The sequence below is a fragment of the Triticum aestivum genome, chromosome 1A (assembly GCF_018294505.1).
Source record: "Triticum aestivum cultivar Chinese Spring chromosome 1A, IWGSC CS RefSeq v2.1, whole genome shotgun sequence".
Lineage (NCBI taxonomy): Eukaryota > Viridiplantae > Streptophyta > Magnoliopsida > Poales > Poaceae > Triticum > Triticum aestivum.
The window spans coordinates 273,674,378-273,746,466 of record NC_057794.1 but is presented as its reverse complement, the minus strand read 5'-3'; the positions used below and the strand labels follow the sequence as shown (position 1 = coordinate 273,746,466).

General features: G+C 48.5%; 1 protein-coding gene across 7 annotated transcripts; it reads left to right on the top strand.

Moving 5' to 3' along the window:
- The first annotated feature begins 37,131 nt into the window (after positions 1 to 37,131).
- LOC123045702 (uncharacterized) lies at positions 37,132 to 46,129 on the top strand. Of its 7 annotated transcripts, none has more exons than XM_044468856.1 (10): positions 37,135 to 37,444; positions 37,621 to 37,735; positions 37,828 to 37,932; positions 38,016 to 38,093; positions 41,412 to 41,467; positions 42,310 to 42,367; positions 44,129 to 44,254; positions 44,840 to 44,935; positions 45,059 to 45,130; positions 45,629 to 46,129. In XM_044468856.1, the coding sequence occupies exons 1-10, from the start codon at positions 37,296 to 37,298 to the stop codon at positions 45,689 to 45,691; spliced, it is 918 nt and encodes a 305-aa protein (XP_044324791.1). In that variant the 5' UTR covers positions 37,135 to 37,295; the 3' UTR covers positions 45,692 to 46,129. The 7 variants fall into 7 exon arrangements, with proteins under 7 accessions (XP_044324809.1, XP_044324835.1, XP_044324791.1 ...); XM_044468865.1 differs by having other exon boundaries at positions 37,136 to 37,444; positions 38,052 to 38,093; XM_044468894.1 differs by having other exon boundaries at positions 37,177 to 37,478.
- The last annotated feature ends 25,960 nt before the right edge of the window (positions 46,130 to 72,089 follow it).

Sequence of the window (72,089 nt, the reverse complement as noted above, 5' to 3'; positions counted from 1 at the left end):
GACCAGGCTTCAATGACGATGAGTCTGGCGCGTAGTATTGTCTTCGGCATTGCAAGGCGGGTTCCTCCTCCGAATACACCACGGAAGAATTTGAATACAAGGATAGTGTACGACTCTGCAAAATAAGTTCCACATACCACCGTAGAGAGAATAATATTTCCACAAATCTAATTTGCTGACTTGTTTTGGCAACACGACCTTATGCCATGGCCCGGTGATTATTCGAACCGTTTCTTTTAACTAGCCCCGCACATAACGCGAGGCAGTTTTTTGACACGTCTTGTCAAAGCAGAGATCGTGTTCCCCTAATTACGGGATTCTCATCAATATGTTCGTGGGTAACCCAACCGTGTCTAGGACTCCTAGATTATAGGCAAGTCCCAAACAGCTACGGAGAGGATGCTTGATATTCACCCTCTTTATAAAGGGACAAGGCTTTTACTTTTTCCCTCCCGTGCTCAATCGAATCCTTCCCCCTCCTCGAGTTCTAACACCCAAAGCCCAGGTGTCGGTGTCAAAGCCGGCGGATCTCCGGTAGGGGGTCCCGAACTGTGCGTCTAGGATCGGTGGTAACAGGAGGAAGGGGACACAAAGTTTTACCCAGGTTCGGGCCCTCTTGATGGAGGTAAAACCCTACGTCCTGCTTGATTAATATTGATGATATGGGTAGTACAAGAGTTGATCTACCACGAGATCAGAGAGGCTAAACCCTAGAAGCTAGCCTATGGTATGATTGTTGATGTGTATATATGATCTATCGACTAGCCTGGCCCTGGTTTATATAATGCACCAGAGGCCTAGGTTAACAAGAGTCCTAGCCGAATACGCCGGTGGGGAGAAGTCCTTGTCTTGATCGCCAAGTCTTGTGGAATCTTCCTTGTATGCGGCAGTTGTCCGAACTGGCCCATGAGTATACAGCCACAGGGGTCCTCGGCCCAATCTATCAGATCGGGAGATGACGTGTTGAGTACCCCCTAGTCCAGGACATCGTCAGTAGCCCCCTAAACCAGTCTTCAAGTTAGGGACGCTCCTCGATTCTTCCAAACTGTTCTTCATGTTCGGTCGTCAGTCTTGAAAAGTGGTTCAACAAATCTTCTCATCTTCGATCTTGAGGATCGCCGAAATGAATTCGACAAGTTTATACATCGGGTATCCGAGGAGCCCCTTTAAGTTTCCGGCCTTTACCAATACCTTATTATTTTTATGCCACACCTCGGGTTTGAAGTTGTTCCCGGGAGGCAGTGTCCTCTTGCGTCCGAGCTCTAACGCCGGACTGCATTCGAGGTATCTTTTGCGGCCGAGCACCAATGCCGGACCGCTTCCGAGCTCCAATGCCGAAATGTATCCGAGCTCCAATGCCGGACTATGTCCAAGCTCCAACGCCGGACAGTGTCCCAGCTCCAACGCCGGACTATATCCGAGGTGTCATATCACCTTGGTTCAAAAAAGTTGAAGGAGTTTAGCCGAGCTTAATGCCGGAAATGCCCTCTATGGAGCCAGCCACTAGCGCCCGAGCGTTATGTCGGACTGCTTCCGAGGTGGTGCACCACCCCGAATGTGGGCCGATTTTTGTGAATATTTTTTGTTGGTGCAATTTATTCTCTGCCGAGATATATAGCCAGTAGCCCTCAAGGTGTGTATCGGTGTAAAACCCGAGATGCACATGAAGGATGACGTAAGACCGCTGATCCCAATAGCCGCTGAGACTCGGGTTGATTTGCAAAATCGGCCTGAGGATCAAGTCCTAGCTCGGCAGAATACTTCGGGACACTAAAAGCGGCGTGCTCAGTCCTCGAGACTCAGGTTGGGTGCGGCCGACCAACCTGAGGATCAAAATCTCCTCGGAAACTATATTGCACATACAATTCTCTGCATTGGACAAGCAATGCAGTAGCCCCCGAGACACTGGTCGGGTGGCAACACCAGATCAGGGGATCGATGTGCCCCTTTAATATTTGTAAATAATAAGCCCGAAGCCGAGTAGCCCCCGAGCCTTAATGTGGGCACGGGTGGCCGAATTAAGGATCAATATCCATAGTAAAATCACAAATTATGTGTAATGACTCTATGTATCCAAGTACTTTACGTCATTAATGCTCGGATCCGCATTGTACAAAACTTTGTTGACCGACCATCGGCTTCCACCTCCTCGGCCAGTAGCCGATGAGTGTTTGTCCTACTTTATAAAGCCTTTATGAGGGCAAAGGTTTACAACAAACAAGGCAATCTGGCCATACGGTTTTATAAACAAAGGTACGCAGAGAGATATGTTATATTACTGTTTAACAGAAGAAATGTCTTCCAAGGAAAATAGTCCCGCTATTGGTTCCTTTCTTTGGGTTGTCATGCTAAGCATGATCATTAAACCTCAGCTCTAATGTAAGAGCAAAATATCAAGGATTTAGTTTGGGAGGGCAGTTAATAGCCCCCGGTAGTGTTCGGCGACAGTCGGGGTCAAGCCGTAAACACTTCGGCCAATGTTATGAACGGCCCGTCTTTTAACATAGTCATCGGATCACTGACCAGTTTACGCTTATTGTGACAGTCAGTTTTCGGCTTTCTCCACTGAGGTGCTTAACCATGTGAGCTGGAAGCACAATCACAGTGGTTCTCCCTTTGCACGCCTAGCCGAACAAAACGGAACGTAGGAAGCAAGTGCAGAAGCCGGGCAACCCAATTATTGACGAAGATACAATTCGAAACCGATGCATATATAGCAATATCTGAGAATGTTTTTGCCGAATCCCTAAAGGTGTCTGGCGTTGCACTGCGAGACTAATGCTGGAAAAGCACAAATAGTTTAAAGTGTCATAGGCTCGAAAAGCCAAAAACGTCAGTAAAAACTTGACGTCTGAACAAGATCAAGTGTTCGGTGCCAATCCAAAAATTGGTTTTAGAAGAAAAAAAAAGTGCTTCTGTCGTGCTTTAACATGATACATCCTATCTCAAGACTTCGAGCAGGTCAGCCTATGGCTTCAACCTCCTATCCCGAGGGCGGAGTACTTCTCATCAGGCCAGTTTAGCAAACTAAACTCTAGCGGCTTTGAGAGAGAAATTAGGCTCCCCGGCTAGTGACCGCACACTCGTGTTGAAAAAAGGAGTGATAAATAATAATAAAACTTTGCAAGGACTAAGAAGAAGAACACTTATTATAAAACGGCTCAAATAAACTTAAGAGCCCCCAAGTGACTTGGGTAGAAGAATGATTGCATGTACCGAAGTACTTATATCATATCTATGTTCAACCGAACTTTAAACGCGTCTTAACCGACCGTCAGCTTCTCCCTCTTTGGTCAAGGACCGAAAATTGTTATTTACTCCATCGGTCAAGAATATCGACGGTGTTTCCAATAACCAGGCAATCAGGCCATAAGGCTGTAACAGACAAAGCGCGCTCAGGGAACTTATGCTATATTATCGTGAAGTGTAAGAAGCATCTTCGAAGAAAATAGTACCCCCACCGATACCTTTCTTCGGTGCTCATTGTTATTATGAGACTTGTGCAATAGATTTTTTGTACTCATGAGTTCCGTTGTGTGCCGACCATCATTGAAAACTATAAGAGCGCTAGCTTTCAGCTTCACCCAGTCTGAGGTCCGGCTCGGGTGACCCGATAGTGACAATCGCAGAGGTGCTCCCTTTACTCCCTAGCCGAACAATCGGGAACGTAGGGGTAAACACAGGAGCGAGGAAACCCAGCTTGCAAATCGCTTAAATCAATATGGTGCATATTGTGGCATAATACACGAACAAGGAACGAAGCCGTACAAGTATAATCATATGCAAGAGGAAAAAGCTTCATAAAGGAAGCCCCCAAGTGAATTGGGTCCTTGAATTTGTGTGTCACAAACAAAGTTTGGACAAGGAAAAAAATTTACAAGCAACTTTTTTCTAAAAAAGTATAATGCTTGGTCGAACCGAACACAAATTTGAAATTAAAGCTTTGAGCATGAAAGCGACTTAGCTGGCTAATGTGTTCGGTATTGATGACGCGGTCCGAGCTTGATGCGGGGCAAGGTTCCATCCCCCAAGCCGGTCCCGAGGTGGCGGAGCGGAGAGCTCGACACGACGAAGTGGTGACATAGCACGCTCAATGCAGACCGGCAGAGTGACGCCGAAGTCCCCGGATCATTTTCCTGTGCACAAAAAATAGTGCAAACCGGAGATAATAGTAATAATGATAATTAAAAAAATCATTTCATAATAAATAATTTATGCAAAGTGAGTAATAAAAGAAATATGGCTTGGCGCCGAAGTCAATGTCGATGCAGGGCATCGGCGTGATGCGGTAAAGGCGTGGCAAAGCCTGAATTCGCAGGTCGGTCCGAGCTCTGGATGCGGCGTTCGCCGGACTATGTACGGAAACTGACCGAACCACCATGCGACTGTCGTCAATGTGGCCACCATTTGATAGACCTGTGTACATATGATGGACAAACCAGAGTAATAATTCATTGGGAAAAATGAACCCAAACAAGCAAAAATACTGTGATTAATAGCACCTGGTTTATTTGTTGTAGCAATCTGAAGGAAGGTGATTCCTAAAATTGGGACTCGATCTGCACACCCATTGCCTGATGGGCGATAAAACGACGGCATGGCAATGCTGGCAAAGGTTGGCTCGCCGAGGCAAAGCCCTCGGCCCAGCTAACGTGACGGAGCTGGTCGGCTTGTGACGCCGAAGTGTCCGGAGTAGGTTGATGAAGAGATGGCGAAGCCCCCAGTCCAGCCGAGATGTCGAAGCCTCGATGTCAGCCGATGAGTCGAAGTAGGTCGGCGTGATGGACACCAGCTTGAAGAAGCAATAGTGCAGCCCTGCCGATGCAGGTCGTGACGTGGTCGATGCCGGCTTGATGAAGCGACCGTGCGATGATGCCGGTATGCCCGCTCCGTGTAATCCATGGGGCGGCGATGTTAGTGATGATTTATCCTTCACGATGCCGGACTCTTGTTCGGCTTGCCGAGATGATGATCCGAAGAAGTTGTGCTCGGCTCAACAAAGTGACGACGTGTCTAGCGCAGGTCGGCAGCCGTGGAGCAATATTGCCGGACTGGTTTGACACCAGCATGATGTTGAAGATCATGTTCAAAAGATCTTAAAGTTAGTGGGATGTGTTCGGAAACAAAACACAATACCCCATACAAAACTTCCTTCAAAAGGGATGTCCGAAATCCTGTTCATAAAAAAGACGAACTCGGGTCGGATTCGTTTTCGGGCAGAAAACAGATCCAAAAAGTGATGCACTAATCGGAAGGTTCCCGGAGTTTGGACGGTCGGATCGAGCTGAAATTTTGAGAGGTGGTAGATATAGGAATTCCGCAGCAGATCAACGGTTGGATCTTTCAAAGGATGTCCGAGCTAGAAGCTGGACACCACGCCCTAAACTCGTCCAGATTCCCGTCCAGATTTAACAGGGCTCCCGTATATCATAGATTGTCAGAGATTCCTCCATCGGTACTCAACAAAATTTTCCAGGGTTGTTGTAGACTCGATTGCGCACAATTCCACCGAAGAGATCGTTAAAGCGACGCTCGAGGAGGCGGTGGCGGCGGATACGCGTTCGCTGTTGAAAAAACAGCACAGTCTCCCGAGGGCAATGTTGACGTTGAGCTCCCGAGCTCCATGGACGATTCCTCCATGATCTTGATAGAGATCTGAGTTGGTGTTGATGAAGGACCTCGTCCGAACATGGTGATCCGAACACGGGGCATAGTTCTTGGTCAAACCAAGGTGACCAGTCGAGCTGGTAATGAAGATGCCGAAGTCGCAGTTGATCTGCAGGCGAGCCATCGATCCTTTTGTCAATCACACAGCGGAACTCTCAATGAAAGCACCAATGTCGGTGTCAAAACCGGCGGATCTCGGGTAGGGGGTCCCGAACTATGCGTCTAGGATCGGTGGTAACAGGAGGCAGGGGACACAAAGTTTTACCCAGGTTCGGGCCCTCTTGATGGAGGTAAAACTCTACGTCCTGCTTGATTAATATTGATGATATGGATAGTACAAGAGTTGATCTACCACGAGATCAGAGAGGCTAAACCCTAGAAGCTAGCCTATGGTATGATTGTTGATGTGTATATATGATCTATCGACTAGCCTGGCCCTGGTTTATATAATGCACGAGAGGCCTAGGTTAACAAGAGTCCTAGCCGAATACGCGGGTGGGGAGAAGTCCTTTCCTTGATCGCCAAGTCTTGTGGAATCTTCCTTGTATGTGGCAGTTGTCCGAACTGGCCCATGAGTATACCGTCACAGGGGTCCTCGGCCCAATCTATCAGATCGGGAGATGACGTGTTGAGTACCCCCTAGTCCAGGACACCGTCACTAGGTCAGGTGCTCCGAACCTTCAATCATGTCCGGGGATCTAGCCTTCAAGGCCGGTGGATGCCCTCCTCCGTTACGAAAGAAGACATCAAGAAGTTGAGGGAGGCCAGATACCTGACCGCCGAGGTTCCGCATCGGCTACCTGCCCAAGGGCAGGTTGTCCCTACTCCTGAACCCAACGAAGACGTCGTGTTCATCTCCCACTTCCTCCGAGGTCTAGGCCTCACTCTGGATCCCTTCGTTAGGGGGTTGATGTTTTATTACGGGCTAGATTTCCACGATCTAGCCCTGGACTCCTTTCTCCATATCTCGGCATTTATTGTCGTATGTGAGGCCTTCCTCCGCATTACCCCTCACTTCGGCCTGTGGCTCAAGACCTTTGATGTGAAGCCGAAGATGGTCGAGGGGCAGCATGTAGCCTGCGGAGGCGCATTAATAAGCAAGATCGCTGGAGTTCCATGGCCAAAGGGTTCCATTCCAGAGGTGTTCGGATTATGGAAACGGGAGTGGTTTTACATCACAGCTCCCAGAAGTGCCAAGTGGGCGGCTGCCCCTGCTTTCCGCTCAGGCCCTCCACCACAACTGATGTCATGGATTAGCAGAGGACTGAGCTGGGGTCCAGCCAAGGACGTGCCTGTACTGCAGAGCCGCATTCGAGATCTCTTCGAAGGAGATTTTAGTTTGATTATGGTAATGCAAGTCATGCTGGTTCGACGAATCCAACCATGCAAACGCCGGCCCCTCCGCATGTGGGAGTTCAACCTAGAAGGACCGCACGCTATTCAAAAGTTCCTCGGCCTGACGCACGAGGAGATGTATAAATCATTCTTCAGACCCCAGATAGAGTGCCCGGACACTACCGAGGACATGGGCCTGAGCAGCAACCGCACCGCCGACCAAGTAAGTTATCCTCTAGCCGAACACACCGTCTTTCATTTATCATGACGTCATTCTGAGAAATCGCTCTTTGACCAGGACTGGATAACAAAGGCGAAGATGATCCGGTGTTCGGCCCCCCTTCCGGAAGGCTTGGAGAATCCGGTGCTGGAAAAGATGCTTGAGCTAGCACCTTGCCCGGAGCCCTCACAGGAAGATAAAGGGGGGAATAAAGGGGGCGAAAGCGGGCCTCCACCGCTACCCATCCCGACCGAGGGAACGGGCGCCTCCGTGAGGGAGGATAACCCAGGGGAGGAATCTGGTATTCTCTCACCCCGGGGAAGGAAGAGGACTACCCCTGAAGATCTGGAAACCACGGTTTCCAAACGGGAGAAGAAGTCTCCACCAGAGGGTCCTGCCTTGGAGAGTGCTCTTGCCGCACAAAGTCCGCACGGGGATCTGCCCTCTAACGAGCTATAAGTAATCAAAAAGTACTTTAATAGTGAAGATATACTACTTCACTTCTGAGGAAAATAACCGAAGCATTTATCTTGCAGTTCAGATCTTAGCCCTTCTCAGCAGAGCTCGTCTTCGGGGGATCTTCTTCCGAAGATGATGGAGAGCGAAACGCCTCCCTCGGACTCCCCCGCTCAAGAAGCGGGCGACCTTGAAGTGTCATCACGGAGGGCCTCTCCGGATCCGGTGAGGCCAGAAGATAATCCTATAGTCACCCAAAGTCCTCAGCGTCCGGCTCTTGAAGAGAGCAAACAAAAGAGTTCGGCACCGTCTGGTATGCGGTCGGACGTACTGAGGGAGCTGTTGGAGCGAGCGGCCATCTCAGAAGAACACCATACGTTAATGGTGACGATGATGGAAAGAATTTCGTCCGCCGAAAGCGGATTGCATGAAGCCTTTATGAGTCTACTGACAGGCTTTGAGGTACGTGATACTTTTTGATAGTACCGCACATTTTTAGGTGTGCCCTGTGTAGATAGTAGCCCCTGAGACTCTAGTTGTCGTCGAGAACGGCGGCAAACAGAGGATCATAGTCCCAGGTAGTAACCAAACCGCCTTTATGTGCAGGTGGTGGAAGCTCCGGTGGCTAGCCGGACTAATGAGTTTGCCGAACTAAAGCGGCAACTGGATGCGGCAGATGCCGACATCGAGCTTGTTAACAAGCGGCTTGACGAGACACAGGGTAAGTAATGCTTTCTGGTGAATGTCACATAGTAAGAGCAGCATGATGCCAGTATCTTTAATATGTTGTGACAGCAGATGGAGCTGCCACCGTGGAGACCCTTCAGGCGGAACTTTCTCGAGCCAAAGAACAAGCAAGGAGTAGTAATGCGGCTGCTTTGAAGGCGGCCGAAGAGTTGAGGGCCGAGAAGGCCGCGCATTGCGAGAGCAAAGAGAAAATGGCCAAGATGGCTGTAAAGTTAAAAGACACTGCCGACCGTTGCCAGTTCCTTGAAGAAGAAAACTGAGTGAAGGCGACGGACCTTGAAAAGGCCATGATGACGACCAAAGACACCCGCTCTGCTATGAGAGTGAAGAAGGAGGAGCTGCATGAAGCCGGGGATATTGCGGCTGGGAAGCCCTTCATGCTGCGGAGGAAGTTCAGAGATCCATGGTATGCCCCTCTAGATCACCTGTGGAGTTCAGAAGACGCATATACGGACTTGGCGGCGAGCGCTGTCAATGCGGCCAAATACTTCCAAGATCAAACAGATCGTGAAGTGGACAAGCTGTTCTGGTCACAATTTAACGTTCCAGAGTGTCCGCTTCCATTGACTGATCAGCTAGCCAAATGGGCCGAACTCAATAGGTTGTCCGGACTCGCCATGAGGTCTGTCGTGGATCAGCTGTGGCCAGAAAAGCCGAAGTCGAATAGCTATTTCAGCTTAGTGCAGCAGTTCCTTGGTGCGGTGCCGCGCATCAATGCGATGAAGAGTTCGGCGTGCATAGAAGGCTCGTGAATGGCCCTTGCCCGTGTTAAAGCATATTGGGCAGAGATGGATGCTACCACTGTTGCGGCGCAGGGTTCGGCCATAGGCCGAGTGGCTGGTGAGCACTATTTCGAAGAGGTTCTCGAGGGTGCTCGTTTGATAGAGGCCCAGTGCTCGAAGAATATTATGTTTGAGTGACATGTATTCCCACTGTAAACACAATGTTTTTATGAAATTTATTAAGGCTGTGTTTATACTTTTGCCTGAAAATAATATGATGCCTCCTATGCGGCCATTTATGTATACATGTGTATAACCTGAAAGATTGCAGTCGTCGGCTTCAGCCCCCACACATATAATGCGGAGGTGTTCGTAGAAGACGCGTGTTCACACTTAACCCTACGTCTTGGCCCTATTAAGGAGGTGATAGCGCAGCAAACGAGGCAACCGGACTATAATGCTTTAACACTTTCACTTAGCCATAGGAGTTTGACATTGGGGCTACTATATAGCCCTTGGTGGCTCCGCACTCTCCAGAATTTAGGGCGCGTACATGCCTGGCCAGGAAATGGCCCTTCGTTAAGGCGGAGGAATTCTAACATTCCGATAGGTCATCGAGTGGTTGACCAATCTCACGCTATATCATGACAGTCAGTTTTCGGCTTTCTCTACTGAGGTGCTCGTCCGGATGACCCGGGGCACAATCGTAGTAGTTCTCCTAGTGCTACCTTAGCCGATAGAGCGGAACGTAAGGTACCAAAACATAGGAGCCGGGAAAAACCAACATTTGACCAAAGACATGATTCGGAGCTGATGCATATAAGGCCAAACTCGCGACGCCGAACACTCCCTAAGGTATTCGGTCTTTATGGTATAAACCAGGCCTAAACAGTGCCCTTTGTAAGAAGCCCCTGGTGTCCAGGTACATGCATTATTCTGACGTGGCCACATGCCAAGACGCCAGCATCCTTATCAATTATATTGAGAATCCGAGGGATGTGTATCAATAAGAGACAGTAAAAAAGGTTGACGCAGGGTCTTAATCTAAAAAGAATCCTTGGGACGGGTCCCTGTTGCACGTCTACGCCTGTGTCTCCGTTGTGCCGTATCCTGGATGGGTGTAGCACGGTGGTCATCTATAAAAGAGAGGAACTTAGGTGAAAAGTTGTCGTGCAAAAAGGTAGGTTTTAAAGAAACCATGTAAATTTCAAGATGAGTAAAAATTGCCACTTGTCTGCGCGCGTTGAGCCCCTTGTGTTTGTGATAGGGGTGTGGCCATCAAACCTGTACGAATTTCATATAGCTGCGTCGGACTCGTCTAACCGTGTCCGTGGTCTTGACGACCTATCGAATACTTTAGTTGGTGAGGCCGTTTTAGTGTGCGGCTGCCGAGGCAGCCGCACCCTCCTCGGCGCTCAGGGATCGCCCAATATTTCCATTTACTGTAATGATGCCACGTGGACCGGGCATCTTAAGCGTGAGGGAAGCATAATGCGGTATTGCATTAAAGCGAGCGAAGGCTTCGCGTCTAAGTAGTGCTTGATAGCCACTTTGGAACCGAGCAATGTGGAAGGTTAAAATTTCGCTACGGAAGTTATCGGGGAAGCCGAATATAACTTCTAGTAGCAAGGAGCCCGTGCAATGAGCCCCTGGGCCTGGCGTTACTCCTTTAACGGTAGTATTGCTGAGGCAAATTTTCGTTGGGTCTATCCCCATTTTGCGGATTGTGTACTGATATATCAGGTTTAGACTGCTGCCACCGTCCATCAGGACTCGTGTGAAGTGGTATCCGTCAATTATTGGGTCTAATACCAAGGCAGCCCATCCTGCACGCCAGATACTTGCTGAGTAATCCCGATGGTCAAAAGTGATCGGTTGAGACGACCAGTGGCAGGACTCCGCGGTGATAGGCCCTTGGGCATATTTATCTGGGAGTGCCGCTTTGTTTCTCCCCTTTATCACGTGTAACATGTTTACTGTTTTGACTTCTGATGGAAATTTCTTTTGTTCCCCAGTGCCTTGCTTGAGAGGCTCATCCTCGTCTTCGCTTGGTGTATCCTCCCTCTTGTATACGGCGTTGAGCTTGCCGGACTGCTTGAAGACCCAACATTCTCTATGGATATGATTAGCGGGTTTACCAGGGGTGCTATGGATCTGACATATTTGGTCCAGAATTTTGTTGAGGCTGGACAGTTCATCTCTGGCGCCTTTAGAGGGCGGATTTTGCTGACCTGGCCGAGAGCTTCTGAATCCGGTGTTTACCGCCGTGCTCTTCGGGTTGTCTTCTTTATTCCGGCGCTTATTATTTTTGTTGCGTCATGATTTCCTGTTTTCATCTCTAACTTTGGATGTACTTGGGTCGTTGGTGCTGCATCTGGCTAGCCAGCTGTCCTCACCAGCGCAAAAGCGGGTCATGAGGCTTGTTAATGCTGCCATTGTTCTCGGCTTTTCTTGGCCGAGGCGTCTGGCAAGCCATTCGTCGCGGACGCTATGCTTAAAAGCTTCCAAGGCTTCGGCGTCCGGACAGTCAACTATTTGGTTCTTTTTAGTAAGAAACCTGTTCCAAAGCTTTTGGGCTGACTCTCTGGGCTGTTGAGTTATATGACTCAAATCGTCCGCATCCGGAGGTCGGACATAAGTCCCTTGAAAATTTGCCCTAAAAGCGTCTTCGAGCTCTTCCCAGCTTCCAATGGAGTTTTCGGGGAGACTTTTAAGCCAGTGCTGAGCTGGCCCTTTGAGCTTGAGGGTAAGTACTTGATGGCGTGGAGATCATCTCCTCGAGCCATATGGATATGGAGGATATAGTCCTCAATCCAGACCCCAGGGTCTGTTGTTCCGCCGTATGCCTCTATGTTTACGGGTTTGAATCCCTCTGGAAATTCATGGTCCAGCACCTCATCGGTGAAACATAGGGGGTGTGCGGCACCCCTGTATCTGGGTGTACCGCGTTGTTCGGATGTTTGTTGTGTTGCATTGTATGCTGGATCGCGCTTGCGTGGTCCATAGATGGATCTGGTTGCGCCGTCCTTTTGATGCGAGCCCTCGCGTGGATCGCGTATTGGCTTATGTGTGGCATTGTTTGCCGCTCTACGTTGGTCGTGAGGACGTCTATCCGGCCAGGTGGCCGTTTTGATTTTTGGTTGTGGGGGATCTAAGGCCTCCTCATCGAATTCAGGTAGCAACTTCCGCTTCGGGTAGCTCTTGGTGGGGCGATTACCGCCGTACTTCGCTCCTGTGTTGAGTACTTTGCTCCATTTGATTCCGAGTGTGTCTTGTGCACCCTTGAGTCTTTGCTTCTACTTTTTTAGACTCCTCGCGGTGGTAACAAGCCTTTGACGGACATTCTGTTGCTCCGGGTGTCTGTCTGGTGTGAGGTCGTCCGGATTATTATCTTTGATAGAGTCAGGTTGTTCGGTTTGACTCTCCGTGTTGCCGTGGTCCGGTGATGGTTCACCCTGCTCTAATGCTGGGTCTATATGATCGTTGTTTCTGTCGAGGCGGGATTTGGAGCGGCGCTTACGCCGCTGCTTTGACTGCTTCTCGAGGGGACAGCCCTTCATTGTGTCCTTCCGTTCCTCGTCGTCGTTTTCTTTTGGTGTGTTCACCATGTATACGTCATGTGATGAAGTGGGCGTCCAGTGCCCTGTGGGCAGTTGTTCCTGTTTGTCTCCTGCATCGTCGCCCATACCGTTGATGTCTTCGGAGTCGAGGTTGAGGATGTCGGTTAAGTCATGGACAGTGGCTACTAAGTGGGTGGTGGGTGGGCGGCGAATTCCTTCGTCATCCGCATCCCAATCCTGCCAGACATAGTTCGGCCAGGATCCTCCTGACAAGGAGAGAGACCTTAATGAGTTCAGTATATCGCCGAAGGGTGAGTGTTGAAAGATATCCACGGAGGTAAACTCCATGATCGGCACACAATCGGATTCGATAGGAACGGGCGCAGGCGGTTCGGAGTCCGTGGATGGAGAAAGATCTGGCAGTTTAACAATACGGCTCTCGTGCAAGATAAGGTTGATGTTCGGCTCGATCGCTACTGAGGGTAAGGCCTCCGTGGCGGGGTCCATCCACCCGTCCATGGACGACGCAACTGGCTCCGAATTGAGGGTCAGAGCGGCTGCCGGTGCTATCTCCTGAACAATGTCTGATGGTAGAGCTAAATCGTACTCATCGTGACCGCGTGACGCACAAGGCAGAGGCTCGAATCTGTCGAAGATCAAGTCTCCACGGACATCGGCCGTGTAGTTTAAGCTTCCAAACCTGACCTGGTGGCCAGGGGCGTAGCTTTAAATCTACTCCAGATGGCCAAGCGAATTGGCCCGCAGTGCAAAGCCGCCGAACACAAAGATCTGTCCGGGGAGGAAAGTCTCACCCTGGACTGCATCCCTATCGATGATAGTAGGAGCCATCAAGCCTAACGGCGACGACACAGAGGAACTCTCAATGAAAGCACCAATGTCGGTGTCAAAACCGGCGGATCTTGGGTAGGGGGTCCCGAACTATGCGTCTAGGCGGATGGTAACAGGAGGCAGGGGACACGAAGTTTTACCTAGGTTCAGGCCCTCTTGATGGAGGTAAAACCCTATGTCCAGCTTGATTAATATTGATGATATGGGTAGTACAAGAGCAGATCTACCACGAGATCAGAGAGGCTAAACCCTAGAAGCTAGCCTATGGTATGATTGTATGTTGTCCTACGGACTAAAACCCTCCGGTTTATATAGACACCGGAGAGGGCTAGGGTTACACAAGGTCGGTTACAAAGGAGGAAATATACATATCTGAATTGCCTAGCTTGCCTTCCACGCCAAGTAGAGTCCCATCCGGATACGAGACGAAGTCTTCAATCTTGTATCTTCATAGTCTAACAGTCCGGCTGTCCGGAGACCCCCCAATCCAAGACTCCCTCAGTTATCTTTGCAAGTCTCTTTGAATTATCAGTTTGGTTTGGCCTACTAGATTGATCTTTCTTGCAATGGGATAAGTGCTTAGCTTGGGGTTCAATCTTGTGGTGTCCTTTCCCAGTGACAGTAGGGGCAGCAAGGCACGTATTGTATTGTTGCCATTGAGGATAACAAGATGGGGTTTTCATCATATTGCATGAGTCTATCCCTCTACATCATGTCATCTTGCTTAAGGCGTTACTCTATTTTTAACTTAATACTCTAGATGCATGTTGGATAGCGGTCGATGAGTGGAGTAATAGTAGTAGATGCAGGCAGGAGTCGGCCTACTTGTCTCGGACGTGATGCCTATATACATGATCATACCTAGATATTCTCATAACTATGCTCAATTTTGTCAATTGCTCAACAGTAATTTGTTCACCCACCGTAGAATACTTATACTCTCGAGAGAAGCCACTAGTGAAACCTATGGCCCCGGGGTCTATCTTCATCATATTAATCTCCTACTACTTAGTTATTTCCTTTGCTTTTTACTTTGCCTTTATTTTACTTTGCATCTTTATCACAAAAATACCAAATATATTATCTTATCATATCTATCAGATCTCACTCTCGTAAGTGGCCGTGTAGGGATTGACAACCCCTATTCACGTTGGTTGCAAGGATTTATTTGTTTTGTGCAGGTACGAGGGACTCACGCGTAGCCTCCTACTGGATTGATACCTTGGTTCTCAAAAACTGAGGGAAATACTTACGCTACTTTGCTGCATCATCCCTTCCTCTTCAAGGAAAACCAACGCAGTGCTCAAGAGGTAGCAAGAAGGATTTCTGGCGCCGTTGCCGGGGAGGTCTATGCAAAAGTCAATATACCAAGTACCCATCACATACCCTTATCTCCCGCATTACATTATTTGCCATTTGCCTCTCGTTTTCCTCTCCCCCACTTCACCCTTGTTGTTTTATTCGCCCTCTCACTCTCTCTATCCTCCCTCTCTTTCTCTATTCGCCTCTTTTTGCCTGCTTGCTTTTTGTTTGCTTGTGTGTTAGTTTCCTTGCTTGTCACGATGGCTCAAGATAATACTAAATTGTGTGACTTCACCAATACCAACAACAATGATTTTATTAGCACTCCGATTTCTCCTCTTACCGATGCTGAATCTTGTGAAATTAATACTGCTTTGCTGAATCTTGTCATGAAAGATCCGTTTTCCGGCCTTCCTAGTGAAGATGCCGCTACCCATCTAAATAGCTTCGCTGATTTGTGTGACATGCAAAAGAAAAAATATGTGGATAATGATATTGTTAAATTGAAGCTATTTCCTTTTTCTCTTAGAGATCGTGCTAAAGCTTGGTTTTCGTCTTTGCCTAAAAATAGTATTGATTCATGGAACAAGTGCAAAGATGCTTTTATCTCTAAGTATTTTCCTCCCGCTAAGATCATCTCTCTTAGAAACGATATTATGAATTTTAAGTAACTTGATCATGAACATGTTGCACAAGCTTGTGAGAGAATGAAACTAATGATACGTAATTGCCCTACTCATGGTTTAAATTTGTGGATGATTATACAAAATTTTTATGCTGGATTGAATTTTGCTTCTAGAAATCTTTTAGATTCGGCTGCGGGGGGCACTTTTATGGAAATCACTTTAGGAGAAGCTACTAAACTCCTAGATAATATTATGGTTAATTATTCTCAATGGCATACTGAAAGATCTACTAATAAAAAGGTGCATGCGATAGAAGAAATTAATGTTTTCAATGGTGTCGGCGTTCTGGGAACGGGGGTCCCCAGACTTGCCTGCCTGCGGCCTGCGGCGTGACTCAAGGAGGGGCCCATCACGGCCCATCTTCATCAACACAGACCCAAGACCCTCGCGAGGGGTCAAGCCTCGCGGGGCGGACGACACGGAGCTTCCTCAGGCACGGCCTCATCAGGCTGCCTCGCGGGGAGGCGGAGAGATCAAGGCGGGGTACCTCATGAGGTGCCCATGACGCAAGCCATGACAACCAAGGGTGCCAGGTGGGTGCCAGCCCGCGCAGTGTCCTCCTTTCCTCTTTGGTGCAAAGGGAGCAAGCGCAGGCGAGAGCATCAAGCAAAGGCACCCGTTTCGGTGCAACAAGACCAAGACCGGCCCAACGGCAGGAAGGAAGTCATTGTGGAGCCCAAGCCAGCGTCACCGCCAGAGCCTTTGGCAGGCGAGGACCAACTTTAGTCAGGATAAGTGTACCAGATGTTCCCCTTCAAAATGGCCAATTGTTGGCACTCTTCCCGCTCAATATTTGGGAAGAGGACCAGGGCCTTTGCCTATAAATAGGACTAGCCACCCACAGGGTAGAGGAGATCGGATCGAAATCGGAGAGAGAATCGAGAAGAGAGAGAGAGAGAGAGAGAGAGAGAGAGAGAGAGAGAAGGGTGATTGAACTCCTCCCAGCAGTTCATAGCCCCAGCCAAGAACAGACCCTCGCGAGGCTGTTCTTCCTTGTATTTCTCATCATCATCAGCCCAAGAGGCAATCCACCACACCACACACTGGAGTAGGGTATTACACCACAACGGTGGCCCGAAACAGTATAAACTCCGTGTCTCTTGTGTTGTTCGTTCCATACCTTAGATCTTAGCGCGGCGGTGGGGCGCAGGTAGGTAGAAGGCAAAATCTCCGTGCGCACCCCAGTGTTCGAACCTCAAGGGTCTGCCGGAACCCGAAATCCGACATTTGGCGCGCCAGGTAGGGGAGCAGCGGAGTTTTCCCTTCCGCCGCCGCCACGACCTGCCTCGCGATGAGTAGCGCGTCGCCCGCTCCGGCCACCAGCGCCAGCACGGGGGCCAGGGGGCTCCGAGCCCTGGCCCCAGCCCTGCAACGGGTACGGTGGCCGGACAAGTTCAAGCCAACGACGCCACCGCGCTACGGCGGCGTGACTGATCCGCTGGCCTTCTTGCTGGCGTATGAGGAGGCCATCCTCGAAGCTGGAGGTGACGATAGGGTCATGGCCAACTGGCTCCCCATGGCCCTCACTGGCGCTCCGCGCGCATGGCTGCTCCACCTGCCGGCAGCCTCCGTGGCCTCTTGGGAAGAGCTCCGCATCCTCTTCCCCGCGCACCACGCTACACCAACACCCCCGGTCGTCGCGGCCCTCCTGGGCGGCTCGTAGGCGCCGCCTACAAGTCACCACGTCAAGCCGTTCATCCGCCGGGTCAGCGCCGCTTCCACGCGGCAGGGGGCTCTCCCGGACCGGGCGGCGCCCAAGGCCGGCCTGACCTTCAGCTTGGAGGACCACCCCTCCAACTCGGCCTGCTCGGGTGCGCTCCCCATGCTGTGCACCCCCACCATCTGCCAGGTGGCCGTCACCAGAACTCTCATCGATGGCGGTGCGGGCCTCAGCGTGCTCTCGGTTGAGGCCTTCAACCTCCTCTGCATACCCCTGGAACGGCTGCAACCCAGCCGGCCCTTCTCAGGCGTTGGGGGCGGATCATCCAGCTCCTTGGGACAGATCCGGCTCCCAGTAACCTTCGGCACCTACAACAACTTCCGCACGGAGCTGGTCGACTTCGACATCGCCCCCATCGGCCTCCCCTACAACGCCATCCTCGGCTACCCAGCGCTGGCCCAGTTCATGGCCGCGACGCACCCGGCGTACAACCTCATGAAGATGCCCGGGAGCAGCGGTGTCCTCACCGTGCACGGGGACACCGGAGACGCGCTGCGAGTGCTCAAGCTCGCCTTCAAGACGGCGGCGTCGGCACAGCCCGCCGACTCGGAGACCCCCGAGCCCAAGGGGGCTGCACCCGCCAAGAAGAAACAGTTGTTCACCCAAGACAAGGCAGAAACCAAGCAGATACCCGTCGATGAGGACGGGTCCACCAACGCCACTTTCACCATAGGCGCCAACCTCGAGCCCGAGCAGGAGGAGGCCCTGGTCAGGTTCCTGCGCGCAAACAAGAAGGTATTCGCTTGGGAGCCTGACCAGTTGGCGGGGATCCCTAGGAGCGTAATCGAGCATCACCTCAACGTGTGCCCCAACGTGCGCCCTGTGAAGCAGAAGGCAAGGCGGCAGTCCACAGAAAAGCAGGCCTTCATCGTCCAAGAGACCCGCAAACTAGAAGCCGCTGGGGTCATTCGCGAGGTCCGATACCCGGATTGGTTGGCCAACCCTGTCATTGTGCCAAAGAAGGGAGGGAAGGAGCGCATGTGTGTCGACTTCACCAACCTCAACAAGGCATGCCCGCAAGATCCGTTCCCGCTCCCCCGCATCGACCAGATCATCGATTCCACCGCAGAATGTGACCTGCTATGCTTCTTGGATGCCTTCTCTGGGTATCACCAGATCAATATGGCGGTAGAAGACGTCGAAAAGACAGCCTTCCTAACCCCGTGTGGGGTGTACTGCTACACATGCATGCCATTCGGGCTGCGTAACGCAGGGGCGACCTTTCAGCGGCTGATGCACATCACCTTGGGCCCGCAGCTCGGGAAGAATGTTGAGGCTTACGTCGATGACATTGTGGTGAAGTCTCGGGAGGCCAGGACCCTGATACAAGACCTGGAGGAAACCTTCGCGAGCCTCAATGCAGTGAACCTGCGGCTCAACCCAGAGAAGTGTGTGTTCGGAGTCCCCTCGGGCAAGCTCTTGGGTTTCCTCGTGTCCCACCGAGGCATCGAGGCTAACCCGGAAAAGGTCAAGGCGGTCGAGGACATGAGCCCGCCAAAGACCCTCAGAGAAATGCAGAAGCTCACTGGACGCGTGACCGCGCTAGGGCGCTTCATCTCCAAGTTGGGGGAGCGAGCGCTGCCCTTCTTCCAGCTAATGAAGAAAAAGGGGCCCTTTGAATGGACTGAAGAGGCCGACAAGGCGTTCCAGGATCTCAAGAGATACCTGACCAGCCCTCCGGTCATGGTGGCTCCGCGCCCTCAAGAGCCCCTGGTGCTTTACCTCGCCGCCACTCCCTACTCCGCCAGCGCAGCCCTGGTGGCGGTTAGGGAGGAGCGTCGAATCAAAACCACAGCAGCAGCCCGGGACAAGGCAAAACAGGAACAAGGAAGGCCCACAGAAACCGCCACCGCGGCTGAGGAGGATCAGCCGCCGCAGAGGAGTGCACCGGAGGCGGAAGAGGCCCCTCTCCCAGATGGCCAGCCTCAGGAGGCCTCATCACCTCAGGAGGCGCCATGGTCTCCGGAGGGCGCCACCAGCACTGACGCACCCAACCTCGTTGAGCACCCAGTGTACTTCGTCAGCACGGTGTTGCGGGACGCGAGGGCACGGTACCCCATGCCTCAGAAGCTCCTCCTCGCGCTACTGGTGGCCTCGCGCAAGCTGCGGCACTATTTTCAGGGTCACCCCATCAAGGTCGTCTCGTCATACCCCCTGGAGAGAGTGCTCAGGAGCCCTAACTCAGCTGGAAGGGTCGCTGAGTGGAACATAGAACTGCAAGCGTTTCAGCTCGAATTCAGCACGACCAGAGTCATCAAGGGAGCAGCATTAGCGGATTTTGTGGCAGAATGGACGGAGGCACCAGGCCTCAAGGCCGACGAGGATCGGTCCCTCTCCCCGGGAAGCGAGGCGCCAGAAGGCTGGGTCATGTACTTCGATGGGGCGTTCTCCAGGCATGGCGCTGGGGCTGGGGCGGTGCTTATATCGCCCACTCAGGACAAGCTCTACTACGCTGTACAGCTCTGTTTCCAGCAAGGTGAAAAGGTCTCCAACAACATAGCGGAGTATGAAGGTTTAATAGCGGGCTTGAAGGCCGCAGCTGCCCTGGGGGTGAAACGCCTCACCATCAAGGGCGATTCGCAGCTCCTTGTCAATTTCTCCAACAAGGTGTACGAGCCGAAAGATGAGCACATGGAAGCCTACCTTGCGGAGGTCCGCAGGATGGAGAAGCAGTTCTGGGGGTTGGAGTTGCAGCATGTGCCCCGTGGCACCAATCAGGAGGCCGACGACATCGCCAAACGGGCGTCCAGGCGGTTACCTCAGGAGCCTGGCGTCTTCGAGGAGCGGCTCTTCAAGCCCTCAGCCCTGCCGTCATTGTCAAACACGGCTCAGCCTCGGGAGGAGCTCCCCCAGCCACCTGCCTCAGGAGCCCCGGTCTGTGGCCCGGCCTCAGGAGCATGCCTGCTCCTGACGATGGAACCTCAGGAGGGGTGCTGGATCACGGAGCTCCGGAGTTACTTAACACAAGGGACCCTGCCGGAGAAGGAGGAGGAAGCGGAGCGTTTGGCGCGGCAGGCCACGGCATACTGCATCAAGGATGGAGAGCTCTACCGGAAGCAACCAAATGATGTATCCCTGCGCTGCATCTCCAGGGAGCAAGGAAAGGAACTGCTGGAAGATATACATGACGGAGACTGTGGACATCATTCATCATCACGGACCCTCGTCGGCAAGGCGTTCCGCAGTGGGTTTTATTGGCCCACCGCACTCAATGATGCCGTCAAACTGGTGAAATCTTGTGAGGCCTGCCAGTTCCACGCCAAGCAGATCCATCAGCCGACAGGAGGCCTGCAGACTATACCCCTTTCATGGCCATTCGCAGTCTGGGGGTTGGACATCCTGGGCCCGTTTCCTCGGGCGCCAGGGGGCTACCACTACCTCTACGTCGCCGTGGACAAGTTCACCAAGTGGGCTGAAGTAGAGGCCATCTGCACCATCCCCGCGGGTTCCGCGATCAAGTTCATCAGGGGCATCATGAGCCGGTTCGGGGTGCCGAACCGCATCATCACACACAACGGTTCGCAGTTCACCAGTAACCTCTTCAAAACATATTGTGCTAACCTTGGAACGCAGATATGCTACGCTTCGGTGGCGCACCCCCGAAGCAACGGCCAGGCCGAGCGAGCCAACGCAGAGGTCCTAAGGGGCCTCAAGACCAGGACATTCAAGAAGAAGCTGGAGGCCTGCGGCAGAGGTTGGTACGACGAGCTTCAGTCCGTGTTGTGGTCCATCCGCACAACCGTGACCAAGCCGACTGGAGAGACCCCGTTCTTCCTAGTCTACGGAGCCGAAGCGGTCCTCCCTCACGAGGTCAGATGTTGCTCCGCGCGGGTCCTGGCGTTCGACGAGGCGCAGCAGGACGCCATGTGGGGGATGGACCTCGTGCTCGGGGAGGAACGTCGCCGAGAAGCCGCGCTGCGAGTGGCGAGGTACCAACAAGCGCTGCGATGATATCACTGCCTCAACATCCGCCCCAGAACTCTCGAGGTAGGAGACCTCGTGCTCAGGCGGGTTCTCTCCAGGGAGGGACTGCACAAGCTCCCTCCCATGTGGGAGGGCCGTTCAAGGTTGTTCATGTTTCCAGGCCCGGCTCTGCGCGCTTGGAGACTCAGGAGGGGGTGCCGGTCCAGAACGCATGGAACATCCAGCACCTCCGGAGGTTCTACCCCTAAAAAGGCCCAGAGCCTGTGAAGCTGTCACGTTTTGGAAAAGGCCCAGAGCCTGTGAAGAAGGTGAATGCCTGTGAAGCTGCCGCATTTTGGAAAAGGCCCAGAGCCTGCGAAGAAGGCGAATGCCTGTGAAGCTGTCGCATTTTGGAAAAGGCCCAGAGCCTGTGAAGAAGGCGAATGCCTGTGAAGCTGTCGCGTTTTGGAAAAGGCCCAGAGCCTGTGAAGAAGGCGAATGCCTATGAAGCTGTCGCGTTTTGGAAAAGGCCCGGAGCCTGTGAAGAGGGCAAATGCCCGTGAAGCTTGCTTCCCCCAAGAAAGGCCCGGAGCCTGTGAAGAAGGCCAACGCCTGTGAAGCTCGCCGCCCGTGACACTCTCACGTAATAATGAGTTGGGGCTGTACACGCCCCGGAGTCTCAGGAGCGCCGGCCTCTGGCCCTGGGGCTCCCTCCCACGCCCAGTGGCAGCACTTAGCTCCGCGCTGGTGAGAAGACATCGAAGACTAGATTAGGTGCCGGACGTGGCTTTTTCATTTGCTTTCCGCAGTTGGCTTGTTCATTCTCATTCGAAGTTTTATTGAAGCTGTTGCCGTCTTTGGCTTGTGGTTCTTCGACTTTTCACTCTCCTACCTCGATTTCTCTTACGCAAGGCCTCGCGAGGGGGGCAGCCGAGCGCCCTCGCGAGTGTTCCTGTCCTAGTCGTTCAAAGGTTTCGCGACCTGGGTCCATTACAGGAGCACCCCTCCAGTCCGTGCCCCACGGGCACCGCGACACAAACACAGGGCCTGGGTCGGTCGCCCCCCCACGGCTGGGGCCGGCAACTATCCACGCACGGGCACGTAGCCGGAAGGCACGATAACGGAAGCAAAGCGATGATTAACAGCAATAACCCAAACACGCCCCCGCAGGGCTCCACGCTACTGTCTTTTTACGCAGGAAAAAGGAAAAGAAAGAGCAAATCAGGCGCAGCTCGCCTCACACCGGCTGCAGGGAAGACTCGAGCTGCCTCCGGGGCTCAGGCAGACTCCCTCTCGTGCTTCACTAAGGCGCGACGGCGGCAGACACGCTACCACCTCCCAAGCAGGTACGACGGTGTGGAGGCTGACCGCGACCACCGCTAGAAGAGTCGCCGCCTGAAGAAGAACCGGTGAAGCTTGGGGAACCCTGAGCGCCGCCAATCACGCGAGCGTTGTCCTCTCCATCATCGCCGGGGCTGGGTTCCCGGCCGCGGTCGTCGTCCTCAGGGCAGCACCCTGCGTGGCGACCATCTTCCCCAAACACCCTCACATAGATGGTGGCATCGCCGTCAAACTTAAAGTGCAGGGTCCACCGACAGCTCAGGCCATGCGCGCGGGCAAATGTCTGCCAACCGCGGGTCAAGGCCGGGCTCCCGGCTGCGGAGACCTCTAGTGAAGCCCAAGAGGCCCGGCTGCAGCAGCCGTCTGCCTGAAGCCAGAGGCCGCCCGGGGCGCCGGCCGGGAGCTCGCCGAGGAGGAAGCGAGGAAGTTGAAGCCGGGTGCTAGTCGGCTTTGCCGACCACACAACAAACTCCGGCAGCACCTCTGCAGCGCGAAAGCGTGGCCTAGGGGAACGAGCGACCGAAGCGCGCCCCCGGCCGCAGCAGTCCTCCCGTCACCATGCTGGAAATTGTCTCCACGGCCGCGGGGAGCTGCCGTGGTGGCCACAGGATGTTTGCGAGGGCGCCCTCGGCCGCGCTTGGGCGGGGGAGAGGCAGGCTCAACCTGGCGAGCCTTCCCCTTCTCTGCGGCCGAGAACCTCCTCGACGGGGCCATGAAGAAGAAGGAGAAGCGAGGGGGGATGAACTGGAAGGGCGCGCGCCGATCCATACTTATAGCCGGCGAGGGCCAACCGTCGGCCCCCGCGATCGCAGGTAATCATGACCCGCTTTGCATGCAGGGACTTGTCCAATCCGTGCAGTTGCCGAGGCGCCGTGGGGAAGTGGATACGCCCACGTCCAATCAACCGCCACGCGGCACCCAAGGTCGCAAGCTGTTAGGGCCCGCGGCGCTTCGCTCTTGCCCTTTCGCCTACCTGCACGGCCAAGTCCGGGCGCGCCTTGGGCCCGGGGGCTACTGTCGGCGTTCTGGGAACGGGGGTCCCCAGACTTGCCTGCCTGCGGCCTGCGGCGTGGCTCGAGGAGGGGCCCAGCACGGCCCATCTTCATCAACACAGACCCAAGACCCTCGCGAGGGGTCAAGCCTCGCGGGGCGGACGACACGGAGCTTCCTCAGGCATGGCCTCATCAGGCTGGCTCGCGGGAAGGTGGAGAGATCAAGGCGGGGTACCTCACGAGGTGCCCGTGACGCAAGCCATGACGACCAAGGGTGCCAGGTGGGCGCCAGCCCGCGCATTGTCCTCCTTTCCACTTTGGTGCAAAGGGAGCAAGCGCAGGCGAGAGCATCAAGCAAAGGCACCCATTTCGGTGCAACGAGACCAAGACCGGCCCAACGGCAGGAAGGAAGTCATTGTGGAGCCCAAGCCAGCGTCATCGCCAGAGCCTTTGGCAGGCGAGGACCAACTTTAGTCAGGATAAGTGTACCAGATGTTCCCCTTCAAAATGGCCAATTGTTAGCGCCCTCCCGCTCAATATTTGGGAAGAGGACCAGGGCCTTTGCCTATAAATAGGACTAGCCACCCACAGGGTAGAGGAGATCGGATCGAAATCGGGGAGAGAATCGAGAAGAGAGAGAGAGAGAGAGAGAGAGAGAGAGAGAGAGAGAGAGAAAGAGAGAGAAGGGTGATTGAACTGCTCCCAGCAGTTCATAGCCCCAGCCAAGAACAGACCCTCGCGAGGCTGTTCTTCCTTGTATTGCTCATCATCATCAGCCCAAGAGGCAATCCACCACACACACACTGGAGTAGGGTATTACACCACAATGGTGGCCCGAACCAGTATAAACTCCGTGTCTCTTGTGCTGTTCTTTCCACAGCTTAGATCTTAGCGCGGCGGTGGGGCGCAGGTAGGTAGAAGGCGAAATCTCCACGCGCATCCCAGTGTTCGAACCTCAAGGGTCTGCCGGAACCCGAAATCCGACAAGTGGAAAGATGGATGAACTTATGAAATTATTTGCTAATAAGAGTGTTTCTTCTGATCCTAATGATATTCCCTTGTCTACTTTGATTGAGAATAATAATGAATCTATGGATGTGAATTTTTTTGGTAGGAACAATTTTGGTAACAACGCGTATAGAGGAAATTTCAACCCTAGGCCTTATCCTAGTAATCCCTCTAATAATTATGGTAATTCCTACAACAATTCTTATGGAAATTATAATAAGATGCCCTCTGATTTTTAATCTAATATTAAAGAATTTATTACTTTGCAAAAGAATTTTAATGCTTTGATTGAAGAAAAATGCTTAAGATTGATGAGTTGGCTAGGAACGTTGATAGAATTTCTCTTGATGTTGATTCTTTGAAACTTAGATCTATTCCACCTAAGCATGATATCAATGAGTCGCTCAAAGCCATGAGAATTTCCATTGATGAGTGCAAAGAAAGAACCGCTAGGATGTGTGCTAAGAAAGATGCCTTTATAAGAGCGTGTTCTTCTAGTTCCTATGAAAATAAAGATGAAGATCTAAAAGTTATTGATGTGTCCCCTATTAAATCTTTGTTTTGCAATATGAATCTTAATAATGATGGGACTGAATATGATCCACCTTTACCTAGAAGGCATTCCAAGAATTCGGAATTTTTTGATCTTGATGCTAAAATTGATAAAAGTGGGATTGAAGAAATTAAAACCCTAGATGTTGCTAAACCCACTATAATAGATTTCAAGTAATTTAACTATGAAAATTGCTCTTTGATTGATTGTATTTTCTTGTTGCAATCCGTGCTAAATTCTCCTCACGCTTATAGTCAAAATAAAGTGTTTACTAAACATATCGTTGATGCCTTGATGCAATCTTATGAAGAAAAACTTGAATTGGAAGTTTCTATCCCTAGAAAACTTTATGATGAGTGGGAACCAACTATTAAAATTAAAAGATCATGAATGCTATGCTTTATGTGATTTGGGTGCTAGTGTTTCCACGATTCCAAAAACTTTGTGTGATTTGTTAGGTTTCCGTGATTTTGATGATTGCTCTCTTAACTTGCACCTTGCAGATTCCACTATTAAGAAACCTATGGGAAGAATTAATGATGTTCTTATTGTTGCAAATAGGAATTATGTGCCCGTAGATTTTATTGTTCTTGACATAGATTGCAATCCTTCATGTCCTATTATTCTTGGTAGACCTTTCCTTAGAACGATTGGTGCAATTATTGATATGAAGGAAGGAAATATTAGATTCCAATTTCCATTAAGGAAAGGCATGGAACACTTTCCTAGAAAGAAAATTAAATTACCTTATGAATCTATTATGAGAGCCACTTATGGATTGCCTACCAAAGATGGCAATACCTAGATCTATCCTTGCTTGCCATGCCTAGCTAGGGGCGTTAAACGATAGCACTTGTTGGGAGGCAACATAATTTTATTTTTATTCCTTGCTTTTTGCTCCTGTTTAGTAATAAATAATTTATCTAGTCTGTGTTTTGGTTGTGTTTTTTGTGTTTAATTAGTGTTTGTGCCAAGTAGAGCCGTTGGGAGGACTTGGGGAAAGTCTTGTTACGCTTGCTGTAAAAAACAGAAACTTTAGCGCTCACGAGAACTGCTGCCATTTTTATTTGGAAAGTGCTATTTAGTTAATTCGTTTTGCAGATGATTAATAGATAAATTCCTCACGTCCAGCAATTTATTTTAGAATTTTTTGGGTCCAGATCTTGCGCTAGCTACAGATTACCACAGGCTGTTCTGTTTTTGACAGATTCTGTTTTTGTGTGTTGTTTGCTTATTTTGATGAATCTATGGCTAGTGAAATAGTTTATAAACCATAGAGAAGTTGGAATACAGTAGGTATAACACCAATATAAATAAAGAATGAGTTCATTACAATACCTTGAAGTGGTCTTTTATTTTATCTTTCGCTAACGGAGCTCACGAGATTTTCTACTTTAAGTTTTGTGTTGTGAAGTTTTCAAGTTTTGGGTAAAGATTTGATGGATTATAGAACAAGTAGTGGCAAGATCCTAAGCTTTGGGATGCCCATGGCACCCCCAAAATAATATAAGGACACCTAAAAGCCAAAGCTTGGGGATGCCCCGGAAGGCATCCCCTCTTTCGTCTACTTCTATCGGTAACTTTACTTGGAGCTATATTTTTATTCACCACATGATATGTGTTTTGCTTGGAGCGTCTTGTATTATTTGAGTCTTTGCTTTTTAGTTTACCACAATCATCCTTGCCGTACACACCTTTTGAGAGAGCCATGCATGATTTGGAATTTGTTAGAATACTCTATGTGCTTCGCCTATATCTTTTGAGTTATATAGTTTTGCTCTAGTACTTCACTTATATCTTTTAGAGCACGGTGGTGGATTTGTTTTATAGAAACTATTGATCTCTCATGCTTCAATTAGATTATTTTTAGAGTCTTAATAGCATGGTAATTTGCTTAAAATCCTAATATGCTAGGTATTCAAGATTAGTAAAATTTTCTTAAGAAGTGTTTTGAATACTAAGAGAAGTTTGATGCTTGATGATTGTTTTGAGATATGGAGGTAATAATATCAAAGTCGTGCTAATTGAGTAGTTGTGAAATTGGGAAATACTTGAGTTGAAGTTTGCAAAGTCCCGTAGCATGCACGTATGGTAAACGTTATGTAACAAATTTGAAACATGAGGTGTTATTTGATTGTCTTCCTTATGAGTGGCGGTCGGGGACGAGCGATGATCTTTTCCTACCAATCTATCCCCCTAGGAGCATGCGCGTAGTACCGAGGTTTTTGATGACTTGTAGATTTTTGCAATAAGTATGTGAGTTCTTTATGACTAATGATGAGTCCATGGATTATACGCACTCTCACCCTTCCATCCTTGCTAGCCTCTTCGGTACCGTGCATTGCCCTTTCTCACATTGAGAGTTGGCGGAAACTTCGCCAGTGCATCAAAACCCCGTGATATGATACGCTCTTTCACACATAAACCTCCTTATATCTTCCTCAAAACAGCCACCATACCTACCTATTATGGCATTTCCATAGCCATTTCGAGATATATTGCCATGAAACTTTCCACCATTCCGTTCATCATGACACATTCATCATTGTCATATTGCTTAGCATGATCATGTAGTTGAGATAGTAGTTGTGGCAAAGCCACCGTTCATAATTCTTTCATACATGTCACTCTTGGTCCATTGCAAATCCCGGTACACCTCCGGAGGCATTCATATAGAGTCATCTTTTGTTCTAGTATCGAGTTGTAATCATTGAGTTGTAAATAAATAGAAGTGTGATGATCATAATTTTCTAGAGCATTGTCCCAAGTGAGGAATTAAAAAAAGAGAGAGAAAAGGCCACAAAAAAGGGTAGAAGGCCCCAAAAAAAGATAAAGGCCATAAAAAAAGAGAAGGCCCAAAAAAAGAAAAGGAGAGAAGGGACAATGTTAATATCCTTTGCCACACTTGTGCTTGAAAGTAGCACCGTAATCTTCATGATAGAGAGTCTCTTGTTTTGTCACTTTCATATACTAGTGGGAATTTTTCATTATAGAACTTGGCTTGTATATTCCAACAATGGGCCTCCTCAAGTGCCCTGGGTCTTCGTGAGCAAGCAAGTTGGATGCACACCCACTTAGTTTTCTTTTGTTGAGCTTTCATACATTTATAGCTCTAGTACATCCGTTGCATGGCAATCTCTACTCCTTGCATTAACATCAATCGATGGGCATCTCCATAGCCCATTGATTAGCCTCGTTGATGTGAGACTTTCTCCTTTTTGTCTTCTCCACATAACCCCCTCATTATATTCTATTCCACCCATAGTGCTATGTCCATGTCTCGCGCTCACATATTGCGTGAAAGTTTATAGGTTTGAGATTACTAAAGTATGAAAGAATTGCTTGGCTCGTCATCGGGGTTGTGCCTGATGAGAACATTCTTGTGTGATGAAAATGAAACATGACTAAACTATATGATTTTTTAGGGATGAACTTTCTTTGGCCATGTTATTTTAAGAAGACATAATTACTTAGTTAGTATGCTTGAAGTATTATTATTTTTATGTCAATTTGAACTTTTGTCTTGAATCTTTCGGATCTGAATATTCATTCCACAATTAAGAAGAATTATATTAAAATTATGCCAAGTAGCACTCCGCATCAAAAATTCTGCTTTTATCATTTCGAGGACGAGCAGGAATTAAGCTTGGGGATGCTTGATACGTCTCCAACATATCTATAATTTTTTATTGCTCCATGCTATATTATCTACTGTTTTGGACATTATTGGGTTTTATTATTCACTTTTATATTATTATTGGGACTAACCTATTAATTGGAGGCCCAGCCCAGAATTGTTGTTTTTTGCATGTTTTAGGGTTTTGAAGAAAAGGAATATCAAACGGAGTCCAAACTTGAATGAAACCTTCGCGAACGTGATTTTCTCAACGAACAAGACCCGGGAGACTTGGACCCTACGTCAAGACACAAAAGAGGAGGCCACGAGGTAGGGGGCGCGCCTACCCTCCCTCCCCAAGCGCGCCCTCCACCCTCGTGGGCCCCCTGTTGCTCCATCGACGTACTCCTTCCTCCTATATATACCTACGTGCCCCCAAACGATCAGATACGGAGCCAAAAACCTAATTCCACCGCCGCAACTTTCTGTATCCACGAGATCCCATCTTGGGGCCTGTTCCGGAGCTCCGTCGGAGGGGGTATCGATCACGGAGGGCTTCTACATCAACACCATAGCCCCTCCGATGAAGTGTGAGTAGTTCACCTCAATACAATGTTCTCCCCCTCTTTTGTGGAGAACTATTCGATGTAATCTTCTTTTTGCGGTGTGTTTGTTGAGACGATGAATTGTGGGTTTATGATCAAGTTTATCTATGAACAATATTTGAATCTCCTCTGAATTCTTTTATGTATGATTGGTTATCTTTGCAAGTCTCTTCGAATTATCAGTTTGGTTTGGCCTACTAGATTGATTTTTCTTGCAATGGGAGAAGTGCTTAGCTTTGGGTTCAATCTTGTGGTGTCCTTTCCCAGTGACAGTAGGGGCAGCAAGGCACGTATTGTATTGTTGCCATCGAGGATAACAAGATGGGGTTTTCATCATATTGCATGAGTCTATCCCTCTACATCATGTCATCTTGCTTAAGGCGTTACTCTGTTTTTATCTTAATACTCTAGATGCATGCTAGATAGCAGTCGATGAGTGGAGTAATAGTAGTAGATGCAGTCAGGAGTCGGTCTACTTGTCTCGAACATGATGCCTATATACATGATCATACCTAGATATTCTCATAACTATGCTCAATTTTGTCAATTGCTCAACAGTAATTTGTTCACCCACCATAGAATACTTATGCTCTCGAGAGAAGCCACTAGTGAAACCTATGGCCCCCGGGTCTATCTTCATCATATTAATCTCCTACTACTTAGTTATTTCCTTTGCTTTTTTACTTTGCCTTTATTTTACTTTGCATCTTTATGTCAGGACCCCGATTCCAAGTCACATCGATCTAGCCGGTAACACCTCATATCACTTTGCGGCCTCACGCACGGTATTCCATGGATGTCGCCTTACCATGGCCCGGGACCATTTGCGCCTTTTGGCTCACGTATATGATAGTGTCGCTAGCATCCATATGACAGAGAACCCGGGCCGACATGGCTAGTCGTGAACCCAAAGCGGCACCAACCTATGGGGACAAGCATACATGAATCACATCGAGCATGTCGGTCAGCAGCGTGTGAATCCAGGTTGTAGCACTGGGCTAACAGGACTCCGGGAACCCGGGCTGTAGCAGGCTAGGCAGGACTCCGGATGTCACCGCGTGACATTTCCCCGAAGGGACAGACACAGGAGCAAAGTGAAACACATGCCGGCCAGTCAAGTGTCCTGAGCAGTAGTGCTGGGCTAGCAGGACTCCGGTGAACCGGGCTGTAGCGGACTACTATGGCTCATGGAAGCACTAGACTACATTTCCCCATAAGAGAGGCTACCAAGGATAAACAACTAGGTTGTTGGATCCCACACATAGCAAGCATTTCAATCATACACACAATATGCTCGATATGTACAACATGGCATCACAACATAACTCTACGACTCAAGTATTATTCATTAGGCTCCGAGGAGCGAGATATACAAACATGGGTCTCATGACCCAACAATCATAGCATACAAATCAAAGCACTTGCGGAAGCTTAACATGTCTGAGTACAGACATCTACAAATGAAAAAGGCTAAGAAGCCTGACTATCTACCAGATCCTGCCAAGGGCACAAGATCGTAGCTGAGGTATTAAGCTAAGCGTCGAAGTCCACACGGAACTACTAGCGAGACTGAAGTCTCTCTGCAAAACATAAATTAAGCAAACGTGAGTACAAATGTACCCAGCAAGACTTACATTAGAACTAACTACATATGCATCGGTATCAACAAAGGGGTAGTGGAGTTTAACTGCAGCAAGCCAGCTTTGACTCAGTGGCTAACCTGAACTACAACTACAAGCAACTCTTTTGAGGTGGCGCACACGAGTCCACATATTCACCATATCAATACACCACTATGGATCCGCTCCCGTCTCCCTACGAGAACGCCATCCATAGCACTCACGCTTATCTTGCGCATTTTAGAGTATCCACTTTCACTTGTCTATGAACTGTATAGGCAACCAAGTAGTCCTTTACCGCGGACGCGGCTATTCGAATAGATGATGTTAACCCTGCAGGGGTGTACTTCTTCACACACGCTCTCACCACTTACCGCCATTTACACGACATGTACTCGGCAACCTTCAAGCGGAAGCCCAACGAGGGTGTCGGCCACGGCCTACCTAAACACTCAAGTCTCTACTCCAGGTTTATCACCTATCCAGGTTCCATCCGCAGGGAGTCCGGCCGAGGTTTCCACATACGGCCCCGAACGATGTGTACAGGGTTCCGAGACAACAAACGAGCGCCCGGCATGCCCGACCATGGTGTATCCACCGCATCATAGCCCACCCCTAGGGTCAGCGCTACGCACGGCCGCCAACACATATCCTATAAACACCAGAAACTAGTTGCAACTCCTGGACAGAGGACTAGAGTGGTTAAGAAGCCGAGAGGGTCCATTGGTTTCGGGCCCAATGCATGGTAGTAGATGGTTCTTAAATCACACATACAGATCTCGGTGCTTAAGGACGGTTCCAATGAAACAACCCACCATGTACTCCTACATGGCCTCTCATCGATACCTTTACCAAATCATGTTCAACACACTTAGCTCACACACAGTAGGACATGTTCACAACTTTCCAATTCATCCCCGATGAATCAGACCTGACACGGCTCTAAGCAATAGCAGGCATGACAAACAAACATGAATGAGTAGGCACATCAGGGCTCAAACAACTCCTACTCATGCTAGTGGGTTTCATCTATTTACTGTGGCAATGACAGGTCATGCAGGGGAAAGGGGTTCAACTACCGCAACATGTAACAATTGAATCGTTGTTGTCCTAATGTAGTAAAAGAGAGCAGGAGCGAGAGAGTGGGATTGTATCGGAATGAACAAGGGGTCTTGCTTGCCTGGCACTTCAGAAGATATTATAGCTCTTCATCGGTGTCATCGAATTCACCATCGAAACACATCTACTGAGGGGGGACAATTACCGGCAAGGGAACATAAACAACATTCAATTAATGCAATGCACAAGCGAATGAATGATATGACATATTAAGGTACTTAATTGACCTAATGCAATATCTAGCCAATTTAATTGAAGTGGAACTCAAACAAGATCAAATTCCAACTCCAAATGTTATTTCATAATTTGCCCTAATCATCATTTGTCCTATTCAGTGAGGTTAACTTGTTCAAACATGCATGATCATGGCATAAACAGATTCTTTGGATTTTTCTGATCATTTTTCATATATAATTTATTTCATTCTGAGCTACGGTTGATTTTCTATGAATTTTTGAAGTTTTAAACATTTTCTGGAATTTCCTGATTATTTTTAAAACCAGAAAATGGTTAACTGCGTTAGCATGACGTCTGTGTGATGTCAGCAAGTCAACAGGGGTTGGTCCGGGTCAAACCTGACCTGTGGGTCCCACAGGTCAGTGTCACGGTACTGGCTAGGGTCGCTGACTTGTGGGCCCAGTCAACGGCCACGTCAGCTGACGCGTGGGCCACTGTGGTTAGGTTAAATCTAAACAGGGGTTTACCCCATGGTTAATTAGGGTGTGGGGCCCATCTGTTAGTGGCACAGGGTGAGATTAATGCAGTAATTAGCTCAAGCTAATGACGTTGCCACGTCAGCTGCCGGCGTTTAACCGCCGGCGACCAAATCTGCGGCGGAGGGAGTCGGGATTTCGCTGCAGGGCCCATTTGGCGCGCGGGGAGCATCTACAGGGAGCTGGCGGAGGGGCGCATCCAGTGGTGGTGGCGGCTGGAGCTGGGGTGGCCTGCTGGGGCACCGGCGACGAGCTTTGTGGCGGTCGTGGTTCGGCGTGCTCGGGAACGGCGATGTGGTGCGCCATAGATCGAGCAGGTGGGGATTTTCGGCTCCTGGGAGGGTGTGGAGTACGATGCCTCACTCGGTTTTGAGCCCCGGTGGCTGTAGCGACGACGGTGACATTGCCGGCGGCGTGGAGTTTGCGGGTACGGTGGGGTCGGAGCCAGAGCACGCGCGTGGGTGTGGAGATAAGGGGAGGAGCAAGAGGGGCTCACAGCGGTTCGTACGAAGGAGACGGCGAGCTCGGGGAGGGGCTAGTGACGATGAAATGTCGCCGGCGATCTCGGGCGGCCGAGGTTGAAGATGGTGATGGTGACGGCGATGCAGGTTGTATGGAGATGCTTGGCTTGGCGGAGAGCTTCAGCGCGAGGAAGCGGAGCCCGGGGACTCGTCGGTGAGGAGTCTGGTGGCCGGTGGCCGCGGTAACGGCGAACGACGGCGACAAGCTCCGCTCGGTCGCGAGAAAGAGAGAGAGAGAGAGCAGAGAGGGGAGTGAGGTCCAGGGAGAGGAGGGGAAACGAGAGGGAGCGCTGGGCATCTCCGTGGCACATCTGGAGGGCCGGGGTCGTGCGGCTGAAGCAGGAGGTGGCAAGGCGTCGTCGGCGCGCTCGCCACGCACCTGCCTGTCCTCCTGGCAGGAGGAAGAAGACCACTCAGCCCCTGGTGGACTGGGCCTCTTCTGCCAGGTAAGGCCTGGGTGAGGTTTCTGTCTTTCATAATTTCTGTTCTGTTTTCTATTTTTTTGTGTTCTGATTTAGTTCAGGCACTAAACTATTTTTTTGCTTCTGAAAATAATCATGTGGCTATGTATAATATATTCAGAGCCACCCACCAATTTTCAGAATTATTGGATTAGTAAAATAATTATTATGAATATAATCCAATTCAAATACTATAGGATTTAACTCAAAGGCCCAAGATAAATACTTTTGAACCTCCAAAAATATTGGTTTGAATTTTATTCTTGCCAATATTTTTCAAAGCTGAAAAGGAACATTTCCTTGGAAACATTTGAAGCAATTTTTAATGTTGATTTCTGAGGCTCTCCAATTCCCCAATTCAAATTTAAAAGAAATTAGACATGATGCATGGATGCAAGAAAAATCAAGCAAGGGCTGATCTGGGGTTGTGACACTTTATCACAAAAATACCAAAAATATTATCTTATCATATCTATCAGATCTCACTCTCGTAAGTGGCCGTGTAGGGATTGACAACCCCTATTCACGTTGGTTGCGAGGATTTATTTGTTTTGTGCGGTACGAGGGACTCGCACGTAGCCTCCTACTGGATTGATACCTTGATTCTCAAAAACTGAGGGAAATACTTACGCTACTTTGCCGCATCATCCCTTCCTCTTCGGGAAAAACCAACGCAGTGCTCAAGAGGTAGCAGTGCCACATGTCAACCTATCATAGGCGCCTCCTGTCCATTGAGTGGATGACATCTGTCCCAACAGTGAGCCAACACGTGTTTCCCCCGCCAAATGAGAACTTTACATGTGGAAAATCCCCATTGGCCCGGGTTGTTAATGGGTTATCGGATCCAAACCGGAACCCGATAGATTAACAACGACCCATTACGGTGGATGCCATGTGTCGGTCACCCTTGACGAAAGCACTTGTGTGACGCGCGATTTATCGTCATGGAAGTGCGGACACTTTCGTGATGATAATTTTGGTAATGTCATGGAACACTTCTACGACAACACAGGTATGACTATCTTGATTTTATCATAAAATCGTCATGGATGTACATGCATGATAGAAAACGTGACCTACTGTGACAAACACGTATCATCACGGAAGTGTATTTTTCGTAGTGTTTTAAGACTATCAGACCATGATCTGAGCAGGCTGCCGTAACATTCTCCACCTCGGCACTTGGGAATATAGCATTCCACTCCGCATCAGCAACAGCATGGTCAAGCCTGACCCTTGTGTAAGATCCCCCCGCTACTCTTTTTTCAAAAGTCCACATTCTTCCTTTGAAACCCAGATCCATCAGACCACATATATCTAGTGCATCTTTGAAGCCTTGTATCTGTCCCTGAGGTCGAAGATTTACTCCTTCATGTTCCACCTGTGTTAAAACCTCATTGAAGTCACCAAATGCTAACCATGGCATATTGGAAGCTCCAGGAAGGGAAAATTATGTATCCCAAGTTGTGTATCTCTCACTGACTTGGGCCAAGATCATGGATTGTAGAATCTATATGATATCTAGTGTAACCAAAAACTTCAAGCTTTATTTCATTGTTCCAGAAAATTACAAGACCTCCACTCCTACCCGAGCTACCTACGGCAAAAGCATTTGTAAACCAAACGGCTGAGCTAAAATATCGGCACATGCACGAGAGATATGCATTTTGACTAGGCACAACACTGCCGGGGTAAATTTAGCCATGAATTCACGGACTTCGCGAACTGTCGAGGGGTTACTCAAACCTCGACAGTTCCAACATAAGGCATTCATTGGGACCGGCGGTCCTCCTCCTCGGAGGCCACCAAATTCATGAGATCTAACTCAGTCTCTTTACCATCTCCACCCCGTTTCGTTCTTTTCACTATCGAATCCTTGCCCGGTGTTCCAGCAGTTCCATCATCAGCCACTGTTGAAGATGCTCCTTCAATTAGCATCACTGTACCTACCACTTTGCCAGCTAAATTTGGAACTGGCTGCCCTCTTACGTTGACTGTCCCGTCAGGAGATACTAGACGCGTCCATATATTTTTATCCCTAGAACTGGACAGTATAGTATGCGTATAGTCCATCCCGACTTGCCCTCGAGCGTCATCAGAATGTCTTGCTTCCCCCATTGGTCCTCTTCCCTGTCTCCCACCGCGTTCACTTCTTCCTCCCATCCTATCACGCATACCTCCTCCCATCCTGCACCACGGCCTGGAACCGGTCGGCTAGGGCCTGTATCAGAGTTCTAGAGCAGCCACTCGCTCCACTCATAAGTTCTCGGATCAGGGACTCCATCGCTACACTCGTCAGCTAGATGTCCCATTAGGCCACACACAAAGCAAAAGTCTGACAGCTTGTCATAAAAGACACTGTATTTCTTCCTTTCCTTGAGAGTAATTGGTACAAACCGTACTTGTGGGGTGGCCACATCCAGAAAAACTCTCACCCGTAACGCCTTGCCTGGATTTATAACACCTTCATTAACTATGACAGTGAATGGTGGTTCACCCACCTTTGCAGCAACTTTCTCCGCTAATTCCTTCTTCGCCGTCAAGCCATCCGGGAGACCCTGGATCCTAGCCCAAACCGGGACCTTGTTAAGCTTGTATTTGGTGACATCTGAGAAACCATCATACTCCTGCAGCACAACAAGTGATTTGCGAAACAGCCAAGGTCCTCCCTCCATTATCTTCTTCCAGGCCCCCAAGCAATGGCATTGCACCAAAAAGAGATTTGGACCCTTCACATTGAAAGTAATCCCCTTAGCTGATGCCCAGGCATTACACATCTGGGTCAGCAGCGCCCCGTGGTTGAACGGGTGGGTGGTATGCACCTTGAACAGAGCCAGCCAACGAACTCCCTGAATCATGTCATCAACAACCTCCGAGAAGTCCAGATCCTCCTCTTCTTCACCGTGCAACTTCATCCCCTCAAACTGATCAACCAGATATGGCTCTGGTCCGTAATGGTCATAGCCTTTCTCTTCCTCATCCCGGTCCAGCTCATCCACCTCTTGCGCCTCTATTCCCTCTGCCATAGGATCCGCTCCAGCCGCCGCCGCCTCAGACCTGGGTTCTGACGAATCTCCCATCGAGCCCTCCTGCTCCGCCGCCGCCGCTAGGGTGTATGACGGATCCCCCATACAACCCGTGTTCCTTTTCGCAATATAATGGTGTGGATTCCCCGCCGCTGGACGGATCCGAGCGTTTGGCAGGATATACGTAGACTTCGTCGAATAGATCGCCAGAGGAAAACAGGGAACCCTAGAAACCCTAGGGGAAAAGAACGCAAAATTCACACAAGCGTAATTCTCAATTAGTGATTTCGCAGGCTGGGGCTCCCAACCAAAAACAGGCTCTAAAGAGAAATCTGCCGGATGGTACGCCCAGATAACAGGCCCATACAAAGGCCGAGAAGGCCCCGTTGGGCCCACTAAATCCTCGTTTCTTTTACAGTTACCGAACGCCGCAGATAGAGCTCACCGCCACCCTCTTCCATGGCTTCGCCACCACCTCCTCGCCTCCGCTTCCGCCGGTAGCCAGCCCCCTTTGCCCATCGGAACTGGCGACCACGCAACCGTCCACGCTCTCAATGGCAGCAACGAGGGCGGCGGCGGCCACCTTTGTCTCCCCCTCCTCCTTCGGCCGCCGGAATATCGCATGTTCCTCCTGTTCCTCTCTCCACCTGCGCCTCACAATCCTGCCTCCCCGGTTCGCTCCTCTCGTCGCGCGCCCCACGAGGCAATTCCCCACACACCAACGAATACGTATTCATGTATGTTCGTAGAATCGTAGCGTGCCGGGTGATCCCAATGTGGCGAAATTCCTTACCCCAATTTGACGCTGTCGGTGGGGTTTCATTTTTTCCGTTCAATTATCGCAATGCTTTATAAACTTAACCTTATGATGACCAAAAGGTTCCCTGCGGTGGCGGTGCCGTTGAAGCGCGGCGGATGTGTACTTGCAGCTGCATCGGCGGCAGGGGCAGGAAGCCCTCACTTCGGCAGTGGGGAGAATGATAACCCGTACGAGGTAGAATTGGTTATTTTCATGTTTAGCAATTGGGAGCCGCTCTTGTGAGCATGTTTGCCGGCCTTGCTGTAACTTATGGTCCCTGTTGCCAGATTTGGGCCATCAGTCCGCTTGATGGGTTCGACCAGGTGAAGATGGCCTACAAGTGGCGTCGAAAGAACGCCGAGAACAGTGGTGATGCTGCATACTTGTTGAAGGTAGTTTTGGGTCCTTGTCATTCTGTATTTGGTGCTTGTGTTAGTGTTAGTGTGTCAATGAGTTAGAGCTCTTCTGATTTCAGTTAGAGACGGCTTATGATACGATCATGATGGAACAGGTGCAGAACCGGAAGAAAGGTGTGGCATATGGATCAGTCCAGGTTAGCTTTCATGACGGGCTTGCCCTTGTTAAATATGGAAATTCATGTTGTCCATCCAATCAAATGTTCACATCAGCTGGTATACGACTTTGCTTAGGATGAGATGTAAGAGGTATTGTAGTTGCAGGACCATCGGCAATCTATATGCTGTTTTTCGAAACAAGTCCTTTAGATCAAGGTAGTGAGAACCGTGATTCTGAATCCTAATGGAGCTCTGATGATAGGATCGCAAATTGTAGAATCTTAACTATCAGAATCATTGAGATGTGAATTCTACTAACGAAAATCGTAGAACCAGAGTGGTTAGTTTGAATCGTAAAGTCGTATAACCGTACAATAAAATTGCCATTCTGACTACCTTGCTTTAGATGCTTGCCCGGAGTCTCTCAATCAGTGGATCAGTGGACGCTTGCAACCAATTGTCCAATTCATTGTCGCTCCTTGATAAGTTTCTTAATGCTGAAATAAGCACATAATTGCTATGTTGCAAATTATTTGCTGATGAGCCACATAGTTTTGTTTAACAAATGTTTTAAATTTTTGTATAGAGATATATATGTAACCATCTATGGGTCTATGATTAGTTGGTCACTTTAGAATGGTTGCTTTGTCGAGCACTGTCAATTATGTTGCACTGAATTCAACTTCATTTGGCTTCATGGATATATTGCTGGATGCAAGGAGTTTGTACTTCTTGGAATCCATCAAAATCTTTGGCTAGCTGTTACGTGGGGAACCACATATGGTCGGAGGGCCGCAGCCCTGGCCGCACCACCCCCTGGTCCAGCCCAAAGTGGCTATGTTATAGTACGTAATGGGCCTAATGGCCTGGGCTGGCGGTATAGCCCGTTAGTCTTAAGGTTAATTAGAGATAAGAGTCGCTTGCTTAGGGGTCAAGTAAGCCTTGCTTGGGAGTCAAGTAAACCTCTCTATATAAAGAGAGGAGATGTATCAATCTAATCAAGCAAGAATTAAGAAGGAAATCCCTTCCATCTTGCCCGGCCGTGGGCAAAAGGTCCCCGGTCGGCCCTCTCGCGCCCTCCTTCTAGCAGCACCATAACAATTTGGTATCAGTTAGCTTCGGTTCGATCATGTCTTCACCGCCGTCCAACCTGTCTCTTCCGCTGCCGGTCACCTCGTCGCCTCCGGCGACCACCACGATCGTCGCCCCGCTCCTACCCGCATCGGGATCCTCCATTGAGCCCGCCCCCGTCGTCCTCACCCCGGAGGAGGTGTCCGGGGTACTGCGGGACCTAACACAGGCGGTCCAGGAGATCCGCCTGTTCTTGGCCGGGTCCTACGGGCCGCACCCGGCTGCGCCGCCGTGGCTGCCGTGGTAGCCGCCGCACCAGGCGGCCCTCGCCGCGCTCGCCGGGCTGCTGCAGTAGTCGCTGCAGCTGCCATCCGCCGCCCCGTCTTGGCTGCCGTGGCAGCCGCCGCACCAGGCGGCCTCTGTCGCGCTCGCTGAGCCGCTGCAGCTGCCATCCACCGCCACCACCGCCCCGTCCTAGCTGCCGTGGCAACCGCCGCGCTCACCGGGCCGCTGCAGCAGCTGCCACCCACCGCCACCACCGCCACCACCGCCCCGCCCTGGCTGCAGTGGCAGCCACCGCTCCTGGCGACCTCCGCCGCGCCCGGCGCTCCGCCGCAGCAGCCGCTGCAACTACAACAGCCATCGCCGGTCAGCTCCGGCCCCGCATCGACTGCACCGACGGGAGTCCTGATCCACCAGATCAAGTTACCGCCGTCGCCATCACCGCTTCCCCGGGGCGTCCCCATCCAGCAGATCAAGTTCCCGCCGTCGCCGTCACCTCTTCCAGCTTGGATCACTACCCGCCAGCCGCCACGTGTCGGCGGAGGTGAGGCTGCAGGCTGCTGCACGCGGCCTCCTAGCGCGTCGGCGTGTGCGGGAGTTGCGTGGTCTACAGCTGGCGCTCCTCCCAGTTGCGCTTCGCCGCGCAAAGGACCTCGATCTCGTCCGCTGCGTCGGGGATCTTGGGCATGCTGTTTTCCCCACGGACAACGCCCTCAAAGTCTGCGACATCAGCGGTTGGGGAGGTGCACCCCTCTCGCCATTCTCCATCGACAGCCCTCCACTCTTCTATGTGCGGTGCCGACCAACAGCCGTCCGGCGGGGAGAAGGCATGGTGTCACCGACAGAAGCGCACCGCGTAGCACCACTGCATTCCGCCGCTGGCCGCCGCGAGGGCGCCTCTGCTGGTCGCTCTTGCGACCACTTCCAGGTGGCCATACACATGCACTCCTTTTGTCCAGATGGTGTCCATGGGATCCAGGTGGCTGTACACGTGCATGTCCGAAGTGCGGATGGTATCCACTTTTTGTTAAGAGGTTCAAAATAAATCATCCCAGTCCATTTCAGGTTGAGAGTAATAAAACAAGCCGAGATGTAAAAGGCTTGTTTTTAGGTGTTAGGTCTGTGTTGCGTCTAGTCATGGTTATAAGTTGGTTAGGCTGCAGCTCGAGGACAAGCTGCATGTCCAGGTGGGGTGTAGTGTTATAGTACGTAATGGGCCTAATGGCCTGGGCTGGCGGTATAGCCCGTTAGTCTTAGGGTTAATTAGAGATAAGGGTCGCTTGCTTAGGGGTCAAGTAAGCCTTGCTTGGGAGTCAAGTAAATCTCTCTATATAAAGAGAGATGTATCAATCTAATCAAGCAAGAATTAAGAAGGAAATCCCTTCCATCTTGCCCGGCCGTGGGCAAAAGGTCCCCGGCCGGCCCTCTCGCGCCCTCCTTCTAGCAGCGCCATAACAGGCTAGGATTCCTGTACTGCTACAAGTTATTAGATTCAGAGTCTAGATTAGTTATTAGGTTCAGATCCGTATTAGATTCAGAGTCTAGATTAGTTATTAGGTTCAGATTCGTATTAGATTCAGAGTCCAGATTAGAACCTGTTTCAGAGTCCAGATTGTATTTCCTTTTGCGTCGGCTTGTCAGCCAAGCTATTCCTCCTATATATTGGGCTTCTCCCATGATCAATAAATCATCAGTTTTGCTAAAGCACATCTAGATGTGCCATAAGTATTGCACATCTAAGTCCTATGTCATTGATCTTACATTGAGATTCGTGTGGATATTTTCTTTTTCTTTTTCCTTTTCCTCTTTATGCATGATTCACTCACTTAGATGTGCAATAACTAGAGCACATCTAGATGTGCCCTAGACACACCCATAAATCATCAGAATTCAGAGTATTACTATCTATTAGGCCTAGAAGTAATTAGAGTTTGTTCCACTAGCCTTGAGAGGAGTATCATCTGAATTCTTTATTCTGATATTTTCACTCTTTTGGATGTTAGGTGTCGAAGGACATCAAATATGCTGATAATCAACCAATAGTTCCCTGGGGACCTAGGTATAGTCATTTGATATCAGAACCAAACTTTTCTTGCATATATGTTTGTTCATCATATTGTGTACATTTTGATTTACATGGATGCACCCAGCACTCATATGAACCTTCAGCTTGCCTTGTTTATGCATGCGTGAACATGAACAACTGAACATCCTTCTCTTGACTTACTCAACGCTTAGGGCCTCTTTGATTTGCGGGAGTTTTCTCGTTTCCTGTGGGAATGGAACTAATTCTGTGAAAGCTGCACGTGTCAAATATGCCCTTACAAACATTGTTTACGAAACCAGACTTGTGGTCCAACCAGAATAAACCAGAACTGGTGCCTGATCCGGTCCTTTTTGCCTAAAAGGTTGTTTGACTTGAAAACTGAGAAAATAGTACCAAAATAAAGCATGTGACCCTGGCGTGAAGCTGAGGCCTCAAACCCATCAAGCTGGGGTCCAATACAAACATGGGCTACATAGCCTTTGTGAGAAATGTGGCAAGTAAGTTGTAGACTATTTTTAGAGCATATGAAGTGCTATCAGCTTATATTTAATTTGAAATCAATTTAATATATTATGTTCGAAATTTTGAACCACGGGTTGACTGGCTGAGCTGACGGTTGGAACACCAAACCAGTGAGCGAGTAGGTTAATCGGTTTGTTTGGTCCTTATTTATTTATTTATTTATTTATTTTGCTTATAGATAGACCCTTATTTTGACTTCTCTTAGATGAATGTTGATCTGTTCACATGTTACTGATAAATGTGAAGTCTTTATGCTAGTTCTATGCAAAATATATTCACGCTGGGCATTGGATAATGCTGTTTATAATATGTTGATACTGGTCATCTTCCAGATACTCTAGAGCGACTGCAAAGGACCTCCAGATAAATATGGCAATATCAGCAACATTTGTAAGAAATTCTTTTCTGAAATATCCATAAAAAATCTAAATGATTCCATATGCAATTATTAATATTTTTTGTGTTTTAGTAAAAAACTGCAGTACTGCTTTGGTCAGCTCCACTCCATGTTGTCTCAAACACAGAAGTTTAACTTGGAAACGACTGAATGATGTTTCTCTTTTCTTTTTTCATATTTTAGCATTACTTCGGAATAATTTAGCTTTAGCTTAAATGTTCTATGCATTTGTACCTTTTCAAATTGTTCTATGAAAGTATGCACATTTTTTTTTTCGAGAAAACGCAAAAGAGTTGCGTTTCATTGCATTGAACAGGAAGACATCGGGGGTACAACCTTCAGAAAGGAGGGACACACACACACACACGACCGTCCTCACCAAATGACTACAGCTAGGTGAGGAGGTGCCCTCAACTACAGACACTCAACGACATTAGGCCTCGCCCAGCCTTGCCTCCAGCCAAAATGGCGAAGCACCGAGACTCGGAGCAACAGGGCAGCATCACTGCCATTGCAAGACACTTCCAGGGACGAATGCAGCTTCAGGACTGCCCATGCCGACGTACCTCGCACCCATGTGCCTAGAGAGTCGACGGGTGAAGGCAGGGCCTGATTGGAACTGGTGTAGCATTCATTGGGGAGCGCCAGCGCAGGCAAACGTTGCGACCTGCTCCTTGTGTAGCAGTCTACGCCAGAGCGATGCATCGCCAACCACCATCTGTCGCATCAAGAACTCCACTTGCAGCCAAAGCAGCGCCATCAAGAGGGGAACGGCGTTGAGACGCCGCCGCTGCCCGGTCCGGGAGGCCGGACCTAGGATTTCTCCCGGTGCTCGAGGAGGAGGTCCGGTCAGGGTCATGCCAACGCCTCCAAGGAGGTGACGGCACCCTCGGGCGTCGCCGTAGACAGCGCAGGTCGTCGCCACGCGGGGATTTCGCCCCGACCCAAGAACGAAGACCTCAGATGCAGTGGCAGACCGGGCATGGCGCAGAATCGTCGGAAAAGACCAACACACATGGGGGAAGCCTAGAAACGTTGTCGTCGCAGGAGTGGGCACCGACCAGCGCAGCTCCAGCAGGCCGGCCACCATCGGGAGCGCGTCCAGCAGGCGGCAGCAGCCACCTGCACCACGCCGCCGCCGCGCTGGCCCGCAGCCTCCGCCGCCAGGATCCGCCGGGGCACAGCGGAGCAGCAACCGTCAGGGTCGCCGCACGCGTGCTTACTAACCCAGCGGCAACCGCCGGCGGCGGCCGGGAGGGGTGGGAGGAGGGAGAAGGGTTGGTGGGGGCAGAGCCTGGGCGGGCTCGTGCGGCCCAGATCTGGGCGCCCTCAACTCTGCCGCACGCATCAGCGGCCGGCGGCCGCCATGGCAGCGCCACCGCGCACGCAGTCCACCCCATCTCGACCTCCCCGCGAGCAAACGGCCGCCCGCCGCGCCACCGCGCGCTCCCGCCGCTCCAGCGCGCCCAGCAGCAGCGCGCGAGCACACGAACGAGGGCCCCGCCGCCGCCGTCCACCGGTGAGGGCTTTGCCCGCCGGCATCCTCCGGCGACGGCGAGGAGAGGGAGGGGAAGGAGGGGAGCCTGGGCGGCGGCTAGGGTTTCGCCTCCCGAGTCGCCCCTGGGAGCGACGCGGGGGCTGGGAGGGGTCCCTGGTCAGTATGCACATTTATCTCGTCGCACTTAATTATATTGATGGAATCAGCAAACATATGTAGTTTGTTCTATTATGTTCGTTTGTATATTTTCTTGCAGATCACGTGCATATTGACCATGGGCCATGCAGACTGGAAACCCTTGCAATTTTTGTGTTTTGCTTATTTCTATCGAGTACTTGAGAAACTGAAGTCTACGGAGCCAGTAATAACTCCTGTATACAATGTAAGGATCTTCCTAAGTACGGAGTAGTTTCTACACAATGTTGGCATTAACATGAACGATCTATTGGTCCAGGGTTTGTTTAGGTAGTACAAATATAATAACAAAAATATACCTTTGGAATCATGGGAGTTAAAGTGAGATGTTTTTCCTCCCCCCTTTTTATTATAATGCTTGGAAGAACACACTTGTCATTAAAATTCATTTATTTCTTCTGTGCAATAGTCCAATGTGTGTTTTTTACTAGGCCAATAGTTTGTAGCTTCACACTTCATGAAAGAAGACATCTTATAGAGTGAATGGCATCTCCTTGAGTTGAAAATGCTTTATTATGTTAGTACATGCTTGTTTTAAGTTTGTTTTCATATATTTTAGTAGGAAGACATGCACATGTTTTTAAAGAGGATAATGGTTGTGCACCAAATTTAGCTAAATGCAGTTTTGGGGTTCTGAACAAGGTGGTGCTGTCAACAGATGGAATATTGGATCACTTGTACTTCTTCTAATTAGTTATTACCCTATTCACTAGACATATTATTTACTCGATGAGTGATTGAACATAATATCCAAATACAATGTTTATGGCAGGAGTACGGTGAGGTTGAAGGCCGAGGTATACATATGGCAAAGCGAGTGCTTCGTAGTTTGAGTTTGGTACTTGGATCGATATTTGCTGCATCCCTGGTTAGTGAACTGTTCAAATACAGCGCAATCCAGATTAGTTGTATTAGTTTCTCTTCCCGTGTTGTTTCTCCAGCTTTCTTAATCGCTTCTCAGTATGACTTCTTTGTATCCTTTTGCTTTCAGGGTTATACCGGACTGGCCAATTTCTCCCAGTTTCTTGGTCACTATATTCCTTCTGTTGTTTATAACTTCCAGGTACAGTATGCATGGCGATATGTGTGTATTGTTGCTTGGTATGGTTTCATTTTTTTACGATGGATTAGAAGTATCAATTTTTATTATGCCAAACTTGTGGATATTTGTTCTTGGAGTTTAAAACTACATTTAGGTTTATAATACGGATGAGTCAATGTGCTTGGTTTACTTAACATCTGAGGCAACTTTTTTCTTCCTTCTTTTTTTGCCAAAAAGGATATTTAGCATGAACTAGAAAGCTAGCAAGTTAGTACTCCTCAAAGTATTTTAACTAGAAAGGTCACTGGAGCAAGTGCATGATGCTTTTCTGGTGGAAAACATGAATAAAAAAATGAATATTCTCTTTTATGTACTCTAAAAAAACGAATATTCTCTTTTATGTACATTAGTGTCAAAAAACGCTCTTATATTATGGGACGGATGGAGTATCTTGCAACAGCAAACTATTTTTTTATAGAGTAATAACAGCAAAACTAATCGGTGGACATCTCATTGCAGGAGTTGATTGTGACCACAGCTTCATCCGTTCTGCTTTGCATATTGGCTACGTACTACCGATAGCGATTGTGCTGGACTGCCCCTTGTTTTTGCAGTCCTGATACATTGCCACTCAATCATCTTCATCTTCATCACGCGACCATCTTCATCTTCACTAAGGGGTTGTGCTCGGTACCTACATGCATACTCTGTCGCGGAAACCCAAAGCTGTGAGAAATTTACTCTTAGATCTGGAAATTTGCACAGCAGATAGACGTCGCTGTCCAACGGTTCTGGAGCTGAAATCAGCATACAAGAGAGAAACAGCTAACAGAAGAATTTATCAAGCGAAGCGCTGATGATGTAGGAAAACTAGTCCTAGCGACTCCCAGCGTATATTTCCACATTTGTCACCCAGTTTCCTCGATGCCTCAATTCGATCGCAAAGTTGTACAACTAAAATTCTCATGTTATTCTCGTGAGCAATGAATCGCAAGCATGAGCTCTTGTGTAGGAGTACAAGTTGTTGGAGTGCTTGTCTGTTTTGGGTGTCGACGTCATCTCTCATACGCAGTAGGGCGTGCAATGCAATCCACCATCCACAAGTGTCACAAGCATCAAACTGTAGCTCTAACTTAAATTGCTCGTTCGTACATGCTCACCCATATTCTTCGTACTAGAGGACTGAAAACGAGGCTCCCGTTCGTAGCGGAGGCAGCATCAGAATGAGATCTACTCGAGCGCGCAGCATCAGAATAAGTATGTTGCGGTAGGTGCTAGCTGCTTCGTACCACCGCATCTCCGTGTGCCCCGTGCATGGAGAGCCAATGCCAAAAGCATTCTCGGAACTCGAACGAGATTCTATTCCTACTACCTCGACCGGCGCCGGTGTTTGTTCCCCTTCGCTCGTTTCGGCATCGCCACCCACGAGGCCATGACGCATCGCATGAATCCACGGCGGGATTAAACAAGACCCGATCAGTGCCTGCGCCTAGCTAGCCCACGCGAGGACCGAGCAAAATAACACGCGAATTTCCACGTCGCTTTTCTCCGAGCTGTCGTACGCGCCTCGAAAGCTACCGTGGCAACTGTATCCGTTTCGTCCTATAGCTTGTCCTCTGCGAACGATCGGACGGAGTGCGGTGCTGGACGCACGCACCAAAGCACACCAGCACAAAAAATAATGTGAACTGAAGCCATTTTTTTCTGAAAATTATTTTCTGTTGTTGTGTTGTTGCTTGTCCTGTGGCTCCTGGTGTAAGCTTGGTTGGTGTTATTTCGTGAAGTGTTTCTGTACGGGTGTACACGTGGGCACGCCTGCATGCAGCTGCAAGCGCCACATGCATACGGAAGCATCTCGAAGGACTGAGGAATAGAAAACGGGGTGCGTTTGTTCCGTATCCCTCTAAACAGGAGGGGATTGTTTGTAAATTTTATTAGTGCCTAGTGTCAGAATCTATGCAACATCAGCTGTTCTATTGGCGCTGTGCTCAGGTAGCTACTTGTTCCTACTTTCCAAGTTCCGACAGATCGGTGGGGACATCCTCTGCAGCTTAGTACTTAGATGCAATATATACGGTATAATACTACTAGTAGAATTGTGACGTAGCACGTGGTCAGTGCACTTGGTTTGGCTATCACGTGATAAGTCCAGCTCCGCCGAGCGGAAGACTGTCCAAGTCCCCATCGAGCCCACGCGGGTGTGGATCCAAGTCGACAGCGTTCCTTTTCGGCAAACAGTTTGAGCCCACATCAACCTACGAATAGGTGTTTCTTGACCACGCATTTATTACCAGTTGTGTGCATCTTCGGATGTTGAGACCGAGAGGCTGTTAGTGTTAACTTTGTTGCATAGGTCTAGTTCATGTTTCATTTGTATTGCATAGTTTCATTGTCGTACGATTTCAGTGGCCAGCTAGGTTGAAGGAAAATTGCATGTGTTGCTGCATGATACAGACGGATCAGGGACTGAAGAAGCAGGAAGATACAAGCGTACGCCGCGGCAGCCACATCCGAGTCAGTAGCCGAGCATGCAAGTGCTTTTGGAGTCGGCTTGGATTTTTTTTTGTTGTTGACAACATTGGAGTCGGCATGATGCGTTCGGTAGGCCGTGTCGATCCTAGTCAGACCCGAAAAGAAAATGGTTGTACCAATAACTTCATCTCAATGTTTCACACGACTTTCATGTTGTACATTTTTCGTTTCAACCATCATAGATGAGTATATGTGCATATACATATATTCGTATTGTACTAAGGTGGTCATGTGATGATTTATGGTTTAGACAAATTTTAGAGTGGCTTCTTTCTGTTCTCCCGGATCATCGTCAACTTTTTTTTAGAAAAGGAGGATGACCCCTGGCCTCTGCATCTGGGAGATGCATGCAGCCATTTTATTGATTATTCTCGAGGACCTTACAAAGTAGTACAACAATATGCCTGAAACCGCCATCTTGGCAACATATGCCCCCACTCCTATCCATATGATGAAGGGGTGCAAACTGGGCCATATACCCAGACCTCTCACCTAAACCTAATATCTAAAGCCGGAATCTCCGATCGAGCCACATAACGGGTTCGGGGCACAATCCAGTCCGACGCACTCACATGTGTCATCGCCACCATCTTCCACTGGTCCAATTTCAGAGCAGATTGAGGTACCAACCTTGACAGGTTCCTCCGCCATCGATGGCACCATGACGCCAAACGACGACCACCACCTATGCCTTTCCATCTTCAAGCCGAAGGAGCGCTACCACAAGATGAAGACCGGCGGTAGAATAGATGAAACGTTGCACACATTGCCGCTGCCAAACACCTCACACACACCGCAAAGCGCCCACCGTGCTTCCGGGAACCCGAGGCCACGCCTTCAAAAAGGAGCGCGACGAGGGTACGACGCCGTCGCCCACAAGGGGAACTAGAGCTTTCGCCCAAAAGAAGAGCATAGTGAAAGATGGGAGAGGACCTCGACAAGGCCTCCAAGAAGGGAACCGACGCCCAGCAAAGGCGCCGCCATTGTCGTGGCCTTCGCCGACGGCCAAGGGTTTCCCCCGGACCTGCCCCATCCCATCCACTCGGCCAAAGACCTGGCCAGAGGAGCGCACGCAGCCGGAGAAGGCGTTCGACTTCATCGAAGCAGGCATGCCGGGTGACGGGGCTGAAGGAAATATGCCCTAGAGGCAATAATAAAGTTATTATTTATTTCCTTATAATCATGGTAAATGTTTATTATTCATGCTAGAATTGTATTAACCGGAAACATAATACATGTGTGAATACATAGATAATCAAAGTGTCACTAGTATGCCTCTACTTGACTAGCTCGTTAATCAAAGATGGTTATGTTTCCTAACCATGAACAATGAGTTGTCATTTGATTAACGGGATCACATCATTAAGAGAATGATCTGATTGACATGACCCATTCCATTAGCTTAGCACCCGATCGTTTAGTATGTTGCTATTGCTTTCTTCATGACTTATACATGTTCCTATAACTATGAGATTATGCAACTCCCGTTTACCGGAGGAACACTTTGGGTACTACCAAACGTCACAACGTAACTGGGTGATTATAAAGGAGTACTACATGTGTCTCCAAAGGTACATGTTGGGTTGGCGTATTTCGAGATTAGGTTTTGTCACTCCGATTGTCGGAGAGGTATCTCTGGGCCCTCTCGGTAATGCACATCACATAAGCCTTGCAAGCATTGCAACTAATGAGTTAGTTGCGAGATGATGTATTACAGAACGAGTAAAGAGACTTGCCGGTAACGAGATTGAACTAGGTATTGGATACCGACGATCGAATCTTGGGCAAGTAACATACCGATGACAAAGGGAACAACGTATGTTGTTATGCGGTCTAACCGATAAAGATCTTCGTAGAATATGTAGGAGCCAATATGGGCATCCAGGTCCCGCTATTGGTTATTGACCGGAGACGTGTCTCGGTCATGTCTACATTGTTCTCGAACCCGTAGGGTTCGCACGCTTAAGGTTACGATGACAGTTATATTATGAGTTTATGCATTTTGATGTACCGAAGGTTGTTTGGAGTCCCGGATGTGATCACGGACATGACGAGGAGTCTCGAAATGGTCGAGACATAAAGATTGATATATTGGAAGCCTATGTTTGGATATCGGAAGTGTTCCGGGTGAAATCGGGATTTTACCGGAGTACCGGGAAGGTTACCGAAACCCCCCGGGAGCTAAATGGGCCATGATGGGCCTTAGTGGAAAAGAGAAGAGGCAGCCCTACGTGGGCTGCGCGCCTCCCCCTTCCCCTAGTCCTATTAGGACTAGGAGAGGTGGCCGGCCCCCTCTCTCTCTTTTCCCCCTCCGCGAATCCTATTCCAACTAGGATTGGGGGGGGGGGAATCCTACTCCTAGAGGGAGTAGGACTCTCCTGGCGCGCCACACCTTGGCCGGCCAGCCTCCCCCCCTCTAGTCCTTTATATACTGAGGCAGAGGCACCCTAGAACACACAAGTTGATCCACGTGATCTATTCCTTAGCCGTGTGCGGTGCCCCCAGCCACCATATTCCTCGATAATACTGTAGCGGAGTTTAGGCGAAGCCCTGCTGCTGTAGTACATCAAGATCATCACCACACCATCGTGCTGACGGAACTCTTCCCCGACACTTTGCTGGATCGGAGTCCGGGGATCGTCATCGAGCTGAACGTGTGCTCGAACTCGGAGGTGCCGTAGTTTCGGTGCTTGATCGGTTGGATCGTGAAGACGTACGACTACTTCCTCTACGTTGTGTCAACGCTTCCGCAGTCGGTCTGCACGGGTACGTAGACAGCACTCTCCCCTCTCGTTGCTATGCATCACCATGATCTTGCGTGTGCGTAGGAAATTTTTTGAAATTACTACGGAACCCAACAGGGGCACCCCGACCCACTGTAGTAGACGTCCACCGAGACCTCGCCGCCCGCGCGGCCGAAGTCGCGGACCACCAGCACCCACGGTCGTTGCCCGCAGAGGCAACACCGTCCACACCACCCGAGGCCGCTACCCCGGCATCCACCCACCGCACACATCCCGTCGAAGCATGGAGAAAGACCCACACCGCCACCACCAGGGATCGCCACACCGCGTCCCAAGCCGGTCAGGACGAGGCAGGGCCACGCCGGCCAGATCCGGGCGGACCCGGCGAACTCTGACCCACCGGCCGCCAGATCAGAGGGGCGCCCCGATCCAGGGCCGAGTGTGACGCCTGAATAATTAGACTACAGTAATTCCCTGCTAATGATTGTTGGGGAACGTAGTAATTTCAAAATTTTCCTACGCACACACAAGATCGTGGTGATGCATAGCAACGAGAGGGGAGAGTGTAGTCTATGTACCCTCGTAGACCGACAGCGGAAGCGTTATGACAACGCGGTTGAAGTAGTCGTACGTCTTCACGGCCCGACCGATCAAGCACCGAAACTACATCACCTCCGAGTTCTAGCACACGTTCAGCTTGATGACGATCCCCGAACTCCGATCCAGCAAAGTGTCGGGGAAGAGTTCCGTCAGCACGATGGCATGGTGACGATCTTGATGTTCTACTGTCGCAGGGCTTCGCCTAAGCACCACTACAATATTATCGAGGACAATGGTGGAGGGGGGCACCGCACACGGCTAAGAAAACGATCTTGAAGATCAACTTGTGTGTCTAGAGGTGCCCCCCTGCCCCCGTATATAAAGGAGCAAGGGGGAGGCCGGCCGGCCCTTGGGGCGCGCCAAGGAGGAGGAGTCCTCCTCCTAGTAGGAGTAGGACTCCCCTCTTTCCTACTCCTACTAGGAGGGGGAAAGGAAGGGGGAGAGGGAGAAGGAAAGGGGGGCGCCGCCCCCCTCTCCTAGTCCAATTCGGACCAGAGGGGGAGGGGGCGCGCGGCCCACCCTGGCCGCCCCTCTCTCTCTCCACTAGGGCCCATAAAGCCCATTACTTCTCCCGGGGGGGGGGTTCCGGTAACCCTCCGGCACTCCGGTTTTCTCCGAAATCACCCGGAACACTTCCGGTGTCCGAATATAGCCGTCTAATATATCAATCTTTATGTCTCGACCATTTCGAGACTCCTCGTCATGTCCGTGATCACATCCGGGACTCCGAACAAACTTCGGTACATCAAAATATATAAACTCATAATGAAACTGTCATCGTAACGTTAAGCGTGCGGACCCTACGGGTTCGAGAACAATGTAGACATGACCGAGACATGTCTCCGGTCAATAACCAATAGCGGAACCTGGATGCTCATATTGGCTCCCACATATTCTACGAAGATCTTTTATCGGTCAGACCGCATAACAACATACTTTGTTCCCTTTGTCATCGGTATGTTACTTGCCCGAGATTCGATCGTCGGTATCTCAATACCTAGTTCAATCTCGTTACCGGCAAGTCTCTTTACTCGTTTCGTAATACATCATCTCGCAACTAACTCATTAGTTGCAATGCTTGCAAGGCTTATGTGATGTGCATTACCGAGAGGGCCCAGAGATACCTCTCCGACAATCGGAGTGACAAATCCTAATCTCGAAATACGCCAACCCAACATGTACCTTTGGAGACACCTGTAGAGCTCCTTTATAATCACCCAGTTACGTTGTGACGTTTGGTAGCACACAAAGTGTTCCTCCGGCAAACGGGAGTTGCATAATCTCATAGTCATAGGAACATGTATAAGTCATGAAGAAAGCAATAGCAACATACTAAACGATCGGGTGCTAAGCTAATGGAATGGGTCATGTCAATCACATCATTCTCCTAATGATGTGATCCCGTTAATCAAATGACAACACATGTCTATGGTTAGGAAACATAACCATCTTTGATTAACGAGCTAGTCAAGTAGAGGCACACTAGTGACGTTTAGTTTGTCTATGTATTCACACAAGTATTATGTTTCCGGATAATACAATTCTAGCATGAATAATAAACATTTATCATGATATAAGGAAATAAATAATAACTTTATTATTGCCTCTAGGGCATATTTCCTTCAGTCTCCCACTTGCACTAGAGTCAATAATCTAGATTACACAGTAATGATTCTAACACCCATGGAGCTTTGGTGCTGATCATGTTTTGCTCGTGGAAGAGGCTTAGTCAACGGGTCTGCTACATTCAGATCCGTATGTATCTTGCAAATCTCTATGTCTCCCACCTGGACTAGATCCCGGATGGAATTGAAGCGTCTCTTGATGTGTTTGGTTCTCTTGTGAAATCTGGATTCCTTTGCCAAGGCAATTGCACCAGTATTGTCACAAAAGATTTTCATTGGACCCGATGCACTAGGTATGACACCTAGATCGGATATGAACTCCTTCATCCAGACTCCTTCGTTTGCTGCTTCCGAAGCAGCTATGTACTCCGCTTCACATGTAGATCCCGCCACAACGCTTTGTTTAGAACTGCACCAACTGACAGCTCCACCGTTTAATGTAAACACGTATCCGGTTTGCGATTTAGAATCGTCCGGATCAGTGTCAAAGCTTGCATCAACGTAACCATTTACGATGAGCTCTTTGTCACCTCCATATACGAGAAACATATCCTTAGTCCTTTTCAGGTATTTCAGGATGTTCTTGACCGCTGTCCAGTGATCCACTCCTGGATTACTTTGGTACCTCCCTGCTAGACTTATAGCAAGACATACATCAGGTCTGGTACACAACATTGCATACATGATAGAGCCTATGGCTGAAGCATAGGGAACATCTTTCATTTTCTCTCTATCTTCTGCAGTGGTCGGGCATTGAGTCTTACTCAATTTCACACCTTGTAACACAGGCAAGAATCCTTTCTTTGCTTGATCCATTTTGAACTTCTTCAAAATTTTGTCAAGGTATGTGCTTTGTGAAAGTCCAATTAAGCGTCTTGATCTATCTCTATAGATCTTAATGCCCAATATGTAAGCAGCTTCACCGAGGTCTTTCATTGAAAAACTCTTATTCAAGTATCCCTTTATGCTATCCAGAAATTCTATATCATTTCCGATTAGTAATATGTCATCTACATATAATATCAGAAATGCTACAGAGCTCCCACTCACTTTCTTGTAAATACAGGCTTCTCCAAAAGTCTGTACAAAACCAAATGCTTTGATCACATTATCAAAGCGTTTATTCCAACTCCGAGAGGCTTGCACCAGTCCATAAATGGATCGCTGGAGCTTGCACACTTTGTTAGCTCCCTTTGGATCGACAAAACCTTCCGGCTGCATCATATACAACTCTTCTTCCAGAAATCCATTCAGGAATGCAGTTTTGACATCCATCTGCCAAATTTCATAATCATAAAATGCGGCAATTGCTAACATGATTCGGACAGACTTAAGCATCGCTACGGGTGAGAAGGTCTCATCGTAGTCAATCCCTTGAACTTGTCGAAAACCTTTTGCGACAAGTCGAGCTTTGTAGACAGTAACATTACCGTCAGCGTCAGTCTTCTTCTTGAAGATCCATTTATTCTCAATTGCTTGCCGATCTTTGGGCAAGTCAACCAAAGTCCATACTTTGTTCTCATACATGGATCCCATCTCAGATTTCATGGCTTCAAGCCATTTTGCGGAATCTGGGCTCACCATCGCTTCTTCATAGTTCGTAGGTTCATCATGATCTAGTAGCATGACCTCCAGAACAGGATTACCGTACCACTCTAGTGTGGATCTTACTCTGGTTGATCTACGAGGTTCTGTAATAACTTGTTCTGAAGTTTCATGATCATCATCATTAGCTTCCTCACTAATTGGTGTAGGTGTCACAGAAACCGGTTTCTGTGATGTACTACTTTCCAATAAGGGAGCAGGTACAGTTACCTCATCAAGTTCTACTTTCCTCCCACTCACTTCTTTCGAGAGAAACTCCTTCTCTAGAAAGTTTCTGAATTTAGCAACAAAAGTCTTGCCTTCGGATCTGTGATAGAAGGTGTATCCAATAGTTTCCTTTGGATATCCTATGAAGACACATTTCTCCGATTTGGGTTCGAGCTTATCAGGTTGAAGCTTTTTCACATAAGCATCGCAGCCCCAAACTTTCAGAAACGACAACTTTGGTTTCTTGCCAAACCACAGTTCATAAGGCGTCGTCTCAACGGATTTTGATGGTGCCCTATTTAACGTGAATGCGGCCGTCTCTAAAGCATAACCCCAAAACGATAGCGGTAAATCAGTAAGAGACATCATAGATCGCACCATATCTAGTAAAGTACGATTACGACGTTCGGACACACCATTACGCTGTGGTGTTCCGGGTGGCGTGAGTTGCGAAACTATTCCGCATTGTTTCAAATGTACACCAAACTCGTAACTCAAATATTCTCCTCCACGATCAGATCGTAGGAATTTTATTTTCTTGTTACGATGATTTTCAACTTCACTCTGAAATTCTTTGAACTTTTCAAATGTTTCAGACTTATGTTTCATTAAGTAGATATACCCATATCTGCTTAAGTCATCTGTGAAGGTGAGAAAATAACGATATCCGCCACGAGCCTCAACATTCATCGGACCACATACATCTGTATGTATGATTTCCAACAAATCTGTTGCTCTCTCCATAGTACCGGAGAACGGTGTTTTGGTCATCTTGCCCATAAGGCACGGTTCGCAAGTACCAAGTGATTCATAATCAAGTGGTTCCAAAAGTCCATCAGTATGGAGTTTCTTCATGCGCTTTACACCGATATGACCTAAACGGCAGTGCCACAAATAAGTTGCACTATCATTATCAACTCTGCATCTTTTGGCTTCAACATTATGAATATGTGTGTCACTACTATCGAGATTTAATAAGAATAGACCACTCTTCAAGGGTGCATGACCATAAAAGATATTACTCATATAAATAGAACAACCATTATTCTCTGATTTAAATGAATAACCGTCTCGCATCAAACAAGATCCAGATATAATGTTCATGCTCAACGCTGGCACCAAATAACAATTATTTAGGTCTAATACTAATCCCGAAGGTAGATGTAGAGGTAGCGTGCCGACCGCGATCACATCGACTTTGGAACCATTTCCCACGCGCATCGTCACCTCGTCCTTAGCCAATCTTCGCTTAATCTGTAGTCCCTGTTTCGAGTTGCAAATATTAGCAACAGAACCAGTATCAAATACCCAGGTGCTACTGCGAGCATTAGTAAGGTACACATCAATAACATGTATATCATATATACCTTTGTTCACCTTGCCATCCTTCTTATCCGCCAAATACTTGGGGCAGTTCCGCTTCCAGTGACCAGTCTGCTTGCAGTAGAAGCACTCAGTTTCAGGCTTAGGTCCAGATTTGGGTTTCTTCTCCTGAGCAGCAACTTGCTTGCTGTTCTTTTGAAGTTCCCCTTCTTCTTCCCTTTGCCCTTTTTCTTGAAACTAGTGGTCTTGTTGACCATCAACACTTGATGCTCCTTCTTGATTTCTACCTCCGCAGCTTTCAGCATTGCGAAGAGCTCGGGAATTGTCTTAACCATCCCTTGCATATTATAGTTCATCACGAAGCTCTTGTAGCTAGGTGGAAGTGATTGGAGAATTCTGTCAATGACGCAATCATCTGGAAGATTAACTCCCAATTGAATCAAGTGATTATTATACCAGACATTTTGAGTATATGCTCACTGACAGAACTGTTCTCCTCCATCTTGCAGCTATAGAACTTATTGGAGACTTCATATCTCTCAATCCGGGCATTTGCTTGAAATATTAACTTCAACTCCTGGAACATCTCATATGCTCCATGACGTTCAAAACGTCGTTGAAGTCCCGATTCTAAGCCGTAAAGCATGGCACACTGAACTATTGAGTAGTCATCAGCTTTGCTCTGCCAGACGTTCATAACATCTGGTGTTGGTCCAGCAGCAGGCCTGGCACCCAGCGGTGCTTCCAGGACGTAATTCTTCTGTGCAGCAATGAGGATAATCCTCAAGTTATGGACCCAGTCCGTGTAATTGCTACCATCATCTTTCAACTTTGCTTTCTCAAGGAACGCATTAAAATTCAACGGAACAACAGCACGGGCCATCTATCTACAATCAAACATAAACAAGCAAGATACTATCAGGTACTAAGTTCATGATAAATTTAAGTTCAATTAATCATATTACTAAAGAACTCCCACTTAGATAGACATCCCTCTAATCCTCTAAGTGATCACGTGATCCAAATCAACTAAACCATGTCCGATCATCACGTGAGATGGAGTAGTTTCATTGGTGAACATCACTATGTTGATCATATCTACTATATGATTCACGCTCGACCTTTCGGTCTCCGTGTTCCGAGGCCATATCTATATATGCTTGGCTCATCAAGTATAACCTGAGTATTCCGCGTGTGCAACTGTTTTGCACCCGTTGTATTTGAACGCAGAGCCTATCACACCCGATCATCACGTGGTGTCTCAGCACGAAGAACTTTCGCAACGGTGCATACTCAGGGAGAACACTTCTTGATAATTAGTGAGAGATCATCTTAAAATGCTACCGTCAATCAAAGCAAGATAAGATGCATAAAAGATAAACATCACATGCAATCAATATAAGTGATATGATATGGCCATCATCATCTTGTGCTTGCGATCTCCATCTTCGAAGCACCGTCATGATCACCATCGTTACCGGCGCGACACCTTGATCTCCATCGTAGCATCATTGTCGTCTCGCCAATCTTATGCTTCTACGACTATCGCTACCGCTTAGTGATAAAGTAAAGCATTACAGGGCGATTGCATTGCATACAATAAAGCGACAACCATATGGGTCCTGCCAGTTGCCGATAACTCGGTTACAAAACATGATCATCTCATTCAATAAAATTTAGCATCATGTCTTGACCATATCACATCACAACATGCCCTGCAAAAACAAGTTAGACGTCCTCTACTTTGTTTGTTGTAAGTTTTACGTGGCTGCTACGGGCTTAAGCAAGAACCAATCTTACCTACGCATCAAAAACCACAACGATAGTTTGTCAAATTGGTGCTGTTTTAACCTTCGCAAGGATCGGGCGTAGCCACACTCGGTTCAACTAAAGTTGGAGAAACTGACACCCGCCAGCCACCTGTGTGCAAAGCACGTCGGTAGAACCAGTCTCGCGTAAGCGTACACGTAATGTCGGTCCGGGCCGCTTCATCCAACAATACGCCGAACCAAAGTATGACATGTTGGTAAGCAGTATGACTTATATCGCCCACAACTCACTTGTGTTCTACTCGTGCACAACATCAACGCATAAAACCAGGATCGGATGCCACTGATGGGGAACGTAGTAATTTCAAAAATTTCCTACGCACACACAAGATCATGGTGATGGATAGCAACGAGAGGGTAGAGTGTAGTCTATGTACCCTCGTAGACCGACAACGGAAGCGTTATGACAACGCGGTTGATGTAGTCATACGTCTTCACAGCCCGACCGATCAAGCACCGAAACTACGGCACCTCCGAGTTCTAGCACACGTTCAGCTCGATGACGATCCCCGGACTCCGATCCAGCAAAGTGTCGGGGAAGAGTTCCGTGAGCACGACAGTGTGGTGACAATCTTGATGTTCTACTGTCGCAGGGCTTCGCCTAAGCACCACTACAATATTATCAAGGACTATGGTGGAGGGGGGTACCGCACACGGCTAAGAAAACGATCTTGAAGATCAACTTGTGTGTCTAGAGGTGCCCCCCTGCCCCCGTATATAAAGGAGCAAGGGGGGAGGCTGGCCGGCCCTTGGGGCGCGCCAAGGAGGAGGAGTCCTCCTCCTAGTAGGAGTAGGACTCCCCTCTTTCCTACTCCTACTAGGAGGGGGAAAGGAAGGGGGAGAGGGAGAAGGAAAGGGGGGCGCCGCCCCCCTCTCCTAGTCCAATTCGGACCAGAGGGGGAGGGGCACGCAGCCCACCCTGGCCGCCCCTCTCTCTCTCCACTAGGGCCCATAAAGCCCATTACTTCTACCGGGGGGTTCCGGTAACCCTCCGGCACTCCGGTTTTCTCCGAAATCACCCGGAACACTTCCGGTGTACGAATATAGCCATCCAATATATCAATCTTTATGTCTCAACCATTTCGAGACTCCTCGTCATGTCCGTGATCACATCTGGGACTCCGAACAAACTTCGGTACATCAAAATATATAAACTCATAATGAAACTGTCATCGTAACGTTAAGCGTGCGGACCCTATGGGTTCGAGAACAATGTAGACATGACCGAGACATGTCTCCGGTCAATAACCAATAGCGGAACCTGGATGCTCATATTGGCTCCCACATATTCTACGAAGATCTTTTATCGGTCAGACCGCATAACAACATACTTTGTTCCCTTTGTCATCGGTATGTTACTTGCCCGAGATTCGATCGTCGGTATCTCAATACCTAGTTCAATCTCGTTACCGGCAAGTCTCTTTACTCGTTTCGTAATACATCATCTCGCAACTAACTCATTAGTTGCAATGCTTGCAAGGCTTATGTGATGTGCATTACCGAGAGGGCCCAGAGATACCTCTCCGACAATCGGAGTGACAAATCCTAATCTCGAAATACGCCAACCCAACATGTATGTTTGGAGACACCTGTAGAGCTCCTTTATAATCACCCAGTTACGTTGTGACGTTTTGTAGCACACAAAGTGTTCCTCCGGCAAACGGGAGTTGCGTAATCTCATAGTCATAGGAACATGTATAAGTCATGAAGAAAGCAATAACAACATACTAAACGATCGGGTGCTAAGCTAATGGAATGGGTCATGTCAATCACATCATTCTCCTAATGATGTGATCCCGTTAATCAAATGACAACACATGTCTATGGTTAGGAAACATAACCATCTTTGATTAACGAGCTAGTCAACTAGAGGCACACTGGTGACGTTTAGTTTGTCTATGTATTCACACAAGTATTATGTTTCGGATAATACAATTCTAGCATGAATAATAAACATTTATCATGATATAAGGAAATAAATAATAACTTTATTATTGCCTCTAGGGCATATTTCCTTTAGTCTCCCACTTGCACTAGAGTCAATAATCTAGATTTACACAGTAATGATTCTAACACCCATGGAGCTTTGGTGTTGATCCTATTTTGCTCATGGAAGAGGCTTAGTCTACAGGTCTGCTACATTCAGATCGATATGTATCTTGCAAATCTCTATGTCTCCCACCTGGACTAGATCCCGGATGGAATTGAAGCATCTCTTGATGTGTTTGGTTCCCTTGTGAAATCTGGATTCCTTTGCCAAGGCAATTGCACCAGTATTGTCACAAAAGATTTTCATTAGACCCGATGCACTAGGTATGACACCTAGATCGGATATGAACTCCTTCATCCAGACTCCTTTGTTTGCTGCTTCCGAAGCAGCTATGTACTCCGCTTCACATGTAGATCCCGCCACAACGCTTTGTTTAGAACTGCACCAACTGACAGCTCCACCGTTTAATGTAAACACGTATCCGGTTTGCGATTTAGAATCGTCTGGATCAGTGTCAAAGCTTGCATCAACGTAACCATTTACGATGAGCTCTTTGTCACCTCCATATACAAGAAACATATCCTTAGTCCTTTTCAGGTATTTCAGGATGTTCTTGACTGATGTCCAGTGATCCACTCCTGGATTACTTTGCTACCTCCCTGCTAGACTTATAGCAAGACATACATCAGGTCTGGTACACAACATTGCATACATGATAGAGCCTATGGCTGAAGCATAGGGAACATCTTTCATTTTCTCTCTATCTTCTGCAGTGGTCGGGCATTGAGTCTTACTCAATTTCACACCTTGTAACACAGGCAAGAATCCTTTCTTTGCTTGATCCATTTTGAACTTCTTCAAAATTTTGTCAAGGTATGTGCTTTGTGAAAGTCCAATTAAGCGTCTTGATCTATCTCTATAGATCTTAATGCCCAATATGTAAGCAGCTTCACCGAGGTCTTTCATTGAAAAACTCTTATTCAAGTATCTCTTTATGCTATCCAGAAATTCTATATCATTTCCGATTAGTAATATGTCATCTACATATAATATCAGAAATGCTACAGAGCTCCCACTCGCCTTTTTGTAAATACAAGCTTCTCCAAAAGTCTGTACAAAACCAAATGCTTTGATCACATTATCAAAGCGTTTATTCCAACTCCGAGAGGCTTGCACCAGTCCATAAATGGATCGCTGGAGCTTGCACACTTTGTTAGCTCCCTTTGGATCGACAAAACCTTCCGGCTGCATCATATACAACTCTTCTTGAAATCCATTCAGGAATGCAGTTTTGACATCCATCTGCCCAATTTCATAATCATAAAATGCGGCAATTGCTAACATGATTCGGACAGACTTAAGCATCGCTACGGGTGAGAAGGTCTCATCGTAGTCAATCCCTTGAACTTGTCGAAAACCTTTTGCGACAAGTCAAGCTTTGTAGACAGTAACATTACCGTCAGCGTCAGTCTTCTTCTTGAAGATCCATTTATTCTCAATTGCTTGCCGATCTTTGGGCAAGTCAACCAAAGTCCATACTTTGTTCTCATACATGGATCCCATCTCAGATTTCATGGCTTCAAGCCATTTTGCGGAATCTGGGCTCACCATCGCTTCTTCATAGTTCGTAGGTTCATCATGATCTAGTAGCATGACTTCCAGAACAGGATTACCGTACCACTCTGGTGCGGATCTTACTCTGGTTGATCTACGAGGTTCAGTAGTAACTTGTTCTGAAGTTTCATGATCATCATCATTAGCTTCCTCACTAATTGGTGTAGGTGTCACAGAAACCGGTTTCTGTGATGTACTACTTTCCAATAAGGGAGCAGGTACAGTTACCTCATCAAGTTCTACTTTCCTCCCACTCACTTCTTTCGAGAGAAACTCCTTCTCTAGAAAGTTTCTGAATTTAGCAACAAAAGTCTTGCCTTAGGATCTGTGATAGAAGGTGTATCCAATAGTTTCTTTTGGATATCCTATGAAGACACATTTCTCTGATTTGAGTTCGAGCTTATCAGGTTGAAGCTTTTTCACATAAGCATCGTAGCCCCAAACTTTCAGAAACGACAACTTTGGTTTCTTGCCAAACCATAGTTCATAAGGCGTCGTCTCAACGGATTTTGATGGTGCCCTATTTAACGTGAATGCGGCCGTCTCTAAAGCATAACCCCAAAACGATAGCGGTAAATCAGTAAGAGACATCATAGATCGCACCATATCTAGTAAAGTACGATTACGACGTTCAGACACACCATTATGCTGTGGTGTTCCGGGTGGCATGAGTTGCGAAACTATTCCGCATTGTTTCAAATGTACACCAAACTCGTAACTCAAATATTCTCCTCCACGATCAGATCGTAGGAATTTTATTTTCTTGTTACGATGATTTTCAACTTCACTCTGAAATTCTTTGAACTTTTCAAATGTTTCAGACTTATGTTTCATTAAGTAGATATACCCATATCTGCTTAAGTCATCTGTGAAGGTGAGAAAATAACGATATCCGCCACGAGCCTCAACATTCATCGGACCACATACATCTGTATGTATGATTTCCAACAAATCTATTGCTCTCTCCATAGTACCGGAGAACGGTGTTTTGGTCATATTGCCCATAAGGCACGGTTCGCAAGTACCAAGTGATTCATAATCAAGTGGTTCCAAAAGTCCATCAGTATGGAGTTACTTCATGCGCTTTACACCGATATGACCTAAACGGCAGTGCCACAAATAAGTTGCACTATCATTATCATCTCTGCATCTTTTGGCTTCAACATTATGAATATGTGTGTCACTACTATCGAGATTTAATAAGAATAGACCACTCTACAAGGGTGCATGACCATAAAAGATATTACTCATATAAATAGAACAACCATTATTCTCTGATTTAAATGAATACCGTCTCGCATTAAACAAGATCCAGATATAATGTTCATGCTCAACGCTGACACCAAATAACAATTATTTAGGTCTAATACTAATCCCGAAGGTAGATGTAGAGGTAGCGTGCCGACCGCGATCACATCGACTTTGGAACCATTTCCCACGCGCATCGTCACCTCGTCCTTAGCCAATCTTCGCTTAATCCGTAGTCCCTGTTTCGAGTTGCAAATATTAGCAACAAAACCAGTATCAAATACCCAGGTGCTATTGCGAGCATTAGTAAGGTACACATCAATAACATGTATATCATATATACCTTTGTTCACCTTGCCATCCTTCTTATCCGCCAAATACTTGGGGCAGTTCCGCTTCCAGTGACCAGTCTGCTTGCAGTAGAAGCACTCAGTTTCAGGCTTAGGTCCAGATTTGGGTTTCTTCTCCTGCGCAACAACTTGCTTGCTGTTCCTTTTGAAGTTTCCCTTCTTCTTCCCTTTGCCCTTTTTCTTGAAACTAGTGGTCTTGTTGACCATCAATACTTGATGCTCCTTCTTGATTTCTACCTCCGCAGCTTTCAGCATTGCGAAGAGCTCGGGAATTGTCTTAACCATCCCTTGTATATTATAGTTCATCACGAAGCTCTTGTATCTAGGTGGAAGTGATTGGAGAATTCTGTCAATGACGCAATCATCTCGAAGATTAACTCCCAATTGAATCAAGTGATTATTATACATTTTGAGTATATGCTCACTGACAGAACTATTCTCCTCCATCTTGCAGCTATAGAACTTATTGGAGACTTCATATCTCTCAATTCGGGCATTTGCTTGAAATATTAACTTCAACTCCTGGAACATCTCATATGCTCTATGACGTTCAAAACGTCGTTGAAGTCCCGATTCTAAGTCGTAAAGCATGGCACACTGAACTATTGAGTAGTCATCAGCTTTGCTCTGCCAGACGTTCATAACATCTGGTGTTGCTCCAGCAGCAGGCCTGGCACCCAGCGGTGCTTCCAGGACGTAATTCTTCTGTGCAGCAATGAGGATAATCCTCACGTTACGGACCCAATCCGTGTAATTGCTACCATCATCTTTCAACTTTGCTTTCTCAAGGAACGCATTAAAATTCAACGGAACAACAGCACGGGCCATCTATCTACAATCAAACATAAACAAGCAAGATACTATCAGGTACTAAGTTCATGATAAATTTAAGTTCAATTAATCATATTACTAAAGAACTCCCACTTAGATAGACATCCCTCTAATCCTCTAAGTGATCACGTGATCCAAATCAACTAAACCATGTCCGATCATCACGTGAGATGGAGTAGTTTCATTGGTGAACATCACTATGTTGATCATATCTACTATATGATTCACGCTCGACCTTTCGGTCTCCGTGTTCCGAGGTCTGTATATGCTTGGCTCGTCAAGTATAACCTGAGTATTCCGCGTGTGCAACTGTTTTGCACCCGTTGTATTTGAACGTAGAGCCTATCACACCTGATCATCACGTGGTGTCTCAGCACGAAGAACTTTCGCAACGGTGCATACTCAGGGAGAACACTTCTTGATAATTAGTGAGAGATCATCTTAAAATGCTATCGTCAATCAAAGCAAGATAAGATGCATAAAAGATAAACATCACATGCAATCATATAAGTGATATGATATGGCCATCGTCATCTTGTGCTTGCGATCTCCATCTTCGAAGCACCGTCATGATCACCATCGTTACCGGCACGACACCTTGATCTCCATCGTAGCATCATTGTCTTCTCGCCAATCTTATGCTTCTATGACTATCGATACTGCTTAGTGATAAAGTAAAGCATTATAGGGCGATTGCATTGCATACAATAAAGCGACAACCATATGGCTCCTGACAGTTGCCGATAACTCGGTTACAAAATATGATCATCTCATACAATAAAATTTAGCATCATGTCTTGACCATATCACATCACAACATGCCCTGCAAAAACAAGTTAGACGTCCTCTACTTTGTTTGTTGTAAGTTTTACGTGGCTGCTACGGGCTTAAGCAAGAACCAATCTTACCTACGCATCAGAAACCACAACGATAGTTTGTCAAGTTGGTGTTGTTTTAACCTTCGCAAGGATCGGGTGTAGCCACACTCGGTTCAACTAAAGTTGGAGAAACTCACACCCGCCAGCCACCTGTGTGCAAAGCATGTCGGTAGAACCAGTCTCGCGTAAGCGTACGCATAATGTCAGTCCGGGCCGCTTCATCCAACAATACCGCCGAACCAAAGTATGACATGCTGGTAAGCAGTATGACTTATATCGCCCACAACTCACTTGTGTTCTACTCGTGCACAACATCAACGCATAAAACCAGGCTCGGATGCCACTGATGGGGAACGTAGTAATTTCAAAATTTTCCTACGCACACACAAGATCATGGTGATGCATAGCAACGAGAGGGGAGAGTGTAGTCTACGTACCCTCATAGACCGACAGCGGAAGTGTTATGACAACGCGGTTGATGTAGTCGTACGTCTTCACGGCCCGACCGATCAAGCACCGAAACTACGACACCTTCGAGTTCTAGCACACGTTCAGCTCGATGACGATCCCCGGACTCCGATCCAGCAAAGTGTCGGGGAAGAGTTCCGTCAGCACGACGGCGTGGTGATGATCTTGATGTTCTACTATCGCAGGGCTTCGCCTAAGCACCACTACAATATTATCGAGGACTATGGTGGAGGGGGGCACCGCACACGGCTAAGAAAACAATCTTGAAGATCAACTTGTGTGTCTAGAGGTGCCCCCTTGCCCCCGTATATAAAGGAGCAAGGGGGAGGCCGGCCGGCCCTTGGGGCGCGCCAAGGAGGAGTCCTCCTCCTCCTAGTAGGAGTAGGACTCCCCTCTTTCCTACTCCTACTAGGAGGGGGAAAGGAAGGGCGAGAGGGAGAAGGAAAGGGGGGCGCCCCCCCCCCCCTCTCCTAGTCCAATTCGGAACAGTGGGGGAGGGGGCGCGCGGCCCACCCTGGCCGCCCCTCTCTCTCTCTCCACTAGGGCCCATAAAGCCCATTACTTCTCCCGGGGGGGGGGGGGTCCGGTAACCCTCCGGCACTCCAGTTTTCTCCGAAATCACCCGGAGCACTTCCGGTGTCTGAATATAGCCGTCCAATATATCAATCTTTATGTCTCGACCATTTCGAGACTCCTCGTCATGTCTGTGATCACATCCGGGACTTCGAACAAACTTCGGTACATCAAAATATATAAACTCATAATGAAACTGTCATCGTAACGTTAAGCGTGGGAACCCTACGGGTTCGAGAACAATGTAGACATGACCGAGACATGTCTCCGGTCAATAACCAATAGCGGAACCTGGATGCTCATATTGGCTCCCACATATTCTACGAAGATCTTTTATTGGTCAGACCGCATAACAACATACTTTGTTCCCTTTGTCATCGGTATGTTACTTGCGCGAGATTCGATCATCGGTATCTCAATACCTAGTTCAATCTCGTTACCGGCAAGTCTCTTTACTCGTTTCGTAATACATCATCTCGCAACTAACTCATTAGTTGCAATGCTTGCAAGGCTTATGTGATGTGCATTACCAAGAGGGCCCAGAGATACCGCTCCGACAATCGGAGTGACAAATCCTAATCTCGAAATACGCCAACCCAACATGTACCTTTGGATACACCTGTAGAGCTCCTTTATAATCACCCAGTTACGTTGTGACGTTTGGTAGCACACAAAGTGTTCCTCCGGCAAACGGGAGTTGCATAATCTCATAGTCATAGGAACATGTATAAGTCATGAAGAAAGCAATAACAACATACTAAAAGATCGGGTGCTAAGCTAATGGAATGGGTCATGTCAATCACATCATTCTCCTAATTATGTGATCCCGTTAATCAAATGACAACACATGTATATGGTTAGGAAACATAACCATCTTTGATTAACGAGCTAGTCAAGTAGAGGCACACTAGTGACGTTTAGTTTGTCTATGTATTCACACAAGTATTATGTTTCCGGATAATACAATTCTAGCATGGATAATAAACATTTATCATGATATAAAGAAATAAATAATAACTTTATTATTGCCTCTAGGGCATATTTCCTCCACCAGCACCCACGGCCGTCGCCCGCAGAGGCAACGCCGTCCACACCACCCGAGGCCGCTGCCCCGGCATCCACCCACCGCACACATCCTGTCGAAGCATGGAGAAAGACCCACACCGCCACCACCAGGGATCGCCACACCGCGTCCCAAGCCAGTCAGGACGAGGCAGGGCCACGCCGGCCAGATCCGGGCGGATCCGGCAAACTCCGACCCACCGGCCGCCAGATCAGAGGGGCGCCCCGATCCAGGGCCGAGTGTGACGCCCGGATAATTAGACTACAATAATTCCCTGCTAATGATGCCACGTCACCTCGGTTACTGTTGATAAACCCGCGTTAGTTCGAACCCGGTTCGAATTCAAAATTCAAAATCAAGCAAAAATATTAAAACTAAAATGTTTGATTTGTGGCAAATAATCCATACTAAATATTGGTGATGAAACCACACTTCTGTAAAGTATTTAAGTGCACTATAGTATGTAAAATAACGACAAAACTATTTTTTTAATGCTCTTAAAATAATAAACAAATATAAACTACTTTATTTAATGTGCCAAAATATTTGTGGCAGTGGCATTAACTACTAATACTAAATTAGGTAGAACCTTTGTATTTTATATAAAACAAAAGTAAACTGGTATGTAAAAGAAAACAAGAAAAAGAAATTAAATAAAAACACAAGCTAAGATAGAAAAACAACTCCCCCCACCCCGACTGGGCCTTGGCCCAGTTGGCCGTGTGGCCGAGCGGCCTAATGGCCCACCCCCGCGCGCCCCTGGCCTACTAGACCCCCCTCCCAGCAAACCCTAACTGCTACACCTCCCCACTCGCACCCCACCCCCATGATCTCCCCTTTCCTCCCCATCTGGATCGAGCAAGCGCCCCGACCCCATCGCCCCACATCGCCAGCGCCCCGACCCCGCCGTCGGACTCCGCCACCGCCAAGACGCCCGCGTCGTCCCCTCCCCTGCGGCCGCTGTCGCACCTTCGTCGGATCTCCAGCAACACCGTCGCCGTTCGTCGGGGCAACCCCACCGGAGCTCCTCTGCCTCGACGCCGCCATCGCGCGGAGCCCCTCCCCGTTGCCGGACCGCCCCACCGTCGTCGCCCGTCCTCAACTTCCCCCTCGACTCGGCTCCTACGAGCCTCTCCGCCCTGTGCATCGACGCCGCATGTGAGGCCCTCCTCTGACCCTTCTTTCCTCCCGTCCAGTCACCACGCGTCGACCCCGCTCTCGCCGCTCGGTCCGCGCCGTAGCTCGTCGCACCTGCGACGGCCCTGCCCCTCGCGCCGTTGGACTCGCGCCCGCACACGCTCACCCACTTGAGGCCGCGCCCACGCCCCCGTTGCCCCGCGCTTGTAGTGCTTGTCCCGCCTGCGTCGCGTCGCGCCGATGCGTCCCTTTGCCGCTCGCGCGCCCTGCTGCTCCTGCTCGCCGCCTCCCCACCCCCGCGTCCCGCTTCACCTGTTCTAGGCATAGCCGCCGCTCGCGTCGGCCCGCTCTGCCCCGCGCACCGCTGCTCCTCTGGCCACCACCGCCCGCCGGTGAGCGTGCGCCCCGGCTTGCCGTGGCTCCCCTCCCCCCCGCTGGCCGCGCCTGAAGCAGCGTGCGGGCGCCCGCTGCGCCACATCGGGTTGCGGCTTCGCCAGTTCCCGCGCCCGATAGCCCGCGCCCGATAGCCTGCGCCCGATAGGCCTCTGGGCCACAGACGAATGGGCCCCCTGTGAACGAAAATGAAAAAAAGAATAATAATAATAAATATAAATAAATAAATAAATAATGAAATTAATTAATTAATTTAGTTAATTAAGCTAATTAATCATGTTTAATTAATCTAATTAATTAGTTAGTTTAATTAAACAGTACTCCCTCCATTCCATTTTATAGTGCGTATGCTTTTTTCTCTCCGATTCCGAAATGTAGTGCGTATATGCATCAGAATGGTCATTTGGACAAAAGTTACCCCTACTAGAATCACAGGACATGCAGCAGCACTAGGCACATGGGTAAAGACAAACTATGCATGCAGGGCTACTTTAGTCCAAAGTACAGCTCTAGCTCACTCATTGGTATGTGGGCTTCAATCCATGCGCACTATATAGAGGAATGGAGGGAGTAATTAGATTAGCTAAACCATAATTAAACTAATCAGTGTATGACATGCGGGACCCACACGTAGTTGACCCAGTCAACTGCACAGTTGACTGCTGACGTCAGCATGATGTCATGCCGACATCATCATTTACTATTATGGATAATGTTGATTTAAATAATTAAATAAATCCTAAAAATGATTTAAATCTTTTAAACTTAATATAAAATAAACCGTAACTCAGATGGAAAAACTTTGTACATGAAAGTTGCTCAGAACGACGAGACGAACTCGGATACGCAGCCCATTCGTCCGCCACGCATCCCTAGCATAGCGAACACAAAACTTTCCCCCTTTGGCTCCTCTGCCCGAAAACGCGAAACACCGGGGATACTCCCCGGATGTTTTCCCCCTTCACCGGTACCACCTCGTACCACGTTAGGGCACGCCTAGCATCACGCTTTGTCATGTCATGCATCGTCATGCATTTGTTTGCATTATATTTATTGTTTCTCCCCCCTCTTCTCTCGCTAGACATCGAGACCGACGCCGCTGCTACCCAGTACGACTACGGTGTTGACGACCCCTCTCTCTTGCCAGAGCAACCAGGCAAGCCCCCCCCCCTTGATCACCAGATATCGCCTACTCTACTCTCTATACTGCTTGCATTAGAGTAGTGTAGCATGTTGCCGCTTTCCGTTAATCCTATCCTGATGCATAGTCTGTCCTTGCTACTACTGTTGTTACCTTTACCTGCAATCCTAATTCTTAGTATAGGATGCTAGTTTATCATCAATGACCATACATTCTTGTCCGTCTGCCATGCTATACTATCGGGCCGTGATCACTCGGGAGTTGATCACGGGTATATACCTATACATAATATATGATACTTGTGGTGACTAAAGACGGGTCGGCTCGTAGGAGTACCCGCGAGTGATTCACGGATTGGGTCCGAAAGGACGTTTGTCCCGACGGCCCTTTGAGTGGATCTTTGTGGCGAAGCGACAGGGTAGGTTGAGACCACCTAGGAGAGAGGTGGGCCTGGCCCTAGTCGGCGTTCGCGGTTATTTCAAGATAACATGTTTAACGAGATCTTGGTATTTGATCTGAGTGGCTACTGGCCTATGCGCACTAACCATCTACGCGGGGACAGTTATGGGCACTCGACGTCGTGGTATCAGCCGAAGCCTTCGTGACGTCAGCGACTGAGCGGCGCGCGCCGGATTGGAATGGAACGCCTGCTAGTCTAGGTCTGCTTCCGGCCGCGTTTGCAACGTGCAGGTGTGCAATGGGCGATGGGCCCAGACCCCTGCGCCATAGGATTTAGACCGGCGTGCTGACCTCTCTGCTGTGCCTAGGTAGGGTTGCGACGTGTTGATCTTCCGAGGCCGGGCATGACCCAGGAAAGTGTGTCCGGCCAAATGGGATCGAGCGTGTTGGGTTATGTGGTGCACCCCTGCAGGGAAGTTAATCTATTCGAATAGTCGTGATCTTCGGTAACATGACGACTTGGAGTTGTACCTTGACCTTATGACAACTAGAACCGGATACTTAATAAAACACACCCTTCCAAGTGCCAGATACAACCGGTGATCACTCTCTCACAGGGCGACGAGGAGAGGATCGCCGGGTAGGATAATGCTATGTGATGCTACTTGAAGGACTTCAGTCTATTCTCTTCTCCTGCTGCAAGATGGAGGTTACCAGAAGCGTAGTCTTCGACAGGACTAGCTATTCCCCTCTTATTCCGGCATTCTGCAGTTCAGTCCACATATGATACCCCCTTTTCCATTTGATACCAATGCATACAATTGTAGTGTAGCTCCTTGCTTGCGAGTACTTTGGATGTGTACTCATGGTTGCTTTTCTCCCCCTTTTCCCCTTTCCTATACCCGATTGCTGCGACCAGACGTTGGAGCCCAGGAGCCAGACGCCACCGTCGACGACGACTACTACTACTACTCGGGAGGTGCCTACTACTACGTGCAGCCCGCTGACAACGACCAGGAGTAGTTTAGGTCGATCCCAGGCAGGAGGCATGCACCTCTTTCGATCTATATCTTAGTTTGTGCTAGCCTTCTTAAGGCAGACTTGTTTAACTTATGTCTGTACTCAGATATTGTTGCTTCCGCTGACTCGTCTATGATCGAGCTCTTGTATTCGAGCCCTCGTGGCCCCTGGCTTGTAATATGATGCTTGTATGACTTATTTTATTTGTAGAGTTGTGTTGTGATATCTTCCTGTGAGTCCCTGATCTTGATCGTACACGTTTGCATGTATGATTAGTGTATGATTGAATCGGGGCGTCACAAGTTGGTATCAGAGCCGACTGCCTGTAGGAATCCCCCTTCCACGCTCCTTGGCCGAAGTTGAGTCTAGTCGATGAAAATTGTTTTACTAACTTGGCTGTGCGACCCCTGGGCCCACGTCGCCATCGGGTGGTATTAGGATCTTTTATTCCTCAACCTATACTCTGGGACTCTGATCTTTCTTCTATTCGGGTTAAATGATTTTACTAAATCTGACTCTAGGTTCTTGTAACTACTTCCTCCCGGAGAGCCCCTTATTACAATGATCGCCTGCTGCACCAGAAGGTTCCGTAGATGCTATTTATTGTTTTCGCGAGACGCTTGTGCCGACCGCTTTTGCAAATCCCTACCACTATTATCTGTATGGATAACTGAACACACTTGCCTACATTAATCCCATTGATCTTGTTATTACAAGATGCCCTGAACTGTTCTCCGTTGTTCCGAGAATCCTTTGAGCTTACTGCCCTGAAGTTCTTGCCTAATGAATACCCCCCCTTCGGATAATTCCTCGCACTTATCGAGTATCCACTCATCCTAGTTGATTCATGTATTTCACCAAAGCCTTCGAAATACTATTTGATCTAGCAGAAATCCTCAACAGCCTGTTGTTCTTGAAATTCTTACTTGCTTGCATTATGGTTAATCCTATAAGTATAATAATCTTATTGGCATCCTTTGTCACTATCATTTTTGAGTCCATTGATTCAATACGTTGCGAATTTTCACAATCATCAGTCAAATCCTAGGATTATCCTTCCGACTCAGACGTCATTTGGGTATGAGCTGGTTCTTGACCAATCAATGCCTTGGTCAGTTGTGCTTCTAAGTCTATTGAACTTATTCAATTTCGATCAGAACGATTGCTTCTGATCCCTTGATTTGGAAATCATAAAATTTCTTTGCATTAAGCTTTGAATTAGTCAGTTGTTTCTATAATCCGATGCCTTGGCATTCCTTCTTCCTTTGATTGAGTACCGATATTCACATCAGCCCCGTTGTGGACCGCCATACCCATTGCCGGGTTATTATCCGACAATGTCCTTCACAACCAAAATTCTTGTGAGTTATTTACCTGATACATAATGCCTTTGGTAAATTGTATCATCTG

Bases quoted from the DNA above. Each gene is read 5' to 3' on its own strand.
- LOC123045702 (XM_044468856.1), top strand. From the start codon at position 37,296: ATGGCAGCAACGAGGGCGGCGGCGGCCACCTTTGTCTCCCCCTCCTCC. The intron at 38,094-41,411 runs GTTAGCTTTCAT...TTTGGATGTTAG, and splicing joins TGGCATATGGATCAGTCCAG to GTGTCGAAGGACATCAAATA. The intron at 42,368-44,128 runs GTAAGAAATTCT...ATTTTCTTGCAG, and splicing joins TGGCAATATCAGCAACATTT to ATCACGTGCATATTGACCAT.